Source organism: Urtica dioica, chromosome 3 (genome assembly GCF_054948205.1).
Source record: "Urtica dioica subsp. dioica isolate 48M chromosome 3, U.dioica_male_clone48M_v1_H2, whole genome shotgun sequence".
NCBI classification, from domain to species: Eukaryota; Viridiplantae; Streptophyta; class Magnoliopsida; order Rosales; family Urticaceae; genus Urtica; species Urtica dioica.
This window is the reverse complement of record NC_142758.1, coordinates 38,943,283-39,015,371: the sequence shown is the minus strand read 5'-3', so window position 1 is coordinate 39,015,371 and position 72,089 is coordinate 38,943,283. Positions and strand designations below refer to the sequence as shown.

Sequence of the window (72,089 nt, the reverse complement as noted above, 5' to 3'; positions counted from 1 at the left end):
ACTTTGACTTTGTCACGATCTTTGGTGGTCACTTTCTGAGCTCGTAAATGGACTTGGACTGGGGCCTATTGACCTCTTAGATTCGTATGACAATAATTTATAAAAGTCAATTAACAGATGCCGTTTCTTTATTATTTAAGTCGGTTTGTTGAAATGGGCCTTGGTGATCATTGGTTTTTGACAGCCTAATGTCAAATTATTTTATGGGACCGAACTCTACCCCCACATAAATTGTAACCTGAAAGCACATATTTTTCTTTTCCTTTATTTTCATATTGTGTTTGGTTACGTTGGAGAGCTTTTGGAGAAGAGAAATATTGTTCTTCGCCGAAATTGACGCGGGCCGACGAGATTTTGGAACTCTAATTCACTTCTTCTTCTTCTTCTTCTTCTTCTTCTTCTTCTTCTTCTTCTTCTAGTTTACCCAAAATAAAAATATGTACTATCCTGATTTCTTTTGATCTTAGTATAAATAATATGAGATAGTTATTCTCAAAATAGAACAAATCAAATATCTTTTAGATACATTAATAAATAAAATATTAAGATCATAAATGATATTTATTTACTTATCATATTATAATATATTAATTAGGTAATTGATTACTATAGAATATTTTCATAATATTTTAAATAAATAACATAATTAATTTATTATCTACTTCTCACAATAGCAGATAATATTTTATAAATAAAATAATAAAAAAATATCTTCACTAATAATAAAAAAAATATCTTCACTATGCTTTATATGTTACAGATAATATTTTATAAATAAAATAATAGGTAATATCTTCACGATGCTCTATATGTTATATGTTGTTATATTTAGAGATTTGTAATCAAGTATGCCACTTTAAACATGTGATTTTGGATCTAGCCTATGTTTGACAATTTTTAGTGATATAGCCAAATGGCTTATGTGGCAATAATTAAGGTATGATTTGCCCTTATTTATTTAACAAATTCGTCACATTCTCTCTCCTATTTTTTTTTCAAATAATTTTTTTGCATCAAAACTTCAAAAAATCGTATATTTCTCATACAAACTCGAAATTGAGTGATTTCAGATCCTACAAATTCGTGGCGTCGAGATCTTCAAAAATAGAGTCATTGTGTTTGATATAAAATTATGTTTAATGCATCATATTTACGTTTCCATTTATTTTTTTTTATAATTTAAAAAAATTTCAGTTATTTTCATATTTAAAGTAGTAACGTGATTTTTCTACATCTATGGTATTAAACATGATTTTTCATCAAACACAATGGATCTATTTTTGAAGATCTCGACGTCACGAATCCGTAGGATTTGGAATCACTCAATTTCGAGTTCATGTGAGATATATAGGATTTTTTGAAGTTTTTATGTAAAAAAAGTGTAGGAAAAAAATAGGAGAGATAAAATAACGAATTTGTTAATAAATAAGGACAAATCAGACCTTAATTATTGTCACATAAACTCGTTGGCTATTTCACTAAAAGTTGTGAAACGTAGACTAAAAATAAATTTAATAGTTTCCTTTTTACTATTTTGTTACCCTGCCTTAATATTTATAACATAATTATGCATCTTATCCCACTTGGTGCTCTAACATTACGTGTCACATCTTGCGTCAGCTAAACAAAATTTACGAATGTTTCCTTCGAGCTTAAGTGTTGTTTTATTTTATTTTTTTATTTTTGGCATACATATATATGATGACATTCAAATAGTCTCCATCATGCAGTTAGATAGCATAGTCCAAAAAATATGACAAAAAAAAATTAATACCCCATGGCGCATTCATTGTCTGAGATATATTGGGTGAAATTAAGTTTATAAAAATATAAATTAATTTACTCGGGTTAAGAAATATAGAAAGTTGGAGGAACTTGGCTAGAAATAAACATAACAAGAAATTGTCATTATGAGATGGAACAGTCTATTTTTTATCATCATGCTTTAGATGGTCCAATTCGTATACTCTTGCACTTTAAATGCATTCAAACTCAACTTTTGGAATGCGTAAAAACTGAAAGATGTAGAAATAAAGAGAAAAGAGTCGGAAAAGAGAAAGTGTTCCGAGACTTTGAATGTTATATTATTATTGATATGAAATTGTATCACCTATTTATACATATGGTGGATACATTAGGATAGACTACATACATGAGACTGTAATAAATAAGTGTAATAATTACATCTAGAAAATAGAGAATAATAAATATTACACAGAGAACAAGACATAGAAAATAGAATAAAAAATAAATGCAACACTTTTCCCAAATAAGATGAGTTCCAATAAGTGAGGGTTCCCGAGACACGTCTGTCAGGAGGAAAGGCGAAGTGACGAGGTAAAGCTTAGGCGAGGTGACAGGCTAGCGAGGTGACGAAGTGAAAAGGGAGAGCAAACTGCCGAGCTAGATTTCAACACTCCCCCTCAAGCTTGACTGTATATGTTGAGGATATCAAGCTTGCTACATAGCTCGGAGAATGTCGCTCGAGGAAGGGCTTTGGTCAGAATGTAGCGAGCTGATGACCTGTCGGAATGTATTCCATGTCGATAAATTTTGCTTCAATCTTTTCACTAATGAAGTATCGATCGATCTCGATATGTTTCATTCTGTCGTGGTGGACTAGATTTTTAGCTATGCTGAGAGCAGCTTAATTATCACAAAAAAGCTTGATTGGACTCGATGATGATCTTGAGGTCATCAAGCACTCTCTTCAGCCAAATGCCTTCACATACTCTGCTGGTTAAAGACCTGAGCTCGGCTTCTGCACTACTTCTTGAGACAACATATTGTTTCTTGCTTCGCCATGTGACAAGATTTCCCCAGACATATGTGCACATGTCTGATGTTGATCGTCTGTCTGGAATATATCCGGCCCAGTCCGCATTTGTGAACACTTCGACACCACGACTTCGTCTTTTCTTGAAGGAGAGACCAGTCCCTGGGGCAGCTTTGAGATATTGGAGAATCCTCATAACTGCGTCCATGTGAGTTTTCGAAGGATTACTCATGAATCGACTTACCATACTCACTGCGAATCCAATATCTGGTCTCGTGTGAGTGAGTTAGATGAGTTTTCCTACGAGTTGCTGAAATCTTTCTTTGTCGGTGGCGACCTCGGTGGTGCGAGCTAGAAGTTTTACATTGGCATCCATCAGAGTGTCAACTGGTTTACAGCCAAGCATGCCAGTTTCTTTGAGGAGGTCCAAAGTGTACTTACGCTGGGAAACATAGATGCCCTTTTCAGATCGAGCTACCTCCATGCCGAGGAAATATCGTAGGCTGCCGAGGTCCTTGACTTCGAACTCTGATGACAAAGTTTGCTTCAGTCTCTTGATCTCTTCTAGATCGTCTCTGGTGATGATTATGTCGTCTATATACACACTAAGGATGGTGTGCTTGCCTTGTGTGGAGATCTTTGAGAAGAGTGTCGAATCTTCTTGACTCTGCTCGTAGTCGCAACGCTTGAGCACATTGGTGAATTTTCCGAACCACGCTCGAGGGGACTGTTTTAGTCCATATAGAGATTTTTTGAGTTTGCAGACTTTGTTGGCACCTTGATCATTGTTGAATCCCGGTGGGAATTGCATGTAGACTTCATCTTCCAGTTCGTCATTCAGAAAAGCATTCTTCACATCGAGCTGAATAAGAGGCCAGTCTAAGTTGGCTGCTAGTGAAAGAATGATCCTGATGGTATTGAACTTCGTGACTGGAGCGAACGTCTCTTGATAGTCGATGCCATATGCCTGAGTGTACCCTTTTGCGACAAGACGAGATTTGAATCTCTCCACTGTGCCATCTGGGTTGTGTTTGATGGTGAAGAGCCATCTACATCCAACAGTTCGCTTGCCTAGTGGCAGCTCGATGATGTCCCACGTATCATTATGTTCGAGGGCTTGGATCTCGGCATGACTAGCATCTCGCCACTCTGGAATCTGAAGGGCTTCCTCGATGGATTGTGGCACTTTTACTTCGTCTATCTTTGCCACGTAGGCTTGGTAGCCCGTAGTTAGGTTCCCATAGTACACATAATCCTCCATCTTGTATTGACCACACGACCGAGCAGGTTTTCTCAATGCAATAGATAAGTCCGGAGATGAAGTGTTACCTTGTTCAGTAGTGTCGCGGTTCAGGTTCGGATAGACATACTTTTCGCTAGCTTGTACCGGACTCTGGGAGGTGTTCAGTTCGCATGGAGAAGATTCAGAGGTTTTCGAGTTGGGAATCATAGGCGAACTGGGCGAGGGAAGCAAGATCGGACTTGGGAGAACTGTGTTTGTGGGAAGTAGCGACCTGGGTGGACTATGAGGCGAGGTAAATTCTGGGTTTATGATGAGCTAATTTGGGAAGTCATTTTCATTATTATCCCCCTGACGAGCTGAATTGGCGAAGTAAGGACTTAACTTATGAAAAGATACATCCATGGATACTATGAATTTTTGTGACCGGGGTTCATAGCATTTGTAGTCTTTCTGAGTTGCTGAATAGCCAAGGAAGATGCACTTAAGTGATTTTGGTTCTAGTTTACCTTGGTTATAAGAATGGGTGAAGACTGTACAGCCGAATACTTTCGTAGATAGTGTGGAGATGAGACGAGAATGATTATATGTCTCGAGAAGGACTCGTGATGGGATTTTGTAGCCAATGATGCGAGATGGCATTCTGTTTATGAGGTAGGTGGCTATGAGGACAGTTTCTCCCCAAAAATGAGAAGAAACCATGTTTCGGATTTTTGTTTCATCATGTATATCCAACTGAGTCTCGTGTGGTCGTCAGCAAAGAGAAGAAACCATCGAACTCCAGTGATATTGGGAACTTTTGAGGGACCCCATATATCACTGTGAACTGTGGCAAATGGGCGGGATGGTTTGTACGAGGTGGGGTGATATGAATTTCGAGTATGTTTTGTGAACTTACACAAAGAAGGAAACAGTCTTTTGTGATACATGAAATTTGGATGTCCTAGTCTAAGGTGATTGAACATGATCTCTTTATACTGGGGTGAATATTGGACTAGTTGACACATGGCGGGCTGATCTGGTTTGATAACATAGAGTCCGTTACTCAGCTCGGCATTACCAATCTGTCTCCCCGTGACATGTTCTTGAAACACACATGAACTTTCATAAAAAAATAGTTCGGAACTTAGAGTCTTTGTTGATCTTATGCACAGATAGGAGATTGCACTGTAGTTAAGGAACAAAGAACACTGATTCTAGCCTCATGGACTTCGTCAAGACCACGGTGCCAATACCAGTAACTTGAGTTGTGGCTCCGTTGGCGATGGTGACTGATATGCTTCTATTACAAACAGAGTAAGTTGTGAATAGACTTCGATTACCAGTCATGTGATCAGAGGCACCGGAGTCGACAATCCATGCTGAGGGATTCTCTGAGCTTACATGGAGGGCTCTAGGGGAGTTACCTAGAGGACCAATGCCTGAACGTTCTCCATTGAGTTGAACTTGTTGGATAAGCCTCAGGAGAATAGCGAGATGGTCGTTGCTGAAGGGAGAAGAGTCCGAGGTCGAGGTCGAGGCAGCGGTCGAGGTGGATACTAAGTTTTCGGCAGAGTTCGGATCCTTAGTGTCTCGGGTTCACTTCGAGCTTGGTGGTTTCCCATGCAGCTTCCAGTAGGTTTCTCGAAGGTGTCCAGGTCATCTGCAATGATCGCAGTAGGGGCGAGGTTTGCGAGGTCTCTCTGTTGAGACGCGAGCTGCAAGCGCTTCGTCTCCATGCATGGTGAGGGCAGACCAGTCTGAGGATGAGCCCGAAATTGAGCTCGATTTGATAACTCCAAGCATGAGTTTCCCCCTACTTTCCTCGTGTCTGACCGCGGAGAAGGCTTCACGGAGAGATAGTAGTGGTTTTGTATTGAGTATCCGACCTCTGACCTCGTCGAGGTCTTGGTTGAGTCCAGATAATTGTTTAAACACACGTTTGGTCTCCACTATCCTGCAGTAGAGTTTCTAGTCTTCGGGGCAGGTCCACTCGTGATGTTCGTAGAGGTCGATCTTCTGCCATAGATGCGTGAGCGAGTTGAAGAACTGAGTAACATACATCTCTCCTTGACGTAGGTCGTGGAGAGTGTTCTCAGTCTCAAACCGCTCAGACACATCTTCGGAGTTGGAGAAGATTTCTCTAGCTGCTTGCCAGATTTTCTGCTGCCGTTGGGTAAATGAGGAAGGTTTCCCCGATTTCGGCATGCATAGAGTTTATGAGCCATGACATCACCATGTTGTTTTCTGCATTCCAACTCTTAAACGTCGGATCTTCGATCTACGGAGATGTAGCCACATGTGAGGTAGTCATCTTTACCTCATTCCGATATGAACATGAGCACGGATTGAGACCACTGTAGGAAGTTGTGGCCATTGAGTTTGTGGCTCATGATATGTTGGGAAAAGGATTCAGAGTGAGACTGAGTGGGCGAGGTCTGCGAGGTGGTCGAAGTGGTGTTGAGGGCGGATGAGTTTTCGAAGGAGTTCATGATGATTGAATTTCGAAGCTCTGATACCATGTAGAAATAAAGAGAAAAGAGTCGGAAATGAGATAGAGTGTTCCGAGACTTTGAATGTTATATTATTATTGATATGAAATTGTATCACATATTTATACATATGGTGGATACATTAGAATAGACTAGATACATGAGAGTGTAATAAATAAGTGTAATAATTATATTTAGGAAATAGAGAATAATAAATATTACACAGAGAATAAGATATAGAAAATAGAATGACAAATAAATGCAACACTTTTTCCAAGTGAGATGAGTTCCAAGAAGTGAGGGTTCCTGAGACACGCCTGTCGAGAGGAAAGACGAAGGTGACGAGGTGAAGCTTAGGCGAGATGGCTTAGGCGAGGTGATAGGCTAGCGAGGTGACGAAGTGAAAAGGTAGAGCGAATTGTCGAGCTATATTTCAACAAAAGAGATTACAATAAAATATGAAAGGTGAGATAAATAAATGTGAGTATAAAATGTTTTTGTCCAAAATCTATATAATGGTCTATTTTTACAATTGATGTCGGAGGGACAAACAATAATACGTACCATTTATATTACGTACTATTAGGGTAATGTTTTCTACCAACAAAAATTGGGTTTCTAAGTTCTAACTATGTTCATTCCATGATTATACTCATTTTTTTTTTCAGTATATATACATCATAGTATCTATATATATTTATTTTGTGAATCCAGATATATTGTATTTATAGAGGGCTAAAAGTAATTCAGTTTTGTAAAAGGTCACAGACTTAGACAAATCCAAATCCACCACACACCTATGTTACAGCCGTATTTTTTTTTTTTTTTTTTTTTGCATCAAAGAGATCCATTCAAAATAAAATGCTACTGATGAGCAGATTACAAGGAAACAGAACAACACAGATAATAAACCGACTAGTCATACCGAAGATGTCGCCTAAAAACCAACGAGACAACCATACCCGAGACAACCAAACAGGACACGGCCTGATTAGGATTTGCCGAAGCATTTCCCTGTCTCTTGAGATTTGCCGAAGCATTTCCCGGTCTCTCAGACGGAGATAAACTCCTATGTAACCAAAGTTAAGAATGCCGCTCACCCGAGCAACACCCAACCAAAGACCTTCCATCCTCAGACTGGAGGACCACCTCCTCAAACCCCACTCCCGCAAATTAAGCGAACCATCGCAGCGAGAGCTCGCAAGCTTGAGGTTGGCGACCAACCCGACATCCTCCCTTTCTCTACCGCGTCTGAAGTTGCAGCTGAACTTCGATGGAAAAACTCGCAATAAAAAAAGAGGGATTCGACTGACTAGAAAACAAGGTAAGACAATAAACTAGATCTGAAACTGAAAATCCTAGTTTAATCCACCCACCTAAAAACCATCCGCAAAATAGATTGAAAAAGACATAAACAACATAATCTATAGCTAAGAAATTAAACCTTGAATCTAAACTAAAAATATCTTCATCATGCCTAAAGAAAAAGCCCTCAAAGAAAACCCGCCCCTCAAGATTCGCAACGAAGGCAACCTCGCCGAGAAGGATCTGAAACACCGGGACGACGGGGCCGGCGCCGAACTGGACGGCAATTTCGGAAGGAAGGCCAAAAAAAGGAGCTGATTTCGGGGACCGAAAGCTCCAGATCTGGGAATCAAACCGAATGGACCTCCAAAGGACAGAGGCTACCATCTCCGGCGGAGGAAGATGAAGAGCACGGCTGTTACAGGACACTCCGACGAGGACAAGGGCGTCCGGCGAGGCTCGGGGACTGCGAAGGAGACCCATAGAGGCGGGATCGGTAAAAGCTTTTTTCGAGGTTAATGAGAAGACAGAACAGCCTCCCCCCCAAGTCGGAGCCGACCAAAGAGCGGGCGTCCTCCCAGGAGGGGAGCGGCGAAGAAAAAAGGAAAAAAAGGGTTTCTGCGTTTTTTTGGAGAAAAGAGGGTTTTTTGGCTAAAAGGTAGAGGTGCTATGTTACAGCCGTATGATTGCTCGATCATGTCATGTCAAATTCGAGCTTGGGCTTAGATTTGTTGATAATTAAACTAAAAATTGTTTTAACTGTGCAAATTAATGCTATAGATTACACTTGAATGCAAAAACTGAACGTTTGCATAGTTAATCAGAGCGTAGTAATGAGTTTTAATGTGTTTAAAGGCCATAATGACTAAACAGTTTTGTCGTTCAAATTGTCTCAGACCTCGTGAGATATAAATAGAGGCATTCAGCTCTCAATCTTAACATATATTTACAAACATATACTCTCTTTTTCTCTCCTATGAAATTGTCTAGTATTTTTCTTTTGTATCGGGCATTGGTTCGCCAGAGAAATTCTGTTGGTGCACAGCTCTTCTCATTTTGCAGTTGTATCCTGGGAGATAAATGTCGGTTTTATCTGAACGATCCTACGTTAAAATCAATTTTTTATTACTATCCATAATTTTTAATTTAATCTCGCTTCGAATCTGAGATCCCCCTTACGTCCATTCAAACATTCACTTACGTGTTTGTTACTTTTAATTACAAAAAATGTGATACAATATTTAATAAGTACAATTTATTGCTATCAACATGCAAAACGTACGCGCTAAAAAAAACCACCAAAAATTCCTAAAGAAAATGTCTCTTTTATAGTTATTGACGACCTAAATGATGTTTATTAATTTATCAAATCAAACGCATGTTGGAAATATTTAGTGCAGATCTTGCACGTAGATAATCTTAAAAAATATAATTTGAAATCTCCCAAAATATCATATAAGATTAATATACATAAAATTTGATCAACAATGTGCAAAATGTGCTAAGAGACATCTCACCTAAAATTGGCATATAAAATAATCCAATAACATGAAGCCAAAAAAATTATTGAAGGGAGCTAAACATAAATTTATAACATCGTAAATCGATTAAAAAATTATTATTAAAGTTATAAGTTGTAATTATTTTTAAAATTTATTTTTAAAATAAGTAATGTGAAGTAATTATTTTGTGAAATAAGTTATTTGAGGTAATTATTTTTTAAAATAAATTAAAGTTACAATATGTAATTATTTTTCACATTGAATTAGGTGAGGGAGTTACCCTAAATTCCCCCTGGCTTGTCAATGCATGCATGTATGTATATGTACATGTAAACAAGAAAATGATCCGCTAGTTAAAGATAACCTATCTACTAACGAATGAACCGCTTTCGGGAGATACTGAAGCTTATTACAAAAAACAGAGTTTTCATACATTTGAAAGATTACATTATAAACTTATAATTAATTATAATTTTCATTACAACATATTTTTCAAATAATAACGATGTCAATACTGAGTACAAGTAGTTTAATAAAAGCTTGAATGACCGGGTGATACAAATGATTAGCTTTGTTACATTCGAGATTTCTAATAATCAACATATAAAGTAATAAAACTACCATTACAAATATATCATTAATGTGTAATCTGCACATTGATGGATATATAGTTTATCACTTGGTATTTTTTTTCTAAAATTTTTATGTGTGATAGTTCTTTTTTTTTTTTTGACAGTCGCAAAAATAATGTGTCTAATATTTTTATAACGAAAATAGTGTTTTTAAATTTATGTGTATAATTTCTTTTTAAATTATTTATCGTTTTGAGCTCTATTTTTTTTATTCTTTACAGATTAACAATCAGTATTATTTTGTAAATATTACAATTTGTTGCAAATAGCCGATTTTTATATTTCTTTTAAAATTATAGTTAAAATTTTAATTTATTAAAAAAAGCTCATCATAAATTGAATTAACTGAAAAAAATAGTTAATTCAATTTACTTAGACTTGATGGATTATATTCTTAATAAAAGAAAACTTTAACTATTTTTTAAAGGATGGTGAATTATTTGAGTTAATGGCTTGTCCTGGTTGAAAATACTGTTTATTTAAAAAAGAAAAAAAAAACAAAAAACTCAAATACTTGTACCGAATAGGTAAGTATGGACATCTCCGTGGATGTTGATGTATGTTGATGTAATAGTGATTTTAACTATTCACCAAATATAATAAAGTCTACAATAAATACAAAATATGTGGCATCTAGTTTCAATACATCACAATCTTTATCCAGCAATTTTACATGCGTCGAAACGATTCTCTCCAAATTATTTTAAACGTGTATAGCATAATCACCACATAAATTAATTGATCTAGACCACTCAGCTTTATTCATGGCAAAATAACGTCTAAATTAATTGCTTGCGGGGGCCGGTATAGAATTGACCAGAGAGCGTCGGCACTTGTGATCGACAAAGCATTAAAATGTTGAGCCTGATATGTTTTTGTGTTGTTCATTTATTTATTTATTATTTTCTTTTATAAAAAAATATTATCATACGATAAAGATATTTTCTTTTATAAAATGTTGAGCCTGATATTCTGCAGCATTTCTTTACTTATATGGAAATGTTTGATTCATTTATTGTTTAAAGGTAGGAGCTGAGGAACTTTCAAAAAAAAAAAAAAAGGTAGGAGCTGAGGAGATAAAGAAGAAAGAAAGGCGATATTTTGTTCACCAAGATACATTTATGTTATTTTATTTTAATTATAACTGTTATCGTCAAAATTATAAAGTTGCAATACCCATTTCGTTTTCTGTTGCTCCGGACCATGAATAAGACTACGAATATTGATAGGAAAAACACAACTTTCGAGATAAGATCCTCGAGATATCGGACCGGACAAAAAATAGAATGTGAACACATTTCTATCATTATAACTGTGAAGTTTGAAAATGAAAGTACAATTGGACACCACAATACTTGTCAAATTAAAATTGGTAGTTCAAAATTCAAATACACGAGTCTTACCAACTGTCACAACTTCATTGATCATGTGTCGAAAGTGCGGCGACTTCACTTTGACGGCTGGTATGTTCTCGTGGATGACGTAGCTGCTAACGGCTTGTCCTAGACATTGCTTCAATTTAGGATTTGTGATTTCCGGGATCGTAGGTTGTCGTCCACTATCTGACCGAAAATGAGGTGGTGGTGGTGAAATCCCGGAACCCCCACCAGGGCCAGATCTCCAAGCATCCGGCTGTGTCTCTTGACGACTTCTTTTAAGAGCTTGCATCATATCATGTTCGTATTGTTGGACGGGGTCAAGCTCTACGTGAGTCAGACCAAAGCGTCCGGCCAAGTGCTCGTCTACGGTTTCATCAAGGACGGCCTTGCTTTTCTTCTTTTGGGCAGTCGCCGCTTGTAACGCTAACATCTCATTGCGTACTTCTGAAGTAACACTCGGACATTTCTTCACGCTTTTCTTTGGATCGTTTCCACTTAAGTGTAACTTCATCCGTGTGATTCCCCCCATGCTTGGATCGTTTCCACATTTCTAACGGCTTGTCCTAGACATTGCTTCAATTTAGGATTTGTGATTTCCGGGATCGTAGGTTGTCGTCCACTATCTGACCGAAAATGAGGTGGTGGTGGTGAAATCCCGGAACCCCCACCAGGGCCAGATCTCCAAGCATCCGGCTGTGTCTCTTGACGACTTCTTTTAAGAGCTTGCATCATATCATGTTCGTATTGTTGGACAGGGTCAAGCTCTACGTGAGTCAGACCAAAGCGTCCGGCCAAGTGCTCGTCTACGGTTTCATCAAGGACGGCCTTGCTTTTCTTCTTTTGGGCAGTCGCCGCTTGTAACGCTAACATCTCATTGCGTACTTCTGAAGTAACACTCGGACATTTCTTCATGTTTTTCTTTGGATCGTTTAGGGTTTAGGATTTAGGGTCCCCCCCTGTAACGTGCCCACAATAATTCAACAAATTTATTTCAAGATATCAATAAATTGAATTCGCACTACTTTCATTTCTATTCAAAATGTAACAATTTCATTTCATAATCTAATTTAAACATGTCACCACATTTATTTCAAGATATCAATAAATTCAATTCATACTACTTTCAAAAGAAAATGTAATTTAAAATTTAAACACATAACCTTACTTAAAAAACAGAAATAAAAACATGAAATTTTGTTTTTTAAGTCGCCGGAAAAATTCAAGGGTCGCCGGAAAAAATGGTGTTTCGCCGGCGAAATTCAATTTCGCCTGAATTCTCCAAAAAATCTGAAAAAAATATATATATATGATAGATCGTCACATTACAAACAACATTCATGAAGACAATTATATGAAAAAAAAATCAAATTACTAAGTAAATTCAAGATACAACTTTCATAATCTAGGTCTAAAAATGAAAACGAATTTCCTTCAAACCAAAGTAATTTCGCCGACCAAATGTTGATTTTTACCTTCCCTGTGACGAAATGAAACGAAATTCGCCGACACCCCTGGAAATTCCTCGGCGAATGAGTCGTCTTCTCCTCCTCTTCACTCAGCCGAAAGTCGTTTTTTTTTTCATTTCCTTCGAGTTTCGACGAATGTCGTGGAAATACAGGAGCTTATATATACAAGACTAAACAACAAAGGTCGGCTTTTGACGACCGAAACGAAATGTCGTTTCCTCGATTTTCGAACGACAAAAAACGAGGAAACGACATACATAGCTTCCGTTCGCCGTTGATTAACCGGCAAGGAATTTCCAGGCGAAATTCCACAATTTTTGGAGACAGTTTTTTCCTTGATTGAGACCAAATTACTAATTCTACTAATTAAATTTGTTGGTTTATTATATGTTGTTCAAGTTCTACGATATATTAACTTTAATACCACCACGGCGTACATAAATCACGCCACGGCTGAATGCATTTTCATGGCAGAAATAGTTGTCATACAGCCTTAAAAAATCATCTGAAATTACCACTACAAGAAATACGACATTTAGCGACGAAACTATTAGCGACGATTTAATCGTCGCTAATTAATCGTCGCTAATCACCCTTTTAGCGACGATAATATCGTCGCTGATTTTTTGGTGCAAAAAATATTAAAGTTTGGCGGCAAAGATAATTAGCGACGAATATAACGTCGCTAATTCTTTTTTGTCGTCGCTAAGTTCGCGGGAAAATATTTAGCGACGAATTTATCGTCGCTAATTATTTGTGAATTCAGTTAGCGACGATAATATCGTCGCTAATAATTTAGAATTAATTTCGAATTTTAAAGAGGGAAAAATCCCTCCAATTTAATTAAAACGAAAACATTTAGCGACGATTCTTTCGTCGCTAAATATTTTTTTGTCGTCGCTATACATTTAGCGACGGTAAAATCGTCGCTAAATGATTTCGAATTTTAACGAATTTTAAAGAGGGAAAAATCCCTCCCATTTAATTAAAACGAAATGATTTAGCGACGATTAAATCGTCGCTAAATATGTGAAATATACTATTAGCGACGATTAAGCCGTCGCTAAATGCCTGGTTATTTGAGTTTATTTAGCGACGATATGTAATCATTTAGCGACGAGGAAATCGTCGGTAAATGTCTTTAAATACCAGATCACGACCCAGTTCTCCCATTTTGTTTTCGTAACCTAAAATCGGCTCTCTAGTTTCTCCTCTCCGCCGGCCGTCCATACCAGATCGTGTGCCTGTGCCGCCGACGCCGTCGACGCCGTCCTCGTCCTCCCCGGTAAGTCTCTCTCTCCTCACTTCTCTCTCTCTCCTAACCTCTCTCTCAACCGTTGCAGCTCCTCCGCTGCTCCGCCGCCGACGCCGTAGCCGCTTCCCCGCCGACGCCGTCCTTGTCCGCTTCCCGCGCGCCGTCCTTGTCCTGATCTCTCACGGTAAGTTTTTTTTTATAACTTTATATATATATATTAGTTAGAAATATAAATGAATTAATTAGTTATAAATATAAATAAATTAATTAGTTATAACTATAAATGAATTAATTAGTTATATTTACATAATTTAGTTATAAATGAATTAATTAGTTATATATTTGTTATAAATATTATAAATATTTAAATTAGTTTTGTTTACACAAATATTTAAATTAGTTATAAATTTTAATGTTATGTATAAATATTTAAATTAGTTATAAATATTTATATTAGGTAAAATTATGTAAAAACAATTAGTTAGTTTATGTAAATTAAATGGAATTGTATTTAATTCTTGTTAAAAATGATTAAAAATGTGAAATTAATTAGTTGATATGGATTATGAATTTTAATAATCGAACCACTGAGGTTGGATTTATTGTTAGTTTTAGGATGTTTCTATGCAGGTTTTATAGTTAAAGACTTGATGCCGGGTTGTTAAGTTTATAGGGGAGGTTCTGCCGAAATTTCGGTAGGATCGTGAAATTAGAAAAGAAAATCCGAAAACTATTAAATTTTGAAATGTTTAATCTATAGGTAAAATGAGTTATCCAAATAGGAATTGGATAATCAAGGACCAACGTTTAAGCGTTGCGTTTGCGGCTGGCATGACAGAGTTCATGGCAATGGCCCGACAACACGTAAACATCGAAGGACGAGTTAAGTGTCCATGCAAGAGGTGTAACAACGTGTTGATGCAAAAAATTCCTGATATAGAGAATCATCTCTTTATCAGAGGATTTAAAAGGAATTACACGACGTGGAACTTGTTGGAATCGATCTAGGGTTTAAGAAAAAGTTTAACGCTTCGTTAAGCGGCGGAATTTTAAAAATTTTCTTTTTAAGTAAAACTAGTTTTTACTAACCTAGACAAGAGCATATGCATGTAAATAAAAACTAATATGAGCTATAAAAGTTACTAACCTTTTTGACGCTTGAACGTTGATGAGCCTTTGGAAGGTTGACAACGTTCGTCTCCCCTCGCAGCACGTCTCTCTTTTCTTTCCTCGGCACCTCGAGCAACCACGAAAGTTTCTATCACTAAATCACTCGAAAAGAAGGAATTAGTGAGTGGGCACTTTTAAACACTACGACTTGAGAACGAGTCTCGAAGTCGCAGAGCTAAAGACTAGGTCGAGTGAGGACCTAGGTGCCAAGACAAGAGAAAACCGAAAATAAACTAGAGAGAGAGAGAAGAGGACTTCGGCCAAGTTCTAGAGAGAGAGTCTCTCAAATCTCTTAAACTTGGATGAATCAATTGTGAGGAAATGAGGCTCCTATTTATAGGAGAGGTCTCACCTTCAATAAGGTAGTTTCCTCTTCTATAGAATATCACATATTCATGAGCAAAATAACCCTTATTTCCCATTCCTCTTAGGCGCCCAAGGCAGCCTTCTAGAAGGCTAGGATTTGTTTCCTTTTTTGTTCCTTGGCTTGCCTATTAGTCTCTTGGCCGAAATTCCCATTGCTTGTGTGGGAAATTTGTTTCCTCTTTTTCTTTTGGCAAGTATCTAAATACATTTATGCACAAAATAAACTCTCTTTCCTTAGGTATGTTGGGCGCCCAACATGTCTCTAGAAGGAGCTTCTAGAAGCTTCTTCATTTATTCATGAGAACATGAAAAAGGCCCATTAAGAATTTTCAATAAAATTCTTATGAAATGAAATTAATTCACAAGGCCCAATGATCAAGTCATGGCCGAGTGAAACATGTCACAAAATGACCTTGTCAAAAAATTTATTGACATTCATTTCATCCTTTGTCTCAAAAGACAAAAATACCCTTTTAACTATTTTCGTTCTTGTTTTGGCTTAGCTTCCAGTTTAACTATTCCTATCGATGTGATTCGTGACAGTGACCTCATGGACCCAAATGAACAAAGCTTTAGCTAAACACTTGGACTCAAAAGTTCACAAACCTTTTCCAAGTTTAGCTTAATGCCAACTGACTCCACTAAAGAGCTGACACTGAAAATCTCTCGGTTCAAATGAATTTATTTTCTACTCAAGAATTCGACCTAATTATGATGAGCGGATCCACTGAATATTATCTATGTTTACCCTTCATGAATGTCATCAGCTAGTCGGGATTTACTAAATTACCATTTTACCCTTCTAGCTGTTATTTCCTCAACTCCTTTGTCGCTTGTGAATAAGTTAGAAACAATGTATTGACGAGGAGCTAACAAGTCACATTGTTTCATCCAAAAGAGTCAGGACTCAATTTGGACACTGGCCAGTTCATTTATTCACACTCCAAGGAACAAAGCATGAGGTGACATACATTGCATTTCAGCAATCTTGTACATGAATTCCATATCTATGAGAACTTCACAAAGTTACTCATGACAGACTCACAACTTAGTACTTCACCAATAGGCCTTGTTCGGAATCACATAGTGAGTCCGAACTTTGACTTTCTCAAATGAGAATACTAAGGTGTGAAATGGCATGTCTCATTTCAGGATTAAGGTAAGCATGATGCAATTCATACATAGTGACTTCGAGACATAAGAGGTTAAATGGTTTGTTCTTATCTTGTCTCTAGAAGTGCACTGGTCAATTCAGTACCTTCGGAAGATACCTAGAAGAACTATAGAGTTCCTAACTCTCAATGCCTCATAACCAGACATCATAGATTCTTCTAACAATCATACTGAGGTCAATAGTCCTTTGACCCTAAGATTGCGAATATATCGTTTTAAGCAAACTACGAAGAGTTTGTTCATGCAAATCTACATTTGTCTCTTCGTAAGTTGTTAAGTTTGTTTATGGACTAAAAGACTATGGTTTTATCATAAAGCTTCAGACAAGGAAGATTGAATGAACGTTTCAACTTTATTAATGAATGAATAGGCAATTACAAGCAAGAGTCTTCATGAGACTTTATTACATCAAATGTTCAAAATAAAGACTACAACTCTTCTTGTGGGCACCATTGACAACAAACTCCCACTTGACTCAAAGAAGGTGTGTGTAGTCCTTCATGCCTAATCCCTCACGATGTTGGTCGAAGACCTTGTTCGCTAGGGCCTTGGTGAATGGATCTGCGAGGTTGTCCACCGTTGAGATCTTCTTCACTTCCACGTCTCCGCGCTGCACGATCTCTCGAATCAAATGGTATTTCCTCTCAATATGCTTAGAGCGCTTATGGCTTCTAGGTTCCTTTGAGTTAGCGACAGCCCCACTATTATCACAATAAAGGGTCATGGGCTCGTCGACGTTTGGAACAACTTCCAAATACTTAAGGAACTTTCTAAGCCATACAGCCTCTTTGGATGCTTCACAAGCAGCCACATATTCTGCTTCCATTGTGGAGTCAGCAATACAAGATTGCTTAATACTTCTCCACACAACAGCTCCACCATTAAGGATGAACACAGATCCCGAAGTGGATTTCCTGGAATCCTTATCCGCTTGAAAATCGGAGTCGGTATATCCCGTCATAGTCAGGTCAGTACCTGAGTATGTAAGCATCAAGTTCCTAGTTCTTCGAAGATACTTAAGAACATGCTTAACAGCAATCCAGTGCTCGGGTCCAGGGTTGGATTGGAAACGACTAACTACGCCAACGGCGAAACATATATCAGGTCGGGTGCAAAGCATAGCATACATGAGGCTTCCTACGGCAGAGGCGTAAGGAATTTTCCTCATGTCTTCAATCTCTTGTGCAGTCTTGGGAGACTGGTCCTTAGAGAGTGAAACTCCATGCCTAAAGGGTGTTTGACCCCTCTTGCAGTCTTGCATCAAGAAGCGATCCATCACCTTATCAATATAAGATGCTTGAGAGAGCGACAGGGTCCGGTTTTTCCTTTCTCGAAAGATTTGGATTCCCAGAATGTACGCGGCTTCTCCTAGATCCTTCATATCGAATTGCTTTGCTAGCCAGACCTTAACCTCAGATAATTTACCCACGTCATTACCAATGAGTAGTATATCATCGACATATAGTACCAGAAACACAACTCTGCCTTCGTGTATTAACTTGTAAACACAAGGCTCATCTATTGACTGTTCAAAGCCGAAGCTCTTTACAGTTTCATCGAATCTAATATTCCATGACCTAGATGCTTGCTTTAGTCCATAAATGGATTTAAGCAACTCACAAACCTTGGTCTCTTGACCTTTATCCACGAAACCGTCTGGTTGAGCCATGTAAATGCGCTCGTCAAGATTGCCATTCAGAAAAGCTGTCTTGACATCCATTTGCCAGATCTCATAGTCGAGAGCTGCAGCTATGGATAGGAGTATGCGGATGGATTTAAGCATCGCGACTGGCGAGAAGGTTTCTTCATAGTCAATCCCTTCTTGTTGGGTATAACCCTTCGCCACAAGTCGTGCTTTGAACGTCTCAACGTTCCCATCAGGACCCCTTTTCTTCTTGTATATCCACTTACACCCTACGGGTTTAATCCCTTCAGGAAGGTCTACAAGTTTCCAGACTTTGTTGACATACATCGAGTGCATCTCAACTTTCATGGCGTCAAGCCAAAGGTTTGATTCAGAACAAGCCATTGCTTGGCTATAGGAAACAGGATCATCCATGTCGGAGACGGCTACAAGAGAGTCTCCATAAGACATGTACCTGTCAGGCTTTTGAGTAGCCCTCCCACTACGTCTAAGTACTACTTGACGAGATTCTGACGAGTTAGGTTGTGTTTCAGTTGGGGTAAGAACAGTTCTTACAGATGAGGTAGAAGCTTCCTCACCCAACTTTTCTTCAAGCACAATTTTGCTTCTAGGTTTCGCATCCTTCATAAAGTCCTCCTCGAGCATTCGTGCTAACGAAAGTCTTATCGTCCTCGGGACTATAGAAAGTAAAACCTTTGGTTTCCTTCGGATATCCTACAAACAGGCACAATTCTGACCTACTAGCCAACTTGCTAGTCTTTTGCCTTAGCACGTGTGCAGGGCAACCCCAAATTCGGATGCGGCCAAGATTCACTTTACGGCCAGTCCATCGTTCATAAGGAGTACCAGGAACCGTTTTGGACGGAACTTGGTTCAGAATATAAGCGGCTGTTTCGAGGGCATATCCCCAAAAGGAAAGCGGGAGTGATGAGTAACTCATCATTGATCTAACCATCTCCATAAGAGTTCGGTTTCTTCTCTCTGACACTCCGTTTTGTTGAGGTGTGCCAGGCGCGGTAAGCTGAGAAGCGATACCTTCTTCTTTAAGAAAGTCATCGAACTCTCCAGACATATACTCACCACCTCGATCAGATCGAAGGGTTTTGATCACTTTGCCAGTTTGCTTTTCCACTAAAGCCCTAAAGACCTTAAATACGTTAAAGGTCTCGGATTTGTGTTTAAGCAAATAGACAAACCCATATCTTGAGTAATCATCAGTGAAGGTAACGAAGTATTCGTATCCTCCACGTGCCTGTTGGTTGAGCGGACCACATACATCAGAATGTATTAGTTCCAGCAACTCAGTGGCTCTTCGACCCTTATCGGAGAAAGGTCGCTTAGTCATTTTTCCTTCTATGCAGGATTCACAAGTAGGTAGTGAACCTATTGCAGAGGCTTGGAGTGGACCATCCCTCACAAGTCTCTTAATCCTATCTAGACTGATATGACCAAGTCTTAAGTGCCAGAGGTATGTTGATTTTGTTAGATCGGAGGATTCAGAAAGTTTGATCCTCTTTGGCTCCCTAATTAGATCGTTATCTATTTCGGTGTCTAAAAGAGAAGGTTGAGTGGGATAGATGTAAAAAAGACCATTCTTCATACATGCATCAGTGACGAAAGAATTAGAAAAAGAAATACGAATTCCATTCTTTATAAACTTTAAATAATAATCTTGCTCGAAAAGTTGAGCAACAGATACTAGGTTTTTCCCAAAGGAAGGAACATAATAAACATTATTCAAATTTAAAGTTCGATCTTCAAAAGATAGCGTCACGGATCCCACAGCCTTCGCAGACACCACGCTCTCATCACCCCACTTGAAGCAGAAGTCGCCATCCTCTAAGCTTTTGCTTTTCCTAAAACCAGTCAAGGAGCAGCAAATATGGTTAGTAGCAGCGGAGTCAATAATCCACGATGATACATTATCAGCTACTAAACAGGCTTCAGTAACAAGTACAATACCTTTAGCTTTGGTTTTGAGGTAGGCGAGACAGTTCCTACGCCAGTGACCAGGCTCGTTGCAGTGGTGGCACTTGTCTTTAGACTTGTCCACCTTCGGAGCCTTTGGCGCCTTCTTCTTCGCTTGAACCTTAGGTTGGTTCTTCTTTTCGGCGTTGCGAGGTCTCTTCTTAGATCCAGAGGTGGAGGCAGTAGCATGTACTTCTCCTTGAGCCCTCTTTTTCTTAGTGAGTGCCTCAGCGGTTTGAAGTTCCTTCATGAGCTCGGTAACAGTGTACTCCAGCTTGTTCATGGAATAGTTCAACTTGAAGGTATCAAAGGTTTCGGGGAGAGTTTCCAAGATCATATCTATTTTGGTCTCCCCATCAATCTCAGATCCAAGAATCTCCATCTCGTTGAGATAGCTAATGATCAGCATCATATGATCTCTAACGGGAGTTCCAGCCTTCATACGACAGTTCATGAATTGTCGGACCGCTTGTTGCCTAGCTTGACGTCCTTGCCCTCCAAACATCTCATGGAGATTGTAGAGCATATCGGTGGCAGTTTCATAATCACGATGTTGTTGTTGCAACACATTGTTCATCGATGCCAAAATATAGCATCTCGCAATCTCATCGGATCTAAGCCAGGCCGCCAGGACGTCTTTCTCCTCTTGCGTCGAATCATCATTCGTTTGAGGACAGGGGGTGGTGAGAACCCATTTGTGCTTGTCGACAGTAAGGACTATGTCGAGGTTACGTTTCCAGTCGACGTAATTGTCGCCTTCGAGTTTATTCGAGGAAAGAATTGTTGAGAGAGGGTTGAGAGACATATTGCCTATAACAGTTGAAACAAGTTTATGATTAGTCTTTGGTTTAGGATTTAAGTTTCATTAAGACTTTTGTAAAACCCAAAGGTGTTATAAACCAAACGATAATTTACTCCCTCAAGAGAAGGCCGCAAAAAATCTCCATTTATAAGTAAATGACACATCATTAATGCTAAGCCAAGATGTCAATACATCTATTTTGACTAGCCACCTTTTAAATTGGTTTGATCACTCACATCCTTTCGCAGAGCCTTAAGGAAGGATACTAGGGATTGAGCCTAAGTGTGCAACCAACCACTTAGTCCAAAAGATCAGCTTTGAAAAACAATCCCCCAAGGGGAGGCCTTGCCATCATTGCATCACTCTCGGACGTAGCTCATTGAGCAATGATCGAAGCAATAACGCCTTGGAGTACTCACATTTAAGTGAGGGTCGCAAGAGCGGCTCTTAGTCCCACGTTATTGCATCTTTCACTAGTGTTGGGGATCGCGGGTTACAAACAACGAATATAACCCTCCCACTTAGTTTTTTTGGAGTTGGTTCATCGACTCTTTTAAGTTCGGAAACAGATTTCCTAGTTAGAGAGCGACAGAGCGGACAACTAGAAGAGAATCCTAGATCGACATGTTCAGAGCAGTATTAGTGCATAAAGGCACAAGGGACATACTCGATCTTTTCCTATTTTCTATTTCGGGAAAGTGCGTGAGGGAAGTGTGAACTTCAACTCACTCGAACACTTGAAAGTTTGAGATTACACATCTTTTTATTTTTCGGCTTGTCTACAAGGAGACCTCCCACTCAAATTTTCAAGAGCATATAGATTTTGAACATATGTGATATAGATATAGTTTTGAAAACATTTTGAAAACTTATTTGATTTGGATGACAAAATATTTTCAAGTTTGAAAGTGAAAACGGTTTTTCAAAATTCAAACTAGTTTTGTAAAAATTCAATTTCAATTAATCTTTCAAAAAACAAAACTTTTAATCTTTACACATCATGTTTATAATCATATGAAAAACATTTTTGCTCAAGAAAGTTTTCTCATTAGAGTTCTATAACTCATGGTAGTGGGGTTTGAAAATCCGGATTTCTAAAAAACTGGAGTTTCAGACAGCCGCGCACCTCGGAGTAAAATCGCCATAACTGGCGGCTCCGATGTCCTTTTCAGCCGAAACCGGTGGCATTGGACAGAGGACAGACAGAGCTTTAATTTGATTCAAGAATCATTAAATTTCGATTTCTGAGCAGAGAGTTATGCCGCTTTTAATGCGGGTTTACATTCCAGCTCGAAGAAAAAGAAATAAATTAAAGCTTTGTCCTTTTAGATGCGAAAAAGAATCGAGTGTAACGGAACGTTTTATGAAGTTGTTTAAAGCTTTTATTTGTGTTTTATTAGCAGGGTAATAACATAGAATAAAAGAAATAACAACATGCATAAAACGATTCAAGTAAAAATAAGAAACTAGCAAGGTAACAAAACTAGTCACAAAATTTTACTCGAAAATTCTCAAACCTTTAAAACACGTTTTTCAATATAAAAAATTAAAAACTTTTAGAACTGATTCTAATGTGTTTTAACATCATCCCAAACTCATAGAAAATCAACATGGTTTTTAATTTAAAGGCATGAGCAATAAATTAAAAAAAATCTAAGATTACAATTCTAACTTGTCACAAAATTAGTAAACTTTCGAAAACGATTTTCAAGCTCATAATTTAGAAACATGCACATGCATTCCTTTGACCATAGCTCTGATACCATTTGTTGGAATCGATCTAGGGTTTAAGAAAAAGTTTAACGCTTCGTTAAGCGGCGGAATTTTAAAAATTTTCTTTTTAAGTAAAACTAGTTTTTACTAACCTAGACAAGAGCATATGCATGTAAATAAAAACTAATATGAGCTATAAAAGTTACTAACCTTTTTGACGCTTGAACGTTGATGAGCCTTTGGAAGGTTGACAACGTTCGTCTCCCCTCGCAGCACGTCTCTCTTTTCTTTCCTCGGCACCTCGAGCAACCACGAAAGTTTCTATCACTAAATCACTCGAAAAGAAGGAATTAGTGAGTGGGCACTTTTAAACACTACGACTTGAGAACGAGTCTCGAAGTCGCAGAGCTAAAGACTAGGTCGAGTGAGGACCTAGGTGCCAAGACAAGAGAAAACCGAAAATAAACTAGAGAGAGAGAGAAGAGGACTTCGGCCAAGTTCTAGAGAGAGAGTCTCTCAAATCTCTTAAACTTGGATGAATCAATTGTGAGGAAATGAGGCTCCTATTTATAGGAGAGGTCTCACCTTCAATAAGGTAGTTTCCTCTTCTATAGAATATCACATATTCATGAGCAAAATAACCCTTATTTCCCATTCCTCTTAGGCGCCCAAGGCAGCCTTCTAGAAGGCTAGGATTTGTTTCCTTTTTTGTTCCTTGGCTTGCCTATTAGTCTCTTGGCCGAAATTCCCATTGCTTGTGTGGGAAATTTGTTTCCTCTTTTTCTTTTGGCAAGTATCTAAATACATTTATGCACAAAATAAACTCTCTTTCCTTAGGTATGTTGGGCGCCCAACATGTCTCTAGAAGGAGCTTCTAGAAGCTTCTTCATTTATTCATGAGAACATGAAAAAGGCCCATTAAGAATTTTCAATAAAATTCTTATGAAATGAAATTAATTCACAAGGCCCAATGATCAAGTCATGGCCGAGTGAAACATGTCACAAAATGACCTTGTCAAAAAATTTATTGACATTCATTTCATCCTTTGTCTCAAAAGACAAAAATACCCTTTTAACTATTTTCGTTCTTGTTTTGGCTTAGCTTCCAGTTTAACTATTCCTATCGATGTGATTCGTGACAGTGACCTCATGGACCCAAATGAACAAAGCTTTAGCTAAACACTTGGACTCAAAAGTTCACAAACCTTTTCCAAGTTTAGCTTAATGCCAACTGACTCCACTAAAGAGCTGACACTGAAAATCTCTCGGTTCAAATGAATTTATTTTCTACTCAAGAATTCGACCTAATTATGATGAGCGGATCCACTGAATATTATCTATGTTTACCCTTCATGAATGTCATCAGCTAGTCGGGATTTACTAAATTACCATTTTACCCTTCTAGCTGTTATTTCCTCAACTCCTTTGTCGCTTGTGAATAAGTTAGAAACAATGTATTGACGAGGAGCTAACAAGTCACATTGTTTCATCCAAAAGAGTCAGGACTCAATTTGGACACTGGCCAGTTCATTTATTCACACTCCAAGGAACAAAGCATGAGGTGACATACATTGCATTTCAGCAATCTTGTACATGAATTCCATATCTATGAGAACTTCACAAAGTTACTCATGACAGACTCACAACTTAGTACTTCACCAATAGGCCTTGTTCGGAATCACATAGTGAGTCCGAACTTTGACTTTCTCAAATGAGAATACTAAGGTGTGAAATGGCATGTCTCATTTCAGGATTAAGGTAAGCATGATGCAATTCATACATAGTGACTTCGAGACATAAGAGGTTAAATGGTTTGTTCTTATCTTGTCTCTAGAAGTGCACTGGTCAATTCAGTACCTTCGGAAGATACCTAGAAGAACTATAGAGTTCCTAACTCTCAATGCCTCATAACCAGACATCATAGATTCTTCTAACAATCATACTGAGGTCAATAGTCCTTTGACCCTAAGATTGCGAATATATCGTTTTAAGCAAACTACGAAGAGTTTGTTCATGCAAATCTACATTTGTCTCTTCGTAAGTTGTTAAGTTTGTTTATGGACTAAAAGACTATGGTTTTATCATAAAGCTTCAGACAAGGAAGATTGAATGAACGTTTCAACTTTATTAATGAATGAATAGGCAATTACAAGCAAGAGTCTTCATGAGACTTTATTACATCAAATGTTCAAAATAAAGACTACAACTCTTCTTGTGGGCACCATTGACAACAGAACTTTCACGGGGAGGAAGAAGATGACGTAATGCAGTATCAGACGGATTACAGAGGAGGAGGTGGGATGTTTGATGCTGTACACGATATCTTAGATCACAACGACGTAGACGGTGACGATGACAGTATTGACCCGAATGCAGAATACCAGAGTGGACAGTTCGATGACCTTTTCAATGTCGACTCGTCATCAGTCTGCGATACCAGACCCCGTGAGCAACGAAGGAGTGAACTTGGAAAATATTGAAGAAGAAGAGTTTATCGATGACGAAGAAACCGAGGACGAAGATTTGATGGAAGAAGATGATTTGTCAGACAGCGATGATTGATAGTATATAACGTTTTTCATTTACTTACTAAAATAACTTATTTAAATTATTACGAATGCATAACTAAATATAGTTTGTTTTGAATTTCAGATGGCTGCGGCTACAGGAGCTGGAGGCAGCGGAGGTGGGGATGACTACTTATCCCGTCTCCCGAATTATTGCGAGTTGGCGCCCGTACGCGATGACGTCAAAGAAGAAGACGAGGATATCGAACCGGCCGTGCGTGGGCCGACGGTCGGGCTTCGATCTGAGCGTGCATGGCGCCCCGGGGTGAAAGAAGTCGTTATTTATAACGAGGAGTTTCAGTCATTCTTGCAGCCAGAGCGAGAGATGGATCCAGATCTCGCGACGTTCGCGAACACGCTCGGGTTGGTCGTCCGAGACAAGATCTCGCCTACGGTCCCAAGGTGGACGAATGCGAACGTGGGGTCGTCAAAGGAGGCCGAGATCCGAGCAGCGATTCGAGACAAGTACGACATTCGAGTCGATGGTGACGCAACTGGGAAGAAGAAGGCGATTGCCGATGCGGCAATCATTCGAGATACGAAGACTCGTCTTCGCGATTGGAGGCATACCTTGCGGTCATGGTTCGACATCGACTGCAAGAGCAGCGTACAGGTGGCGCGGTCGATGAAACGAGGACCGTTAAGCTCGACAACGAATGGGAGACGCTGATACAACGATATACGAGCGATAAGTTTAAGCTAATCAAATCATTTACGTTAAATATGTGTTTACCCTTTTATTAAACGATTTGTTATTTACGTGTACGTTTACTTATATTATAGGCCATACAAGCGATGAACAAGGCGAATCGCGCGAAGAAGAAGACGAAGACTCGACAGGGGACGATTGGGTTCTCGACCCACTGCATGAAAAACGTAAGTTTTATGTTTATATGATACATCAAATCGTTAAAATTATCTAACACTTGAAGTTTTGTTTACATGCAGAAGAGCGCCGAGACAGGCGCTTTCGAGAGCTTGCTTGCGAACTACAAGCGCCAACATCAGTCCGACAAGTCCGAATGGCTGACTCCTGAAGCCTCCGCACGTTATGTAAGTTTACATTTATTTTGTCTTATTTTTCGATTAATATATACTAACTAGTTAATTATATCAGGATCGACTGGTCGATAGGTTCAACACGTTGCGAGCAGAGGCGGAGCAACAAGGAGCGGACGTTGATATTTCCGTCCTAGAGCAACAGGCGATCCGCGATATTATGGGTTCGCGGACTGATCACTTGACCGGCGTCGGACGTTTGGTGCCACAGGGAGCATGGATGGCAGCTGAAGTCGCCGAAGTCTACGGTTCGGAGGCTGGGACGTCGCAACTAGGATATATCTTGCAGGAGGTGTTGACATCGACCCTCGCCGCGTTCGCCGAGGCAATACAGAGTCAGGTGCCCGGCCTCAACCTTAGCTCGTTCATGCCCCAATTTCCACAGAGTTCGCAGCAGGCTCCGTCATCCCACAGCCAGCAGACTCTGACGGCCGGCGTCCACACTCCGACGCCCGGCATCCACACTCCGACGCCCGGCTTCCACACTCCGACGCCCGACGTCCACACTCCGACGGGCGGCCAGCAGAGGACTCCCGACGCTAGCCAGCAGACAACGCCCGGCGGACCAAGTCAGTCTACTGATCAGCACATTGTTCCGCCGCAGCTTGCAGAGTCTCAACGCCAGCCGAAGAGCATTTCACGTCGAGGAGGAGGAAAACGAACGGCGGGACGACAAAGCAAACGTCGCGACTAGTGTTTTATTAGATATTTTGTATATAGTAGATTATTATTTACATATTTCTCGATAACCGAAAACGTACGTAACCGGATTTTATATATTTGTTGATTTGGATAATATAATTTGGTTTTTATTTGATTTTTCATTTTAGAATTTCATAAACAAAAAACCATAAAAAATTAATAATTAACGATGAAAAAAATTAAAAAAAAATAATAATTAGCGACGAAAAATTCGTCGCTAATTATTAAAACACTGGAGGTATTAGCGACGGAAAAGTCGTCGCTAATTATCTTTCACAAAATTAAAAAAACTTTTCGTTACACCATTTAGGGACGAAATTATCGTCGCTAATCTCGTCGGTAAATATTTAGCGACGAATAAATCATCGCTAAATATATTTAGGCACGAACATTATTATCGTCGCTAAAATCGTCGCTAAATATATTTAGTGATAACTAATAAAAATTACTTTTATGACCTTAACCTTTTAAATTCTTCACTTTCTCTCTTCTGATTTTGAATTCGATCACTTTCTCTCTCATACTTTCTTTCTTACATTTTTTTTTATAAAACTTAAAAAAATCCATATCTATCTCATATGAACTCCAAATTGAGTGATTCCAAATCCTACAAATTCGTAGCGCCGAGATCTTCAAAAATAGATCTATTATGTATGATGAAAAATAATGTTTAATGCGTCATGTTTACGTGTGTTTGTAATGAATTTTCCAGAAATATTCAATAAATTTTCATTTATTTCCCGATGATTTCCGAAAATTTTCGGTTATTTCTATATCTAAGGCAGCAACATGATTTTTCTACATCTATGACACTAAAAATTATTTTTCATCCAACACAATGGGTCTATTTTTGAAGATCTCGACGCCACGAATCCGTAGGATTTGGAATCACTCAATTTCGACTTCATATGAGATATATATGGATTTTCGAAGTTTTGATGAAAAAAATTGTTTGATAAAAAGTAGGAAAATGAAAGTGACGAATCCAAAACCAAAAGAGAGAGAAAGTGACGAATTTAAACAATTAAAGTCATAAAAGTAATTTTAATTAATTATCACTTATGTCACCTATGCTGTTTGACTAGTTTTTGAAAAATATGCAAACATTGTCTATATTTCAAACGTAGTGTTCGTAATGGTCTAATTAGTTACAAATTCTTTTTTTTTTTATGAATAATAATTGAATTCCCAGAGTTTTCCATTTATTTAATTTTTTTTCTTCTTAAATCCCATTTATTCAACCCATTTTAAAAAAATCGGTTTTAGTCAAGATCATTTTGTATTATTTTATTTATTACATTAAAAAAGTATAACTCATGTCAATCATAATATAATTTTACCCATTTTTTAGATAGGGAAAATATCAAGGGTATCCCTCGTGTTTAATCGAAATGCGAGATTTATCCCCTCTATTTCTAGAAATATCAAACATATCTTTTCAGTTTAATATAAATGACATATACATCCCCTAAAAAATGTTATATTACAAATATTACCCTTTTTCGTTTATTTTTTACAAAAAAATAATTTGCACTCCCCAAAATACCCTTAATGAAATAATTTTTTATTTTCTATTCTATATACAAAAAAATTAAATTAAAAAATTTCTTTATAAAAAGTTAAGGATTTTTTTTTATAAAGAGAGATTTTGATTTTTTAATAAAATAGTAAATAAATATTTATTCTATTAAGGGTATTTTGGGGAGTTCAAATTATTTTTTTTTGTAAAAAGTAAACGAAAATTGTGATATTTGTAATATAACATTTTTTTAGGGGAGTTATATGTCATTTATATTAAACTGAAGGGATATGTCTGATATTTTTAGAAATAGAAGAGATAAATCTCGCATTTCGATTAAACACGAGGGATAGTCTTGATATTTTCTTTTTTAGATATTAAATTTGTAGAAGAGGAGGCCTCACAAAAGTCACAACATTAGAGGTAGGAGGTATAGCCACACAATAAATCTTTGAAAAGTTTTATACAGGATAGTTTGTAGTGGTGATTGTTTAAACCGGTCAAATTTAGTATATCTTGAATGAGACGTTACAAAAAGGAAATTTTATACCTATTGATTCAAATAATAAACTGTTATTTTGTAAGTTAAAGGTTTAAAATATTCTGATAGTAGAGATAATTTTATTTTTTTTGTTGTGGCTTTTTTTCGTTCATTTTATAAAAAAAAAAAATTAAATAAATCAATGGTGTTCGTTGCTTGAGGAAAAAAAAGACTGAGATTTTTGTGGGGCCGATGGTTTGTAATGCATACTATTTTGATTATTTCTGATGGTTATGCCTTTTCAATTGTGAAATCCAATTTCAATTAATTTTGATAGTATTTCGAACCTTGCACATTTTATCATGCTTGGCTTTGTATGGTTTTCTATAGTATCTCGTAGTTTCTTTTGATGATATTGACTTAATTATTTGTCTTATTATATATTAGTAGTAAGCATTTTAGAGATGATCCAACTGATAATATAGTATTATAAAATAATTTGTAAAATATAATTTTACACTCATTAGAAATATTTTTGCTTTTTACTAAAATATTTCATTAAAAAATAAACATATTGCTAAGAAATACAGTAAGATTTTATATAATCGCATATGCTGATTTTCATTTAAAAGAATGTATTTTAATAAATACACGATGACAAAATATGTGTTTCAGATAAATAGATAAATGAATTAAGCTATAAAAATGTATGTAAGAAAAATATAAACTCAAATACAAGTTTGCAACGACTTCAGAGATGCTTTTTTTTTAAAAGAATATGCTACATGGGTGTAATTAAAAGACTTTTTCGACTGCAGTCAATTTATAGAAGTATTATGCTTTTTAAATTGTTATATATATGGACGTCACATACTCCTGTAAACATATCCATCATCAAAATGAGCTTAGAGACCAATCCAAGCCTGAGACTTCCAGTCATAGATTTCTCGGTTCAATCATTGAAGCCGAAAACACCTGAATGGGAATCGGTGAGGTCTCAGGTCCAACAAGCCCTCGAAGAGTTCGGGTGCTTCGAGGCATTGTTCGATAAAATTCTACCAGACAAAAGAAGAGAAGTTCTTGGCTCAGTGCAAGAGCTTTTCGACCTTCCATTTGAAACCAAAAAACAGAATGCTTCAAAAAAAACATTTTACACCTACGGCTACGGCCAAAGCATCAATGACGACACTCCGTACGAGGCCATGACTATCGAGGACGCGAAGATTCACAAAAACGTTGAACGCTTCACCAATATCATGTGGCCTCAAGGAAACCCTAGCTTTCGGTATATTCTTGTACTTCTTATTAGTTAGCCATATAAGGATCACTAATTATTTACTATGTTTTGCCATTTTTGTTTCCTCTTTTTATTTATATCCTTTTTTGTTGTTGTGGAATATGGTATGTACGTAGCAAAACTATACAATCATACACTGATCAACTATCAGAGCTCGATAGAATAATAAGGAGGATGATCTTTGAGAGTTTGGGGATCGAGAAACACTTGGAAGAACACTTGGATTCAACGACCTACTCGCTTCGAGTCATAAAATACAAGGAGCTTGAAATTGGTGAGACCAAGAAGCTATCACTGTCCGCTCACAGAGATCAGAGACCGTTGAGTATTCTGAGTCAGAACCAAGTTGATGGCTTGGAGGTTCAGACAAAGGATGGTCAATGGATTTCGGGGAAACTCTCCAAGGGTTCTTTCATGGTCCTTCTGGGAGAAACTTTTTCATGTGTAAGTTCTTCTTTTATTTAATTATGTATTTATTATTTTTCTGATAATATAAGTTTTTAGAAGTCACACGTGCTAATTTAAAATAGTGTGATGCTATTTTAATTGAGAGTATCAAAACATTTAGCTCAGATTTGTAATGGGCCAGATTTATATAAACGGCTGTATATATAGTCATGAAAAAAAAATACTATTCTAAATTGTCTAATTAAAACACACCATTAAAATTCTAGTTATTAACTATTCATGTGGAGAGAGAGTTAAATAGCTCAATTCAACTATCTCCTTTAAAATAATACTATCCCAGTTATCATATAATTAAAAAAAAAATAGCTGACTATAGTAAACAACAACACACTATTTCAAAAATACCCTTTCGTCGTAAATAATTTATTGTATTGCAAATCATTTTAATTTACTTAAAAGATCTGATAAATTCTTAGATGAATTACAAGAACCAAAAGGCAAAGCCATTATGTAGAGGAACGAGATTCTTAATTAATAAAACAAACATGCCCAATATTATTTATAAAAATGAAATAATCAACTATATCAAATAAGGAAACAACAAGAAAACTCTATCCGAATGGTAAATTAAATTTATTATTATGGTCATTTTAATTAAAAAAAGGAAATTGTTATGATGAACTATGAAAATCAGAAGAAAAATACGTGACATAATGTTTCGAATTCATATACTAGAATGAACCTGCACAATAATTTTTTCATTTAAACAACAAATCCAGAAAAAAAAAAACTTCTTATCCTAATAGTAAATTAAATTTACTCATAAGATCATTTAATTAACTTGAAAATCTTGAAAATATTGGTACGAAATTCGGAAAAGATAAGATGAAGCCACGATAGCGAGAAATGAAATCTTCCATAAAAGTAACCTGCAAAAAAAAAAAATCTAATCCTATCTCAGATAGAGAAAACAAAACAAGAAAAATCTCGAAATGGTATATTTATTTACTATTTAGGTAATTTTAATTTATTAGAAAAATATGGAAAATTTTCAAAGTAAACTACGAAAATCCGAAACTGAATCCATGAGAATTCATGATATAAAGATTTGAATCGATCATGGAATGGAATGAAGCTGCAAAAGAAATACTTTATTCAAACAGCGTCATAATAAAATAAGGGTTTTGATAATAAAATAAAAACAAGAAAAAAAAAAACAAAAACAAAAAAAGTAAGGAATTTGAAAACGACGTTGATGGTTACATAATTACAAAAGTACCGAAATTCACTAGAACAAGAGAGTTGATCGATATTAAGGAAATAAATGAATAAATCTTCGGCTAATATTTTTAAAGGAGCGTGTAAACTAGACTAGTTAACATAGATTCTTCCTTTTAATATTATAGATATTTAGCGTTTTATTATGTATATAAAATATTAATATTTTAGATAAAGTAGTTATTCATGTACATAATTATAGAGATATATTAAAAATATTTCCCTACGTATAATTTATATATAGTGGTAAATACATTATAGTGACATCGATTACTCTCTAAATTAATTAAGCTGACTATTTTACTAATTTTTTTAAAAAAATCGTAGTTATTTAGTAGGTGTATTATTTTCTCTACGCTACTTTTACCTCTTTATGATTTTAAGTTTTAACTTATATAAACTTTTTGTCGCATACGTGGTTCGCTGGAACCGACCTGCATTATCAAATTTTATTTGAACCTACACATATGACACATTTACGTCGAAATATTATATCAGATTTGTCGGTAAAATTTACTACCTAATTTTAGATCTTTAACGCGACCAACAATTTTCACTGCAGGTTTTGGCAAATGATCGACTACACTGTCCTATGCATCGTGTTACGATGAGTGGAACCAAGCCAAGGTACATGGTTGGGTTGATTTTGGATCCCAAAAAGGACTATTTGTTCAAAACCCCTGAAGAACTTGTGGACGAAGAACACCCTTTGAAATACAAGCCCTTTTATTTCTACGACTTCCAAAAGTTCATAATGGCAGCTGATCCAAAACACATTGATTCTGCTCTCAAGGACTTTTGTGGTGTTTGATAAAATCTGCGAATTATTGATAAAATAAATAAATAAATGAATTTCTTAAATATTATAAATAAATAAAATGTGGGTTGCATACGCCATGAACTAATATAATAATGTGTCTAGACGTGTTGTATACATGTCACCTGTAAGTCAAGTATCTGGTTGTGATAACATATGTGATGTACGAACTTTCTTGTCGTTATCACTTTAATTTCCTTTCGATTTAGTATTTTGCTATCTTATATTTATGGACTACAAATAGCAACATTTGCACTGCTTTGTACAATTTGATATTGAAATAAAAAGTCAACGGTTTCTCTCTAAGTTAGGGGGGATTTATTTTAGGAAGATCAGTATATATAATCCCGATCTAATCGACGGTCAGCATTAAGACGGAAATTGGTATCAGTTGTATCACACTGTATGTAGGTGAAATGGTGACATACTCCATTTCCCCCACATGGATATCAAGCTCTACCACCCTAAAGATTTATAGACTACATGCCTTCTACAATGTAAAAGAGATTCATGATTTTGACTTGAATTTAACTATCAAATGTGAACAAAAATGATATACAAGCTAGTGTTACCTTGATCCTTTACAACATGTTCGTGTCTCGCGAACTCTCAGGTACCATGCTTTGTAACCTTCTCAACCGCTCTCAAGAGAATTCCTAATGCCCAATTTCTATGAACTCCGGCTCAACACACACATATGCCACTCTTTGTGTTAACCTTCCCTAGTTAGTCCATAGGTCTTTGTGGCTTGTAATGTTCAGCCTAACGTGAATGTAGGATATGAAATCTTAGCGATCACTACTACAAATAAGACTTTTGGGTGCAGAGGGGTATTGGATGCGACTTCTCGCATCCAATAAAGCATTGGATTCGACTAGTCGCATCTAAAGGTGTCACCAGCAGTCACAAAAACTTCGGTCATTAAAGTTGGTTTTTTAGCATTGGATGCAACTAGTCGCATCTATTAAATAACCATGATTATTGGATGCGACCGAGTCGCATCCAATACTCAAAATTTAAAGCGAGATATAGTTCCCCTTTTATTTTCGTTCAATTATTGACGTGACATTGTTTACTCCAATTTTTTATTAATACTTTCGGATGCGACTAGTCGTATCTAAAAGACATTTGGATGCGATTAGTTGCATTCGAAAGACTTATTGGATGTCGCATCCAATTTCTAGGTCAAATCTATTTAAAATCGATTTCTTATTCTTCTTCCTCGCGTATTCTTCTTCTCCTCTGTGTCTCACCCGCCCTCTCCCACTGTCTCTCGGCCTCTCACTCTCACTCTCACCGGCCTCACCTCTCGTCCCACCCGTCGCCGCCTTCAGCCTCTCTGTAAAATCCCAATTTTTTTTAGCTTAATTAAAAGGCTAAAATTTTTGTGTTTGAGTGACGTTAGTATGTTTTTTTTAGTAAAATAGTAGTGAATGATTTGTTTATGTGGCATGTATGCTTTAGGGTATTTTTTTTTAAATTTAATATACTCTTTAGATTACAAAATATGGATATAATATATATAAGTTATATATTATAAATTAAAGTACACATACTACTTTATTTTATATAACATGATATATATAAATTATTTAACGTATATATATATATATATATATATATATATATATATAAAAGTTACTTATATATATGCTAAGTTACGTGATATATATATATATATATATATATATATATATATATATATATAATCAATTTACTATTTTATTATACGTTATATATATATATATATATATATATATTTATATATATAAAGTTATTTATAATGTCACTACGTGTGCATAATATGCATACATTATGTTTTTATAAAATTATAATAATAATAATTAATATATTAATATTAGAAGTAGGATTAGGTTTGGGGTTTTAGGGTTTGGGCTTTTAGGGTTTAATTAAACCATATTTAAACATCCCCTCCTCTTCTTTTAACGCTTCTTCTCTGCTCTCCCTCCCCCATTCTTCTCTTTATTTGGAAATTCGTAGCTCTAATTAGGTATGCTTTTTTTTCTATCTGGTTCGGATTCCTTGAAAACGGTTTCTTAAAACGCTTGCTCTGGTTTCAAAAAGTATGTTTTTGCCTTGATTCGTTTTGGAAACGTTAGGTTTATGTTTCTTCTATCTAAATCTTTAATCGAAAAATATTTGTATGAAGTACAAAATACATTCCGATTATTTTCAAATTAGTGCACAGACCTGAGACCTATTCCCGATTTTCAGACTTTAAACGCTTACTGTGGATTCAACAAAATTGGTTTTGCGTTTATTCTTTTTGAAAAAGTTTGGTTTGAATGTCTTCTATCTAAAATTTTAATCAAAAAATATTTTAATCAAATACATAATATTTTCTGATTATTTTAAAAACGGTGCGCAGACAGTTTTTGACAAAAAATTTAAAGTTAGATTTTAGCACTTCGTTTATTTTTAATAAATTGTTAAATCCTTATTTTCGCCGTGGTTCGTTTACAAAAAATGATCAAAATTATATTTTATCCCTACTGGAATTTTTACAGAAGTTTTCTCAGAGTTTTAGTTTTTCACCGAAACCCTAATAGCCAAGGGTATTTTGGTAATTTCACTTTGAAAGTCGTTTATGAAAATTTCCAGAACCTGAGTTATCTTTAGAAATTCTTTAACAGTAGCATAATAATTTTTTTCCCATCGATTAGGTTCCGAGCCGCATAGCTTTTCCGACTCGTCTAGTTTTCCCGAGCCGTCCTCGACCAACGGTCGTAATTTCCGAAACGAAGGTGAGAATAATCTCACTACAACACGGATTAGTTAAAAAATATACTAAGTATTATGTGATATGAAGTATTTATGTATTGTGTGAATTTTTGTGTGTGTGTTTGTTCGGAATGTGCTTGGTATGATATGGTATGACGATATGTGAGTTTATTTTATCTTATGCTGTGTATTAGAATATCTATAACACGTCTTATCTTTCTAGCTATGTTATCATGTATGTTTTTATCTTATGTCTCTCATGCTTTTAACGTAATAAACACGATTAATAAGTTAAGTAAGCAAGAGAGTCGTACCGCCTCGAACTACGGAGGTAACTAGAGGAATTTCTCGAGCCGAACTACGGGCTCACATAGAGAGTTCCTCATATGTTTATGTATGTGACGGGGCGTTCTATGGGAGGTCGCAGCCCCATGGTTCGTTACCAAGGTGTACACTTAAATCGGTACAGCTACTCTAGGGGACCCCCGAACTAAAATACGATTGACTTTTAATAGGCTATCTCATGTCACGGTTAAATTTAAAGTACTAATAACCGGTTCATGCTTTTTATTTTATTGCTTATGTTTTGTGAGTTATAGTTATTCTCGCTGAGCGTTAGCTCACTCTATGTATATACGTCCGTGTTGTAGGTAAACAACATATGAATAAGTGAGGAGGGTGGATCAGCGGCGGCGATAGCGAGAGGGTTGGGTTATGGTTGCCGTTTTCGAAAATAAAAGACTTCCGCTTTGCTTTCAGTTTTTCAATAATCTAAACCTAAGGTTTTATTTTTCATGGTTTAAGTTATGTTTTTCAATTCCGTTAAAGGTTACGACTTTATTTATGGTATTTATTTCACAATGGTATTTTTGGGTTTTAATTTTAGATTATGCAACTTCGACTTTTTGGTTGTTTTCGTTCATCAAGTTTAAATTTAAATTTATTTTTAGATTACGAGTTTTAAATGAAAATTTATTTTTAGGTCGTGAGTTTTCAAACTTTATATTTTAAGTTATGTTTAAAAAAAAATTTACCTCAAATTTTCTTTAGTTTTGAAAAGTAAGATAAGTAAGATGGTCCGAAAAGTCGGGTCCTCATAGTTGGTATCAAAGCAACGAACCTACGACCCCCTTCGCTATCGATCGCACGGCTGCCCCCTACTCAAGTAAGTTAGTTTTGTTTTATTTTTGTACCTTTAGTTTTTTTTTCTTACCCCTCTTATTAGATGGATGATGAAGTAACAAAGCACGTGATCGCGGAAACTCGATGCCGCAATGACGATAGCAACCTCCTGATCAAATTTCTAGAGACGAAACCTCCAGTTCTTAGTAGCGAGGTGACAGATATCATTGGCACGCGGGAATGGTGAAAAAACATGGACATTCGTTTTAAAGTGTTGCAAGTTCGGGAACCTCTACAGTTATCTTTTGCGCAACTACAAGTACAAGGGAGAGTATTGGAGTACTGGAAAAGGAAAGTTGAGGATCACCCCTAAATCGTTTGGGAATACATGAAGGACGGGGTCATACGAAACTTCACCACCCAAGGATGGAAGAAAAATTGGAGAGAAAACGTTACCGGCAAATCTTGAGTTCATGGAAGATGAAGGACGGGGAGACGGCAAGGGAGTACTACAACCGTTCCTCCGACATGTTCCATCGCTGTCCTTTTCATCTCGATGATGATGAGGCTATTAATGTTTACTGGAACGGGCTCTCCGAGTTTGAAAAGCAACGAGGGAAGTATCGCACCTACGAACCTGCGCCTGGATTAACCTACGAAGATTTCATGAGGCACATGAAGCACTACATGGAGCTGGTCGACGACGACGACTTGCCACTAGGGAACAATACTAGTATGGACCCTGTCGAGTCTGAATCAGAAGAAGATCCTAGTGAAGATGATCCAGAAGAAGACTAAGTCTTCGTATTGTTTTAGACCATCACTCTTTCTTTCCTCTTCCCTTCCCTAAAGTCTAAAGCACTCGTTATTTATTATTTTTTTTTTGTGAGGTTTTGGTTTTTTTTTTTTTTTTTGGTTTTGAGTATCACTTTCGGATTTGGATTATATGTTTGAATTATTTAATATGGAAAACACTTTTATCTTAATAGTTTTATAAAGTTCCTTGTATGAGGGTGTTTTGCATGTCAAGTCTTCTCTATAATCGATCCTAATAGTTTTAGTAGCAAAAAAAAAAAAAAACCCTAATCGCGAAAATGTCTTCGAAATCTTAGATGGAAAACGTTCAAGCTGCTCGTGGACAAGGCAGAGGTAGGCCACGAGGCCGAGGTAGGGGAAGAAGCAGAGTTGCCGCTGATGTCCCAATGCAAGATGCTCATCATGCCGCTCCGTTTCCCGCACAACAAGGAGCAGCAGTGAATCCCGACGGTCTAGCCCCCGCACCTCAGCCAGCGGCCCAGCCAGATCTTGCGGTACTCGTTACTACATTGCTTCAACGTATCGAAGCCCAAGAAGTGGAGATACAAGAGTTGAGGGACCATCTTCCCCAAGTCAATGGAAATGTGGAAGATGATCAACAAGCACCACCAGCACCTCCCCAGAATGTACCCCAGATGGGCCAAGTTGTTGTGGCTGAGGATTTGTTCGAAAGGTTCAGGAGGATGAGAGCTCCAGATTTTGAAGGATCGACTGATCCTTTAGTGGCTGATGAGTGGCTGTCAGAGATGAAGAAGATCTTCAACTTCATGAATATCTCGGAAATTGAGAAAGTTATATGCGCGTTTTTGTTCTGAAGAAGGATGCATGATACTGGTGGGAGACAGTGGCTGCTAGAAGAGACACACGCGCTATGTCATGGGAAGAATTCATTGAGGAGTTCAACAGTAAGTATTTCAACATGCGAGCGATGAACACTCAGCAGAAGGAGTTTGCGGAGCTGAAGCAAGGGACGATGACTGTGACTGAAGCTGTTAGTAAGTTAAATCAATTGGTCAGACTGTGTCCTCACTTGGTTCCAACAGAGACTGAAAGAGTTAAGAGGATGATGGGAATGTTCCGACCGGAATTGGCCTTAGCCGTTGATAATGGAAGTCAGCCACCTACCACAGTCGCCGACTGCCTCGAACGTGCCATGCGAGCTGAATACCACTTGATCCAAGTAAAGGAGGAACGAGCCCAGTTTTACAAGGCTCGAAAAGAGGAGAAAGGTCAAAGCAGAGGACCCGACAACAGGAAGCCAAACCAATAAGGAAATCCCCAGCCTAATCATAACTGTCAAGGCTTCAAGGCACAACCCCAATGTAATGGGAATGGAAAGAAGAGAAACCATCCTGGAAATAGTGGCAACGCCAACAACAAGGTCAAGGTAGAGGGAACGACCTTTCCAGTATGCAAGACTTGTGGGAAGATGCATCCTGGAGAGTGCCGGAAGGGAACCATGACTTGTTTCAAGTGTGGTCAGCCTGGTCACTTTCTCAACGATTGTCCGAAATCAATTTCCTCTAAGAATGGACAATATCAGCATCACAACCCGAATGGACGACTTAACTTCATGCAAGCTGCCATCGAAGGGCCACAGATTTCCCAAGGTCGTTTAGAAGCACCTCCAACCACGCAAATTCCACCACCACAACAAGCCCGCACCTACGCTTACACCAACGCCGATGCTCTAGCCAGCTCTTCGAATGTGGTAGAAGGTCAGCTTCCTATAGCTCATTTTGATGCTTTAGTATTGTTTGACTCTGGTGCTACGCATTGTTTTATTTCGTTAGAACTGGCTAGGAAATTAGGCGATACTGTAGTAAAAATTAATAAGGTTTTTAGAACGGTACTACCGTCTCGTGATGAGTTGTTATCGGAGTACTGTCTGGAAGAAGTATCGATAATTATAGGTGGACAATAGTTAAAGAGTGATTTCATTGTCTTAGAAATGAAAGACTTTGATGCTATCTTGGGTATGGACTTCTTAGGCGAGAATAATGCAATAATAGATTGTCGCCGTAAAAGAGTAATCTTCAAACCGGTAACGGGAAGAGGGTTTACCTTTGAAGGAAGGCCACTCAAGAAATCAAAGATGTTGGTGTCGGCATTACAAGCTAGAAGATTGATTAGTAAAGGGTGTTATGGATTCCTAGCGTCAGTAGTGGACAAGACGAAGGATGTAGACGCAATTCCTAATGACGTGCCGGTAATGAGGGATTATGTAGATGTTTTTCCCAAAGAATTACCAGGCTTAGCTCCAGAGCGTGAGATTTCTTTTGGGATTGAATTATTACCTAGTACGGGACCGATCTCTAAGGCTCCTTACCGAATGTCACCAGCCGAACTCAAGGAACTACAAACACAACTTCAAGAGTTGTTGGATAAAGGATTCATTCGCCCAAGTCATTCACCATGGGAGCACCGGTTTTATTCGTAAAGAAGAAGGATGGATCTTTCCGCATGTGCATCGACTACAGAGAGCTTAACAAGGTTACCGTCAAGAACAAGTATCCGCTTCCTAGAATTGATGACTTGTTTGACCAACTCAAGGGAGCAAAGGTATTCTCGAAGATTGACTTGCGATCCGACTATCATAATTTACGAGTCAAAGAGGACGACATTCCAAAGACTGCTCTCCGCACCCGCTACGGTCATTACGAGTTCACGGTTATGCCTTTTGGACTCGCTAATGCCCCAACAGCATTCATGGATATGATGAATAGGATCTTTAGCGACGTCTTGGATAAATTTGTAATAGTCTTCATTGATGACATTCTGATTTACTCTAAGAATGTTGAAGATCACGAAGAGCACCTGGGAGTTGCCCTACGGACATTGAGACGACATCGGCTATATGCCAAATTATCGAAGTGCGAATTATGGCTGGATAAGGTGCATTTCCTTGGTCATGTGGTTTCTAAGGATGGGATCTCTGTTGATCCTTCCAAGATAGGATCTGTGAATGATTGGAAACCGCCTCGAAGTGTGACAGAGATCAGGAGTTTTCTCGGTTTAGCAGGTTACTATAGGAGATTTGTTGAAGGGTTTTCTACATTAGCTGCTCCACTCACCGCCCTCACGAAGAAAGATAAGAAGTATGAGTGGACTGAGAAATGTGAAGAGAGTTTTCGCGAGTTAAAGAAAAGACTCACCACCGCGTCGATCCTTATAGTCCCTGAAAGTGGAGAACCTTTGTCTATTTACAGCGATGCATCAAAGACAGGTCTGTTGTCAATGGTGTCCACAACAAGAGTTGTAGTCTTTATTTTGTACATTTGATGTAATAAAGTCTCATGAAGACTCTTGCTTGTAATTGCTTATTCATTAATAAAAGTTGAAACGTTCATTCATTCTTCCTTGTCTGTTTGAAGCTTTATGATAAACATTAGTCTTTAGTCCATAAACAAACTAAACAACTTACTAAGAGACAAATGTAGATTTGCATGAACAACCTCTTCATAGTTTGCTTAAAACGATATATTCGCAATCTAAGGGTCAAATGACTATTGACCTCAGTATGATTGTTAGAAGAATCTATGATGTCTGGTTATGAGGCATTGTGAGTTGGAGACTCTATAGTTCTTCTAGGTATCTTCCGAAGGTACTGAATTGACCAGTGCACTTCTAGAGACAAGATAAGAATAAACCATTTAACCTCTTATGTCTCGAAGTCACTACGTATGAATTGCATCGTGCTTACCATAATCCTGAAATGAGACATGCCATTTCACACCTTACGTATTCTCATTTGAGAAAGTCAGAGTTCGGACTCACTATGTGATTCCGAACAAGGCCTATTGGTGAAGTACTAAGTTGTGAGAATGTCATGAGTAACTTTGTGAAGTTCTCATAGATATGGAATTCATGTACAAGATTGCTGAAATGCAATGTATATCACCTCATGCTTTGTTCCTTGGAGTGTGAATAAATGTGACTTGTTAGCTCTTTTGGATGAAACAATGTGACTTGTTAGCTCCTCGTCAATACATTGTTTCTAACTTATTCACAAGCGACAAATGAGTTGAGGAAATAAAAGCTAGAATGGTAAAATGGTAATTTTGTAAATCCCGACTAGCTGATGATATTCATGAAGGGTAAACACTGATAATATTCTGTGGATCCACTCATTACAATTAGGTTGAATTCTTGAGTAGAAAATAAATTCATTTGAACCGAGAGATTTTCAGTGTCAACTCTTTAGTGGAGTCAGTTGACATTAAGCTAAACTTGGAAAAGGTTTGTGAACATTTGAGTCCAAGTATTTAGCTCAAGCTTTGTTCATTTGGATCCATGAGGTCACTGTCACGAATCACATCGAGTAGGAATAGTTAAACTGGAAGCTAGGTCAAAACTAGAACGAAAATTGTCAAAAGGGTATTTTTGTCTTTTGAGACATAGGATGAAATGAATGTCAATAAATTTTTTGACATGGTCATTTGATGACAAGTAACACTCGGCCAAAATAAGATTTATTGGGCCTTGTGGATTAATTTCATTTCATAAGAATTTTATTGAAAATTCTTAATGGGCCTTTTTCATATTGTCATGAATAAATGAAAAAGCTTCTAGAAGCCTTTTCTAGACAATATGGGCGCCCAACATACCCAAAGAAAGAGAGAATATTTTGTGCATAAATGTATCAAGATACTTGCCAAAAGAAAAAGAGGAAACAAATTTGCATGAGGATGCTTAAGGGAATTCGGCCAAGACATGAAGGGAACAAAAGAGGAAACAAATCCAAGGGCTTCTAGAAGCCTATTTGGCCGTGTGACTCTAAGGGAAGGAGAGCAATATTTGCTCATGAATATGTGATATTCAATGAAAGAGGAAACTACCTTATTGAAGGTAAAACCTCCCCTATAAATAGAGGCCTCATTCCCTTCATTTCAGTCATCCCAAGTTCTAGAGATTTGAGAGCTTCTCTCTCTAAACTTGGCCGCCCCTCTCCTCTCTCTCTCTAGTCAATTTCGTTTTATTGTTTTGGCACCTAGGTCCTCATTTGACCTAGAGTTTAGCTCTGCGACTTCAAGACTCGTTCTTAAGTCGTAGTGTTTAAAAGTGCCCACTCACTAATTCCTTTTCTCTCGAGTGATTTAGTGATAGAAACTTTCGTGGTTGCTCGAGTTGCCGAGGAAGGAAGAGAGACGTGCTGCGAGGGGAGACGAACGTTGCAACCTTTTTCCAAAAGCTTCTCAACGTTCAAGCGTCTAAAAAGGTTAGTAAACTTCTATGCTCATATTATTTTTTATTTACATGTGCTTGCTCTTTGTCTAGGTTAGTAAAAACTGTTTTACTTGAAAAAGAAAATTTTTAAAATTCCGCCGCTTAACGAAGCGTTAAACTTTTTCTTAAACCCTAGATCGATTCCAACAAGGTCTTGGTGCTGTGTTAATGCAAAATGGAAAAGTAGTGGTCTATGCATCACGAGAACTCAAAAATCACGAGAGGAATTATCCTACTCATGATTTGGAGTTAGCCGCAGTGGTTTTTGCCCTCAAGATATGGAGACACTACTTGTATGGTGTTCGGTGTGAGATATTTACTGATCATTAGAGCTTAAAATATATTTTCACTCAAAAGGAGTTGAACATGAGGCAAATAAGGTGGCTAGAATTGGTTAAGGACTACAACTTTGGTATCCATTACCACCCCGGAAAGGTAAACGTGGTAGCAGATGCCTTAAGTAGGAAGGATGAGGCTAGGCTATCGATGATGCAAGCATTATCTCCTCAACTCACTGATGAAATCAACAAGTTGGGAGTTGAAATTGTCACACAAGGGTTAGCCAATATGACCTTACAACCAGATCTTTTTGAGAGGATCAAGGAAGCGCAAATGCGTGATCCGGAGATGTCAAAGTTGAAAGACGATGCGTTAGAAAGCCAAAAGTTAAAATTTTCTATTTCGGAGAATGATGTACTCTTTTTCGATTGAAGGATTTGTGTACCCAACGAAGATGAGTTACGAAGGCAAATTCTTACCGAAGCACATGAGACACCGTATTCAGTCCACCCAGGTTCCACGAAGATGTATCAAGACCTCCGAGAACACTTTTGGTGGAACGGAATGAAGGGTGACGTTGCAAAGTTTATCAGTAAATGTCTTACCTGCCAGAAAGTGAAAGCCGAACATCAACGACCAGCTGGAGAATTACTGCCAATCGAAGTTCCTGAATGGAAGTGGGAACAAATCACATTGGATTTTGTGGTTGGATTACCTAAGACGGTTGAGGGTTATGATGCTATCTGGGTAGTGGTGGACCGTTTGACCAAGTCTGCTAGGTTCATCCCGATGAAAGTCATGTACTCAGGGGAGAAGTTAGCTGAGCTATACGTTAATAACGTGGTGAGACTACATGGCGTTCCTCTGTCCATCATCTCAGATCGTGACGGTCGTTTCACTTCTAACTTCTGGAGGTGTGTGCAAAAGTCGCTGGGATCGCAACTAAAGTTTAGCACCGCTTTTCACCCCCAAACGGATGACCAATCCGAGAAGACGATTCAGACCCTAGAGGATATGCTAAGGGCATGTGTCATGGATTTTGGTGGGAGTAAGAGTAAGAGGCTGCCACTTATTGAATTCTCATACAACAACAGCTACCAAGCCTCAATCGGCGTTGCACCGTATGAAGCTCTCTATGGGAGAAAGTGCCGATCTCCAATTCACTGGTTTGAAGCGGGATAAAATAATCTCGAGAAAACAGATTTTATCCGAGACACAACAGAGGCTATCAAGAAAATTCGTGATCGAATGGGAACTGCCCAAAGTCGACAGAAAAGTTACGCCGATAAGAGAAGGCGCACTGGAATTTCAAGTAGGAGATTTGGTGTTCTTGAAGGTAGCACCTCTCAAGGGTGTGATGAGGTTCGGCAAGAAGGGAAAGTTGAGCCCGAGGTACATTGGTCCTTTCGAGATCATAGATAGAATCGGAAAGGTAGCCTACCGTCTAGCCCTGAATCCCAAGTTAGCATTGGTGCACAATGTGTTTCATGTCTCGATGCTCAAGAAGTACCTACCTGATCCAACGCACGACTTAATCCAAGAGCCCGTCGAAGTTCACGAAGACTTGACGTATGAAGAGAAACCTGTCCAGATTCTCGATCGCGAAGAGAAAGTTTTGAGGAACAAAGTGATCCCTTTGGTAAAAGTACTATGGCGGAATCACAAGATAGAATAAGCTACTTGGGAACGGGAAGAAGACGTGAAAATACGATATCCCGATCTTTTTAGAGATTTTTTTTAGTATGTCCAAGTAAGAATTCTTATGTTTTTCTCGACTTTTGTTAATTTTCAGGACGAAAATTCTAATAAGTAGGGGAGATTGTAAAATCCCAATTTTTTTTAGCTTAATTAAAAGGCTAAAATTTTTGTGTTCGAGTGACGTTAGTATGTTTTTTTTAGTAAAATAGTAGTGTATGATTTGTTTATGTGGTATGTATGCTTTTGGGTATTTTTTTTATATTTAATATACTCTTTAGATTACAAAATATGGATATAATATATATAAGTTATATATTATAAATAAGTTATGTGTACATACTTTATATATATATATATGTTATAACAAATTAAAGTATACATATTACTTTATTTTATATAACATGATATATATAAATTATTTAACGTTTTTAGACATATATATATAAAGTTACTTATATGTATGCTAAGGTACGTCAAACTTCAGAGAAGAAAAAATAATTATTTTTATATATATATATATATATATATATATATAAAGTTATTTATAATGTCACTACGTGCATGTGCATAATATGTATATATTATGTTTTTATAAAATTATAATAATAATAATTAATATATTAATATTAGAAGTAGGATTAGGTTTGGGCTTTTAGGGTTTAATTAAACCATATTTAAACATCCCCTCATCTTCTTTTAACGTTTCTTCTCTGCTCTCCCTCCCCCATCCTTCTCTTTGTTTGGAAATTCCACTACTAGAAAAATGCTCTCTAGTGGCACTTGAAAGATGGCGCTTTATTGAAAGACTACCATCCATTATAAATATTTAGTGGCAATTATATAAAAACTGCCACTAAAACACTAGCATACAAATAAATGACATTCATAAAGCAAGCTCTTTTAAATCTTCAATAAAGATGGCACTCATAAGTGCCACCAAAATTATTTTTGTTATTTATTTAATTTATTTGTGAAAATACATTATATGATATTATGCAAAATATAAAAAATAAAAAAAACTTATTGACGTGGTGCTCTCTCCCTCACTCTCCATGTAAATAGTCATGTGGTTACATATGAAATAAAATAAAGTCCTAAACGTACTCTTTTTTATTGGTTTTTAAAAAATGGTAATGTTAATAAATAAGTGTTTTTAAAGAAACTTATCCTAATTCTAGTCGAACTAGGATGGGTATTCAACTATATACAGAGTTTCTCAAAAAAAAAAATTATATATAGAGATGCTAATACCACGAAATTTTATTAAGAACCTATAATGAGATTCCCTAAATTCTTTGAACTCTTGCAATCTTATATTCTTGGAAACAATATAGTTAATGCAAGTATATTTCAATTAGTAGACCTGCGAGCAGCTTATAATCAAGTATATTTCAATAACTGTTAATGCAATTTTTTTTCCAAGTACTCAAAATAGCAAATCACTCTTCTCTTCTATCGTAATTTGTTTTCTTAGTCTTCATTTTTTTTACTCTTAGGATAAGTGAGCACATATCTTTTTTCTTTATTCTGGATCGTGGCTTTTTTTTAAAAAAAAATTAAACATCCCACGTGTAACTCCACTAAAATTTCCATTTCGTTTTCAAAATTCCCTCCTTATTTTCGTTTTCCCACCTTTTTATTTTCCAAGATAGTTAGACTTGGAGGAAATATAAAATAGAGGGATACAATATTCACCGCAGAATAAAATAGAGGGATACGAACACGAACGTCGGCGACTTCGTTCAGCTTTTTGCTTTCGTCTACAATCCCGAGCAGGTCTCTCACTCTATCCATTATTCTTTTTCCCTCTTTTTTATATTAAAGGCTATTCATTCCAGGATTTATGTTTGTAAATAATTCATGATTGATATCTGTAGTGTTTTAGAACTTAGAATAGTGATTCTAGTCATTATAATAAAGTGCGGGTAATAATGTTCTATTAACATGGATTTATGATTCAGTAACGCCTCAATTTTGATTGAAAATACTTGTTGTTTGATTACTGTGAGATACATATCCTTACTTTACTGTTACGCAGCCACAATTCATAGCTTTTTATTTTTATTTTTTATTAGGGGGACTGATCATTCTCTAAGATTAATGTTTGTAAATAATTCACGATTGATATCTGTAGAGTTTTAGAACTTAGAACACGGATTCCTTGAAAACGGTTTCTTAAAACGCTTGCCCTGATTTCAAAAAGTATGTTTTTGCGTTGATTGTTTTTGGAAAAGTTAGGTTTATGATTCTTCTATCTAAATCTTTAATCGAAAAATATTTTTATGAAGTGCACATACCTGAGACCTATTCTTGATTTTCAGACTTTAAACGCTTACTGTGGATTCAACAAATTTGGTTTTCCGTTCATTTCTTTAGGAAAAGCTAGGTTTAAATGTCTTCTATCTAAACCTTTAATTGAAAAATATTTTTATCAAATATAGAATATTTTCTAATTATTTTAAAAACGGTGCGCAGACTGTTTTTGACAAAAATTTTAAAGTTAGATTTTAGCACTTGTTTTATTTTTAGTAAATAGTTAAAAAATTATTTGGCCGTTGTACTTTTAGAAAAATTGATCAAAATTATGTTTTATCCGTACTGGAATTTTTACAGAAGTTTTCTCAGAGTTTTAGTTTTTCACCGAAACCCTAATAGCCAAGGGTATTTTGGTAATTTCACTTTGAAAGTTGTTTTTGAAAATTTCCAGAACCTGAGTTATCTTTAAAACTTCTTCAACAGTAGCTTAATAATTTTTTTTCCCATCGATTAGGTTCCGAGCCGCGTAGCTTTTCCGAACCGTTTAGTTTTCCCGATCCGTCCTCGACCAACGGTCGTAATTTCCGAAACGAAGGTGAGAATAATCTCACTGCAACACTGATTAGTTAAAAAATATACTAAGTATTATGTGATATGAAGTATTTATGTATTGTGTGAATTTTTGTGTGTGTGTTTGTTCGGAATGTGCTTGGTATGATATGGTATGACGATATGTGAGTTTATTTTATCTAATGCTGTGTATTAGAATATCTATAACACGTCTTATCTTTCTAGCTATGTTATCATGTATGTTTTTATCTTATGTCGCTCATGCTTTTAACGTAATAAACGCGATTTATAAGTTAAGTAAGCAAGAGAGTCGTACCGCCTCGAACTACGGAGGTAACTAGAGGAATTTCTCGAGCCGAACTATGGGCTCACATAGAGAGTTCCTCATATGTTTATGTATGTGACGGGGCATTCTATGGGAGGTCGCAGCCCCATGGTTCGTTACCAAAGTGTACACTTAAATCGGTACGGCTACTCTAGGGGACCCCCGAACTAAAATATGATAGACTTTTAATAGGGTATCTCATGTCAAGGTTAAATTTAAAGTACTAATAACCGGTTCATGCATTTTATTTTATTGCTTATGTTTTGTGAGTTATAGTTATTCTCGCTGAGCGTTAGCTCACTCTATGTATATACGTCCGTGTTGTAGGTAAACAACATATGAATAAGTGAGGAGGGTGGATCAGCGGCGGCGATAGCGACAGGGTTGGGTTATGGTTGCCGTTTTCGAAAATAAAAGACTTCCGCTTTGCTTTCAGTTTTTCAATAATCTAAACCCAAGGTTTTATTTTTCATGGTTTAAGTTATGTTTTTCAATTCCGTTAAAGGTTACGACTTTATTTATGGTATTTATTTCACAATGGTATTTCTGGGTTTTAATTTTCGATTATGCAACTTCGACTTTTTGGTTGTTTTCGTTCATCAAGTTTAAATGAAAATTTATTTTTAGATTACGATTTTTAATGAAAATTTATTTTTAGGTCATGAGTTTTCAAACTTTATATTTTAAGTTATGTTTAAAAAAAAATTACCTCAAATTTTCTTAAGTTTTGAAAAGTAAGATAAGTAAGATGGTCTGACAAGTCGGGTCGTCACACTCTCGTCGCGCCGCTGCCTTCAACCTCTCGTCGCGTTGCCGTATAGCTCGTCGGGTCGCCGCCATCTTCGTCGGCTCTGAGTTTTCGCCGCCATCGCCTGCAGGTACTATCTCTCTTCTGTCTCGCAATCTCTCTTTCTCTCTCTAAACTTTCACTCATACACACTCTCTCTAAATTCTGATATGTTGTTGTCCGTCCCGTCCCGGCCGTCCGTCGATCCATGCCCCGACGCTCTCGGCCACTGTCTCTCGGTCTCTGCCCGACGCTGCTCGACGCGCGTGCTGCCTCGAAGGAAGCCGTGCCTTCTTCTGCCATCCCGCTGAGATCGAATCTTCCCGGTACCGCCGTATCTCATCGCGCCCCCTTCACGGTTAAAGCATTACTATTTAATTTGCTGTTTATATATATATATATATATATATATATATATATATTAGTTTAGTTGTAAATGTTAGTGTTTAAAGGAACAAATCCAGAGTCAAATGGTGGATATTCAACGGCAAGCCGAGGCAGAAGGCGCAGAGGTGCACATCGATGATGTAGAGCAGGCAGTCATGCATTTAGTTCTCGGGCAGCGTCGAGACTAGGAAACATGGATAGGTCCCATGATCCCTAGGGGAGCTTTGCTCCTCGCTGCAGCTCAGGATGCGAGCTCGTCATCAGGTTCGTCCTTCCGCACTCGGCACGATCCAGTTATCAGCGAGTTGCAGTCCACAGTGCAAGCCAGTAGGCCATAATGGAGTAGATGCAGCAATAGATCTTCGAGCTCACATAGAACATGAGACCGAGCCAGCCGTCGTCCTCGACGCCGCAGCCTCAGACTACGTCACCACCAGCTACAAGGGCTGATGACCAAACGCCACCTTCGGTCAAACTTCAACGATAGTAGCGGCATCAGTGCAAGAGGAGGCAGCACCGCATCTCGAGGAAGAGGCGAAGAGGATCAGCCACGGTGGATGAGTGGTACCAAGCACGCAAGAAATAGTTTTATTTTTATCGAACGTGTATAATATTGAATATTTTATGTTACACTTTATTGTAATCGAACGTGTACAATATTTTCTATTACGTTATAAAAGAAATTTATTTTCTAATTCGAATTTTTATTTTGATTATTATGTATTTAGTAAATATTAATTTTATTTAAAAAAAATTAAAACTAGTATTGGATGCTACTAGTCGCATCCAATACTCTGCCCGCCACAACGCGGGAACGACTTTTGGATTCGACTAGTCGAATCCAATACGTTCCCGCGTTGTGGCGGGCAGACTTTTGGATGTGACTAGTCGAATCCAAATCTATAAAATCCCGCCAATTACGTTTGGATGCACAAATGGATTCGACAAGTCGCATCCAGAAGCTTGGACTTTTGGATGCGACAAGTCACATGCATGATCATTTGATGCGGACTATTGGATGCGGACTTTGTCGCATCCAATTTGACTTTTGGATGCGACATCTTGACTATTGGATGCGACAAACAATTAAAATTGTTTAATTAAAACACACCATTAAAATTCTTATAAACTATTCATGTGGACTAGGCCGGCGCAGAAACACCGTAAAAATCGTAAACTAGACCGGACCAATGATTTTTAGACCGTCAGTCCGGTTTAAAATAGTTTTTTTTTTCATCCGGTCCGGTCCAATTCGGTCTACTCGTTACACGGTCCGGTCCAATTTTTATTTTTTAAATACGATTAAACCGGACCGGTTTATTTTTTTAAAAAAAAAAGTTGATGTCCAGCTAGCTAAATTAGGCATTCGTGCATGTCTTTCCATGATTATATATTTTTTTTTGTAGAAAATTAATGGTTTTTTTTAATAATGTAAAACGGTTTAAAATGGTTCAAACCAGTCCAAATGGTAAAAAAAAAAAAATATGCGGTCTAAACGATTCTAAACGGTTTGAAGTGGACCGGACTGTTGAAAACGGTTCGGTCCAGTCCCGTTTTCACAGTTTTTAAGTTCGGACCAGTTTGAATTTTTTGGACCGTTTTGAGCGATCCTGTCTAGTTTTTTGGGTAATTTTGGACCGGACCGGATCGTGCACAACCCACCCTAATATAGAGAGAGAGAGTTAAATAGCGCAATTTAACAATCACCTATAAAATACTATCCCAGTTATCATATAATTAAAAAAAATAGCTCACTATAATAAACAACAACACACTAATTCACAAATAACCTTTTTTCGTATATAATTTATTATGCTAATAGTTTTAATTTACTTAAAAGATCTAATAGATTCTTAGATGAACTACGAGAACAAAAAGGCAAAACCATTTTTTATAGAGAAACGATATTTTTTTATTAATCAAACAAACATGCCCAATATTATATTTAATATGTAGTCATCAACTATAGAAAATAAGGAGTCAACAAGAAAACTCAATAAATCAACTATACCCTTATACATTATACCCTTATATCTGAAAACTCTATCCGATTTTCGATTTTGGTTATATTTTGCTATCTTTTATTTATTGACTACAAATAGCAACATTTGCACTGCTTTGTGTTTATACAATTTGATATTGAAATAAAAAGTCAACTGTTTCTCTCTAAGTTAGGGTAGATTTATTTTAGGAAGATCGGTATATATAATTCCGATCTAATCGACGGTCATTAAGCCGGAAATTGGTATCAGTTGTATCACGTAGATGAAATGGAGACATAGTCCATTTCTCCACATGTATATCAAGCTCTACTTTGGGCTTTTGAAAGGTATTATCATAAAAGTTGAAGCGACGCACACTACAACAAATAACACTGGATGCGACAAAGTCAAAATGTCAAAATGTCGCATCCAATAGTCAAAATGGATGCGACATTGGATGCGACAAAGTCGCATCCAATCGTCCGCATCTAATGATCCTGGATGCGACTAGTTGTTCCAAAAGTCCAAATTTTTGGATGCGACTAGTCGCACCTATTATCGCATAAAAAACTATTGCAGGATATTATATTTGGCGGAATTTTAGACTATTGGATGCGACAAGTCTCATCCAATTCCTATCCCGTCATAATGAGGGAAACGCTTTGAATGCGACTAGTCGCATCCAATAGTCCGTCCCGCATTGTCGCGGGCAAAGTATTGGAAGCGACTTGTCGCATTCAATTGTAATTTTTTTTAAATTTGATTAATATTTATTTAATTAAATAAATATTAATTAAAATAAAAATTTAAATTAGAAAATAATTTTCTTATAAAACGTAATAAAAAATATTATAAACATTCGATAACAATAAAACGTAATAGAAAATATCTTATAAAACGTAATATAAAATATCTTATAAAACGTAAAAGTAAATTCGATAATAATAAATTACAATTTCAATTAACAAAACCAATTTCAATTAACAATTATAATTTCAATTCATACTAATTAAATCATATCTAACATATTAACTAATATTACTAAGTATCATACTAATTAAACCTAACTAACTAACTAAATCATCATATCTAACATATTAACTAATTTTACTAGTTAAATCATACTAATTGAACTAAATATATATATATATATATATATATATATATATCAAATGAAATCATAATAATGAAACTAATAAATTTTACTAACTACTAATTTAAACAATTAAAAACTGGAAGAAAAAAATACTAACCTTAGAGTCGCGTGGTCGGGCAGAGGTCAGGCGGAGGTCGGCAGGGTCAGGCGGAGGTCGGCGGGGCCAGGCGGAGGTCGGTGGGGCCAGGCGGGGTCGGTGGAGGTCGCGTGGGGTTGGGCGGAGGTCGGCGGGGTCGGGCGAAGGTTGGCGAGGTTGCATGGGGTCGGCGAGGTCGGGCGGAGGCCGGGCGGAGCTCGCGCGGGGTTGGACGGAGGTCGGCGGGGTCGGGCGGAGGTCGGCGGGGTCGCACAGTGGTCAGCGGGGTCACGCGGGCTCAGTCGGAGGTCGGGCGGAGCTCGCGTGGGGTCGGGCGGAGGTCGGCGGGGTCGGACGGAGGTCGGCAAGGTCGCACAGGGTATGCGGGGTCGGGCGGAGGTCGGCGGGGTCGCATGGGGTCGGCGAGGTCGCACGGGATATGCGGGGTCGGGCGGAGGTCGGCGGGGTCGCATGGGGTCGGCGGAGGTTGTTGCAATTTTTACGCGTGCAAGTGCACGTGTCGCTCAAGTAATATAGTGAATTAAGTACGAGTGTTGATCACAGGAGGAAAAAGCAAAATTAACAGTCAAATCAACTAGCACAAATTGAACTAAAAGAGAAGATGGAAAGATGTCACAAATTTTTGACAAGTTTAAAAACAATAAATAAGAAAAGCAAAAAAATTATGGATGTAAGCAATAAGAGAGGCTAAGGACCACGGCTTCACGGGTTTATTCAACGGTTTGAATACACGAGTTTCACGCACAATGAACAATCAACTCACTAAAACTTTGCTAATGATACTCACAAGATAATATTGCTAATTCTCTCTTGAGGAACTAACACCCTATAACAATATTAGGAAAATCTTCTCTTGATCTCAATCCCTAACAATTGCATGCATTAATATTAAGAGCACTCACACGATTCTAAAGCAACCTAGCTATCTCTAGCCTAGGAATGCATCATAGTAATTCAAATCAAGCACACTAACAACCTAATCTTTTTAAAGTATAAAATATCATGAACAAGAAAGCTAATCTCGATCAAGCATTAAACGGATTTGAATTAAGCAAAGTAATAGAGAATGAAAATTGAACTTCAATGTATTAAATGGTATTCATAACTAAATCCTAAACCCGCTACGCCATAATCCTAAACTGTAATTGAAGCGAATCGATGAGAAACGGATCTCCTCTTTTTCTCTATCTCTCCCAAACACTAATTAAAAGCAATATAAATAAGACTAAGATCCTTAAACAAGAGGTTAAGAGGTGTATTTATAGGTCTACGTCAAAATCCTTGGGTTTCTCCTAATTTTCGGAATAGTTTGGGTAATTAAAAGTGATCTAACAGCTCAGATCGATTCAATATCCATGTTTCCTATTTTTGTCTCGGCGCACATCGCGGCACGTGGTGGTCGCGGTGCGAGGTAGACATCTTCGGGACTTCGCGTTCCGCACAACGTGCTTGGAGTTTTTCGGCATTCAAACCTCTTTACATCGTGGCGCGAGGTCTGAAGGTCGTGACGTGATGTAGACATTTCCACAACCTCGTGGAACGCGCAAGACGCTCTGGGAACAACTGGGCAAGGATTTGCAAACCTCGCTGCACGCGGTATCAAGGTCACGGCGCGAGGTTTTCCTGTTCCTTGACTCCTCCTTTGTTTTTTACTCGTTTTTGCTTTCGGATGCCTTGTTTTGTACAGATTTGCCCAGAGTATAATAAGAAACCCTTTTTGACCTGAAAACCCTTAAAACACACAAAAAAACCACAAAACTACTCAAGAACAAGCTCGTATTTAGTCGAGATGATAGGAATTTCCTACGTACAACAAGCATCTATCAGAGGTCCCGCGGGGTCAGGCGGAGGTCGACAGGGTCGGGCGGAGGTTGGGCGGAGCTCGCGCGGGGTCGGACAGAGGTCGGTGGGGTCGGGGGGATGTCGGCAAGGTCGCACGGGGTCGGCGGGGTTGGGCGGAGGTCGGCGAGGTCTAACGGGGTCGACAGAGGTCGTGTGGGGTCGGGCGGAGGTCTAGTATTTTGGAGAGAAAGGTTTGAGTGAAGCAGAGCGGCGGGAAAGAAGAAGTTTTAATAAGCGTAACTTAATTTTTGGATGCAACAAATTCAAAAAGTCGATTGGATGCGACAAATTCGCATCCAAAAGTCAATAAAATTAAAGTAAATCCACGTCATCAACTGAACGAAAATAAAAGGGGGAAACTTATCCCGGGTAAATTTTTCGACTTTCGGATGCGACCAAGTCGCATCCAAAAGTCACATATAGTTATCGCATCCAATACTCAATACAGCTACTTAAACAAGCGAGAATTTTTAAAGTCAGCCGCTGCAAACAACTCAAATTTTCCTAGTGGCAATCAAAGGCATGCGCTTAATTCAGTACGAACGTGAGTAATTAACTTGCTGCTTTGCTTGTCTGATCAGTCGATTCGAAAGAGCCTTAAAGTCATGTTTGCTAATAAGGAATTGAAGGACATGACTTTGATAGTTCTTGCATTTTATTTGGTGGGATGGGGGAAAAATGGGTGGATGTATTAAGTTCAATGAAAGAGAAATGAAAGGAAAGTTATGAATCGTATATTGTTATAAAATTGATTGGTATAATGTGAAACAAATTATAATATATCTCTTTGTTGTTTAGTATAAATAAAAATATATAGAATAATGATTGATGTTTATTCTACTAAAATTACTATATTACCATTATATCTACATAATAAGTTATATGAATAAAATTATATGTGTAAATTATTCTATTTTTTGTTTCCATCCTACCGAATCCACCCATATCGGGAGGGATGAATTTTGGTGGGGCCAACGGAAAATTAGTCCTTAATCTCTCCTTCTTTCTTTCCCTCCTCTCTACCAAACAACACAAAATATTTATTTTCATAGTTAAATCCCTCCAACTTAATCCATCCCTCCTCTTTCCCTCCACATTAAGAATCCAAATGGTGTAGTAAAAATAGGTACAAAACCGAATAAAAAATCGGATAAAACCTATAGCTGAATCTATTCAAAATCGAAAATCGGTGTCACGTCATATAACCAAAATTCGGATTCGGATAATAGATACAGTTTCATAAACAGGACCGGATATCGGTTTTAAATTTTGAAAAAATTGGATATCGGATATTTAACCGATTATTTTTTATTAAAAAAATAAAATTAGCAATTATATTCACGCTATGATTATATGATTAATTTATACTCGGATTTTGATCATTGGAATAATTTTATAACCGGGTATGGATTTAAAAACTAGTTTTATAGTGATTGCTAATTTTAAGAACTGGATAAGTGGTTTCTTTTAAACCGGTTTTAAAATTAGATCTGGATTTTAAAGAACTGGATAACCAAATTCTGAAAATCGAATAACTTGATTTAAGAAACTAGATAACCGAATATTAAGTTAACTGAACTTCAATTTTGGACTAATTTGGGCCGTATATTGGGCCAAATTTTTTAAAACCGAAAATTCATATTAAGATATGAAAAATTGCAAAAATCGAATCGAACCGATCTAGTTTAATACCTAAATAAAAGGCTAGACCATGTGACCACTTTTGGGTTAAAGTGAGATCAAATCCTTGGCTCGCCGCTCCATTCCATTAGAATCTTTCTCATTAGTCGTAAACTCGTGTGACTATAAAGAAACCAAGAACTATTAGTTTGATTGTCGACGCTCAACATTAGTTTGATTGACTCGTGAGAATAATCTTGTACGAAAATGTGATCTACAATTTTGGTAGAGTTTCATGAACTTTAGAATTGATTACCTCGCTCCCGTAGAGAATGGGTATTATTGGCGAAGTAGTGACCTTGATGTGCTTATTGGTCGAGCTCATTGGAGCTGGTGGTGATAGCATGCCCATTTGGGCTCAGGTGAATGAATGTTTGGGGCCTCCGAAGCCGGATCGTCATGTGGTTGCGATTTAAATGCTAGAGCCTTGCGTGCCTGAACGTTGTTGGCTAGAGCCTTACTCGTCGAGTCTTTTTTGGCGAACGCCCCGCACGCCATATCCTATTGGTCGGAACATCGCATAGAGGATTTCCGTGATGGGGTCTCGCTCGTTGAGGTGTCATGGCTGGCCGAGGCCATGCGTGCCAGGGTCTCAGGGTCATTTATGTTGAGGCATCGCACGCATACATATCAGGCCACTGTGGGCAACAACCTCTTATTCAATCTTGTGTTTTTCGGGACTCTAATTTGTAAATGTAAATTTCCAACGTGTTTTCAACCTCTTTGACTCGTAATTGATGATAGCCGGATCGCAAGTCAATTTTCGAGAATACCTTCACTCCCTTGAGTTGATCAAACAAGTCATCAATCCTAGGAAACAGATACTTGTTCTTGACAGTAACCTTGTTAAGCTCTCTGTAGTTGATGCACATACGGTAAGATCCATCCGTCTTCTTCACGAATAAAACCGGTGCTCCCCATGGTGAATGACTTGGGCGAATGAATCCTTTATCCAACAACTCTTGAAGTTGTGTTTGTAGTTCCTTGAGTTCGGCTAGTGCCATTCGGTAGGGGGCCTTAGAGATTGGTCCGTATTAGGTAGTAATTCAATCCCAAAAGAAATCTCACGCTCTGGAGCTAAGCCTGGTAATTCTTTGGGAAAAACATCTACATAATCCCTCACTACCGGCACGTCGTTAGGAATTGCGTCTATATCCTTCGTCTTATCCACTACTGACGCTAGGAATCCATAACATCCTTTACTAATCAATCTTCTAGCTTGTAATGCCGACACCAACATCTTTGATTTCTTGAGTGGCCTTCCTTCAAAGGTAAACCCTCTTCCCGTTACCGGCTTGAAGATTACTCGTTTACGGCGACAATCGATCATTGCATTATTCTCGCCTAAGAAGTCCATACCGAAGATAGCGTCAAAGTCTTTCATTTCTAAGACAATGAAATAACTCTTTAACTCTTGTCCACCTATAATTATCGATACTCCTTCCAGACAGTACTCCGATAACAACTCATCACCAGACGGTAGTGCCGTTATAAAAACCTTATTAATTTTTACTACAATATCGCCTAATTTCCTAGCCAGTTCTAACGAAATAAAACAATGCGTAACACTAGAGTCAAACAATACTAAAGCGTCAAAATGAGCTATAAGAAGCTGGCCTGCTACCACATTCGAAGATCTGGCTAGAGCATCGGCGTTGGTGTAAGCGTAGATGCGGGCTTGTTGTGGTGGTGGAATTTGGGTTGTTGGAGGTGCTTCTAAACGACCTTGGGAAATCTGTGGCCCTTCGATGGGAGCTTGCATGAAATTAAGTCGTCCATTCGGGTTGTGCTACTGATATTGTCCATTCTGAGAGGAAATTGATTTCGGACAATCCTTGAGAAAGTGACCAGGCTGACCACAGTTGAAACAAGTCATGGTTCCCTTCTGGCACTCTCCAGGATGCATCTTCCCATAAGTCTTGCATACTGGAAAGGTCGTTCCCTCTACCTTGACCTTGTTGTTGGCGTTGCCACTATTTCCAGGATGGTTTCTGTTCTTTCCATTCCCATTCCATTGGGGTTGTGCCTTGAAGCCTTGACGGTTATGGATAGGCTGGGGATTTCCTGATTGGTTTGGCTTCCTGTTGTCGGGTCCTCTGCTTTGACCTTTCTCATCTTTTCGAGCCTTATAAAACTGGGCTTGTTCCTCCTTTACTTAGATCAGGTGGTATTCAGCTCGCATGTCACGTTCGAGGCAGTCGGCGACTGTGGTAGGTGGCTGACTTCCACTATCAATGGCTAAGGCCAATTCCGGTCGGAACATTCCCATCATCCTCCTAACTCTTTCTGTCTCTGTTGGAACCAAGTGAGGACACAGTCTGGCCAATTGATTGAACTTACTAACAACTTCAGTCACAGTCATCGTCCCTTGCTTCAGCTCCGCAAACTCATTCTGCTGAGTGTTCATCGCTCGCATGTTTAAATACTTACTGTTGAACTCCTCAATGAAGTCTTCCCAAGACATAGCGCTTGTGTCTCCTCTAGCAGCAACGGTCTCCCACCAGTATTATGCATCCTTCTTCAGAACAAAAGACGCCCATATGACTTTCTCAATTTCCGAGATATTCATGAAGTTGAAGATCTTCTTCATCTCTGACATCCACTCATCAGCCACTAAAGGATCAGTCGATCCTTCAAAATCTGGAGCTCTCATCCTCCTGAACCTTTCGAACAAGTCATCAGCCACAACAACTTGGCCCATCTGAGGTACATTCTGGGGAGGTGCTGGTGGTGCTTGTTGATCCTCTTCTACATTTCCATTGACTTGGGGAAGATGGTTCCTCAACTCTTGTATCTCCACTTCTTGGGCTTCGATACGTTGCAGCAATGCAGTAACGAGTAACGCAAGATCTAGCTGGGCCGCTAGCTGAGGTGCGGGGGCTGGACCGTTGGGATACTTTGCTGCTCCGTGTTGTGCGGGAAACGGAGCGACATGATGAGCATCTTGCATTGGGACATCAGCGGCAACTCTGCCTCTTCCTCTACCTCGACCTCGTGGCCTTCATCTACCTCGTCCACGAGCAGCTTGAACGTTTTCCATCTAAGTAAACAAAATATACGACGAAGATATAAACAAAAAATAAAAGTACTAACTTACTTGATTAGGGGGAAGCCGTACGATCGATAGCAAAGGGGGTCGTAGGTTCGTGGCTCTGATACCAACTGTGACAACCCGACTTTTCGGACCATCTTAATTATCTTACTTTTTAAAACTTAAGGAAATTTGAGGTAATTTTTTTTTAAAAAACATGACTTAAAGTATAAAGTTTTGAAAACTCGTAACCTAAAAATAAATTTTCATTTAAAACATGATGAACGAAAACAACCAAAAAGTCGAAGTTGCATAATTGAATATTAAAACCCAAAGATACCATTGTAAAATAAATACAATAAATAAGGTCGTAACCTTTAACGGAATTGAAAAAAATAACTTAAACCATGAAAAATAAAACCTTGGGTTAGGAGTATTGAAAAACTAAAAGCAAAGCGGAAGTCTTTTATTTTCGAAAACGGCAACCGTAACCCAACCCTCTCGCTATCGCCGCCGCTGATCCACCCACCTCACTTGTTCATATGTTGTTTACCTACAACAGGGACGTATATACATAAAGTGAACTAACGCTCAGCAAGAATAACTAGAACTCAGAAAACATAAGCAATAAAATAAAATGCATGAACCGGTTATTAGTACTTTAAAATTTAACCGTGACATGAGATACCCTATTAAAAGTCTATTGTATTTTAGTTCGGGGGTCCCCTAGAGTAGCCGTACCGATTTCAGTGTACATTTTGGTAACGAACCATGGGGCTGCGACCTCCCATAGAACGCCCCGTCACATACATAAACATATGAGGAACTCTCTATGTGAGCCCATAGTTCGGCTCGAGAAATTCCTCTAGTTACCTCCGTAGTTCGAGGCGGTACGACTCTCTTGCTTACTTAACTTATTAATCGTGTTTATTACGTTAAAAGCATGAGCGACATAAGATAAAAACATACATGATAACGTAGCTAGAAAGATAAGACATGCTATAGATATTCTAATACACAACATAAGATAATAACATAAACTCACCTATCGTCATACACTAGGACAAAAAAGTCATCCGGTGCGACGATACTCGCACCAAATACCTCATATGTCGCACCTAAAAGTTTATTAGGTGCGACATTAGGTGCGACTTTGTCGCACCTAAAAGTCCGTCGCTAATACCTTTAGGTGCGACATGTCGCACCTAATAGTCATACCTTTAGGTGCGACACTTTCAGGTGCGGCATTGTCGCACCTAATCTTCAAACTATTTTCCTGCCAAATGGATAAAAATTGGCGGGTTATTCATATCGAGTGCGACATTGTCGCACCTAATAACATTCCCGCCAATATATTCGGTGCGACAATGTCGCACCGAATATGTTTTTTAAATTAAAAAAAAATTACAAAATTAGAAAATTAAATCAAAATTCATTTAGAATTAAATAAAAATTAATTAACAAAATTCTAAAGTAATTAGAAATAATATTATGAAAATAGAAATCTTAAATAAAAATACAAATTCATTTAAAAAAAGGCGAAAAAATTAGTTCCTAATTTTTTTTCCTATAAAACTTATCGATAGTAGAATTCCCTCTACGGAATAAGTTGCCAGAACTTCGAGAACCGCGTCCTCGTCCACTGCTGCCTGACGCGCTGCCGCTCATTCCGCCGCTTCCGTAAGGACGGTCTCGCAAGAAATCCATCGAACCAGGCGTAGAATCCGGCGTGGAACCTGGCGTCTACTGATCAGTCCCACCTGGTTGCGATGCAGGCGGAGGTTGGGGAGTCGTGGGAGGATGGTTGTGCATTTGGCTGAGGAAGGCGATCTGTTGCCGCATCTCTTGCAGCTCGGCTTGTTGGGCATCCATCTGAGCTCGCATCTCGGCAACCAATGGATCGGTCTGAGATGACGAACTTGAGGAGCCCGTATCTAGCGTTTGGGCAACACTCAGCGATGACCTTGGGATCGAAGGCCTTAAACCGACTTCCCAGTCTCTGCGTTCTCCCAAGACGTCGCGCATCGCGTACATCTCTGCATCTTCTTGGGAGATCACGGCGTTTCGCTCCTCCGCTTGCTGCAAAATATCTATCGTCTGGGCGGTGATTTGATCCTTCACAAAAAAAACGTATCAGATAAGAATAATTTATATAATTAAATATAGTAAATAAAACAAATAACTTACGAATTGTGACTTCGCGTAGTCCGTCGTCCACGATCCCTTAGCGTCATGGTGTTTTTCTGACCATATCGCTAAAGCCTATACTCCCATCTTCCATTCGCTGTAATTTTTGAACATGAAAATATGAATCACATATATATTGCATATTAATATTAAGCAACTTACGTTCCTCGAGCGATGACCATAAAAACTAAGCGACCCTTGTCTCGCTTTCGTCTTCTTCATCTTCGAATTTTCCCGATTGCAGACAGACTACGCATGCGAGACATAAATTAGTTAAGTTTAATATTAAGAAATTCAAATAACCATCAGAAGTTCAACTCATACCTTATGTTCCGGCGAGTCGAACGTCTCTATTGCTTTCAACCGGGCTTCCTGGTTATAGCCTTCGGGAGTTTTGTTTTTAGCGAGATCCATACTCCCGCAAAATGTGTTGAAGAAGAGCTGCGACAACCTCGACTTCTGGCCACGGCGCATCCTCTTCGCATCGCGAATGATAGCCATATCAATCTCGTTGCGAATAGGATCTGCATGCACAAGCTAGCCAGTGTCGGGATGAGCATAAACGAAGCGGTACTCGTCATGAATCGAGTTCATAAGAGCCGCCACACTCTGCGCAGGCACATGATTCCAGTCTGGGAGGTCGACTGGAATTGTACTCTTAATCAGGTTTCCTAATCGGTTTTGGAACGTCCCGATCAACGAATTTTGCTCCCTGACCTCTTGGTAGAATGCCTGCGCAGTCTGATCGTAGCGAACTATGTTCGCTCCTGGGGTCCCAACACTAGCTCTCGCAGAAACGAGGCCAGTCGTTGGTCCCCGCTTCTTCCTCGGCATGTGCGGGGGATCACCTGAAGTAGACATCCTGCAATTGAGACTGAATCGTTACAATTCGAAATTTAGAGTGAATTGTTATGAAATTTAGAGTGATGAATTTTTAGGAATTTGAGAGTGAATCGTTAACATTTGAAAGATTCGAGAGCGAATTTGTAAGAGTGAAAAAGAGATTGTGAAAAACATGTATTAATTTTGAAAAATGGTTAGAATTCGTTACATTATTGAAAGAATTAATTTTTTTGACAAATACGTATTATTCTACCGAGAATTCGACAGAGTTTCCCCTAAAATATTGACTAACCAAAATATGCAATAAAAAAAAACACATATATAACAAACCAAGGCTACCCTATTAATATACTAAATACTAAATCGAGCCTCCGTGGGTCGATCGCAATAAATTTTCAATATAATTACGTTAAATTTAACATGTTACTAACTCATGTTAAAATATATTCATATCTATTACTAATTAATCTAACTTAATATGTTACTAATTAACTAATTAACCAAATTTTCAACAAATTTCAATCAAATTTAACGAACAACTTAACTAAACATATATTCATAAAACTAATTAGCAATAGAAAAATAGTAAATTAACTTAACTAATTAAATCAAATAAACATTCAAATTTCAAATTCAATTTTAATTTCAATTTAAATAAACTACTAAATAACAATTATATAAAAATTGTCACTAACCTTCGAGATAACGATGTCGGGGTTAAGGCTGATTATGTCGGGGCTGGACCGAGGGCGGTTCAACGGCGGCGGGTCGGGGCTGGGCCGAGGGAGGGCAGAGGTCGGGCCGGGGCAGGTCGGGCGGTGGCGGGGGGCTGGGCTGAGGGAGGTTCAACGGCGATGAGTCGGGGCTGGGCCGAGGGAGGGCAGAGGTCGGGGCGGGGCGGGTTGGGCGGGTCGGAGCGGGTTGGACGTGTCGGGGAGGCTTATGCGGGCCGGAGCGGGTTGGCGTGCGCGAGGGGCGTGAATAGGAGGCGTATGGCAGTTGGGCGGGCCAGGGCGGGTTGGGAGGTCCGGAGAGGGTTGGCGTGCGGGGGGCGTGGACAGGAGGCGTATGGCGGTTGGGCGGGCCGGGGCGGGTTGGGCGGTGGCTGGTCCAGGCGGCGGCGGTAAGAGACAGCGGCGGGGCTGACTGGCAGAGAGAGAGAGAGTGAGACGGTGAGAGAGAGAAAGAAAGACGGCCGGTGAGACAGAGAGAGAGGAGGACGTACCAGGGAGGCAGCGGCGGCGCGGGGAGGGACGGCGGAGCGGGGAGCAGAGAGAGAGAGAGAGAGAGAGTGAGAAGGTGAGAGAGAGAAAAGAGTGAATGAGTGAAAGAGAAGAAGAGGCTTGATTTAAAACCCCTAAAACTATTGGGTGCGACTTTGTCGCACCTAATAATCATATTGGGTGCGACAGTGTCGCACCCAATATGAAATCCTAGATCCAAAAAATTTCGGAGGGATTCGGCTGACAAGTTTAAATTTGAAACCTATTGGCTGCGACATTTGGCGCACCTAAAGGTATTAGGTGCGACATTTGGCGCACCTAAAGGTATTAGGTGCGACATCTGTCTCACCTAATGGTAGAAGGTGCGACAATCCGAATAACACTAAACATTAGCGAAAATTTTAGTCATACGGGTGAGTACCCGGTGCGACATGTCGCACCTAATATGCGCTTAGGTGCGACTATTAGGTGCGATATGTCGCACCTAATACACTTCCGCACCCAATATGCTAATTTGTAGTAGTGATATCATATCATACCAAGCCCATTACGAACAAACACACACACAAAAATTCACACAATACATAAATACTTCATATCACATAATACTTAGTATATTTTTTTTAACTAATCTGTGTTGCAGTGAGATTACTCTCACCTTCGTTTCGGAAATTACGACCGTTGATCGAGGACGGCTCGGGAAAACTAGACGGGTCAGAAAATCTACGCGGCTCGGAACCTAATCGATGGGAAAAAAATATTAAGATACTGTTGAAGAAGTTCTAAAGACAACTCAGGTTCTGGAAATTTTCAAAAATGACTTGTAAAGTGAAATTACCAAAATACCCTTGGCTATTAGGGTTTCGGTGAAAAACTAAAATTCTGAGAAAACTTCTGTAAAAACTCCAGTATGTATAAAACATAATTTTGATCACTTTTTGTAAAGGTACCACGGCCAAAATAAGTTTTTAACTATTTATTAAAAATAAAAGAAGTGCTAAAATCTAACTTTAAAATTTTTGTCAAAAACTATCTGCGCACCGTTTTTAAAATAATCCGAAAATATTCTGTATTTGATAAAAATATTTTTTGATTAAAGGTTTAGATAGAAGACATTTAAACCTAACTTTTCCAAAAAGAATCAACGCAAAACCAAATTTGTTTAATCCACAGTAAACGTTTAAAGTCTGAAAATCGGGAATAGGTCTCAGATCTGTGCACTGATTTGAAAATAATCGGAAAATATTCTGTATTTCATAAAATTATTTTTCAATTAAATATTTAGATAGAAGAAACATAAACCTAACTTTTCCAAAAATAATCAACGCAAAAACATACTTTTTGAAAGCAGAGCAAGCGTTTTAAGAAACCGTTTTCAAGGAATCCGAACCAGATAGAAAAGAAAGCATACCTGTTGATCCGATATCTCGTCCCAACAATCTATACCAGATTTATTCTAATTGTCTCGTATATTTATTTATATGAATTAAGGGTCTCAGAATCCGATTATGAAGATTAAATCGAAATCTGAAAGAAATTAATGGATAATACGAATTTCAATATAGAAAGAACGAAAGGGAATTCCTTTTATTGATTATTGAATATAAAGCTTACAAGAATATGAAAATCGAATGAGAATAAGCAGGAAAACTTCCAATAAAATGATGAATTCAGAGAAATATATGATAATCTTTCGAGAAAAAATTCAGTCCCGTAAAATGAAGATGGAGTGAGCTTTTATAGCTAGCTCGCTGATTTTCCTGTTTCTTCAGATCGATAGGTGTACGAGCAGAACCGGTCTTCACTCCTCGAATCTCGCGTACATCCCCACCTCTACGCGATTTGACCGTTTCTTAGGTGATTAATCGTTCAAATTACTTGGCGGGATCGTCTGGGAACATTTATAGGCCTGGGTCGAGTTGGGGTTCGTCCTTTGATGAAGTACTCCTTGCTATTGTCTTGGGCCGATCTCGCCTGCGCCTAGGGTTTTTAGGCCGAACTGGGTTTTGGGCCGAACTGATGATTATCTTGAGTCCCTTTTGGGCCGAACTTGCCTTGGGCTTAGTTGGTCTAATTCGCCCGATGGAAGTGATAGATATCCACTCCCACAATCAGTCCCCCAGTATCTTCTATATTATAAGATAATATATAATATACTTTGTCGAACAGAGATTTTATATAAACTTGTTGAAATTTGACGAAATATTCGGGTATTTCTACCACTCGGTTACTTTTGAGCAGGCACCATAGACACGTGTCGCCACGCCCGCGCCTTGGTAACCCAAAGATTTTCTTAATCATAGCGATCTTCTCAGGATTCCCAATCGTCGATTTGACGCTTAAATAAAGCTGTGACCTTTTCGATTCTTTTCATTAATACCAACTCATTTTCATCCCAGAGGTAAAAATCGCGACTCTCCCTTTTCTTCTTCTTTTTCTCCGTGTTTTCTTGCGTTTCTTGGCTTTCTCCATTTTCGGTTGTGAAAACTTTCGAGATTCTTTTCCCTACTGTTGTATTAGCGGGTATCGGGTTTTCTAGGTTTGGTCGATTTTTAAGTTTAATCGATTTTTATCCCAGGTTTCTGTTCTTTCATCATTTTTTCATTTTTTCTTGAACCAATTTGCAAAGTGAAATGTTGACTCCCGACAAGAAGAGCGAGGATCCCAACAGTGAGTTGTCGTTGCCGTCGTCGTTGACGAAGCGCGACCTCGTCGATATAGGGGAGTGATACAACTTCCCTGATGGGCTCAGGGTGAAGGTAGGAGGCCAGTCCGCCGATCGAATCATCCCTGGGTATGTTTGTGCATACCAGGTATTTTTCGAAGAGTGCGGACTGCGTTTCCATATCTCCCGACTGCTCATTGAATTTTGCAATCGTCTGGGACTTCAGTTCGCTCAGATGTGTCCGAATTTTGTTCGCCAAGTGATGGCGTTATTGCTGTTGTCTAAAGAGGCTGGGATCTCTTTAGACGTTAATGACCTCGGCCGCCTGTTGGTCGCGAAGCGTAACTCGAAGCACCATCCCGTGTGCTTCTTCTTGGCGAACCGACCTCGTCAAGGTATAGTTACCGACCTCCCAGGCAAGGACAAGAACTGGGGTTCGAAATACTTCTATTTCGAGGTCAGTGAAAAGACGGTCGAGGTGGAGAAGAATTGCTTGTCCGTCCCGTGGAAGACAGACTGTGGTAATTAGGGGGGGGGGGGGGGTTTCTGGCGATCTGCGAACTGGCTAGTGCATGCCTGGAGCGAATTGATGCTTTGTAGTTTTGTTTTTGCAGAGAAGATCGTTGTTTTCCAGTTCGACACGTTCAATCTTAAAGTCCAGAAGCTGCGCCCCTGTGAGGTTTCCTGGAAATCCTTTTCCGAAGCTCGGTTCGTAGCAGCCGATCTTTGGCCCGCTGCTCCTTCAGGTCGGTCTTTATTTCCGAACTTTATCTTGTTTCGTAATTTTTATTATTATCTATCACTTATTTTTACATCTTTCCTTAGACGACCTCTCCTACTCGTCCGAGATGAATAAGGAGGATGTCGATTGGCGAGCTAAGAAGAAGGCCCTTAGAGCAGCCAGCGAGACCAGAACCTCTTTCGGATCGGCCGAGAAGGCCAACCCACCTGCTCCGGCGGCGTCGGTCTCCACTCCTGGCTTCCTGGAGCTTTCGGTCGTGGTACCCCCGGCCACGCTGCTCGTCGAGCTCGACAGCGAGCCTGAGACCTCCAAGACCACCAAGACAGCCAAGACCCATCCTGCCGGAGCCGTCAAAGCTTCGACCACCGAAGTCGCGAAGGCTTCGACCGCCGTGGCTAAATCCACGACGGCTCCGTCCTCCCAGACCAAGAGGAAGGAGGTGGAAGGCGTTCCCCAACAGCAGGGTGAACCGAAGAAGGGTCGAGCTGACGACCGTGGGAAGGCAGTGAAGGGATCCGGCCAACCGCAGGGGTCTCCCCCCGGCTCTTGCAAGTTGGCGTTCAACTGGAACCTCGACAAGCCGGTCTGCGATGACCCGGCGGCGGCGGCGTGTCTTATGCACCAGTTCAACTTCCCCGAGTATCGGCTTCCGATGGTCTCGAGGATGCACGGGGCGAGCTACTATCGCTCCCTCAGCGCGGCGGGTTCTCGGGTAGGTTTCGATTTCCTCGTTTTGGCTTCCATATTGTTTTTCAAGACTAACTCTTAATTTTCGCAGTTCATGGCCGAGCTGAACAAGGGCTTCCTCGGTTACGAGGTGATGTACGACCGTGTCTCCCTCGTAAACAAGGAGTTGCGAGCTAAGTTGAAGGCCTCCGAGGACGAGCTCACAAAATGCCAAGGTTGTCTCGGTCAAATGGACCATCTCATCACCGAGGCAGAGACATATGCTTGTCACGAGAAAGACCTTGAAGATCGCCTTCAAGACTCTGAGAGGACGCTGGTCGACCTGAAGAAGGAGCTTGACCTGGCCGAGGCCTCCCATCGCAACCTTGGATCCGAACTGGACCGGGTGAAGGCCGAGCTGGCAAAGGAGAAGGCGGGAAATTGCTCCTTGTATCGAGCTTACCGTTCGGCTAAGGACGACGGTATTCGTTCGGGCAGGAATGCCGCTGGGGCGAAGTACAAAGGGGCGCTGGTGGCCTACCGCCAGTTCGTCACGGCCGGGAGGAAGAGGATGACCATCCTGCGGAATCTTCCAGGAGGTCGTCAACAAGGAGATCGCTGACGCTCCTGCCGAGCTGCAAGAGGCCAAAGACGAGCTGGCGAAGCTTCAAGTTGAGCTCGACAGCGTGCCCCTGCATTCTCTTGCTGGGGCCGAAGATCTCGAGTTTCACTACCAGAAATTTGGCCTCCAACTACTGCCGAATGCCGTAGTCATTTTAAGTCGACTACAGTTTACCGACTGTCATCTATTGCACTGGAGTCTTATCTCTTTGATTATGACTCCAGTTTTTTACCGTAGTGTTTCTCTTTTATAAGACTGTAGTTAAAATATATAACTACATTTTATAGATGTAGTCTTACTAGTCTCATCTATAAATACTACATCGTTATGCTGTAGTTATATATAACTCAATTACATAAGAAAAAAACACTACAGTTTTAACAAGTAGTCTTAATTGATTCAATTAAACAGACTACGGCGTTTTTGTGTCATCTATTGCACTGGAGTCTTATCTCTTTGCCTATAACTTCAGTCTTTTCTGTTGAAGACTACATTGTTTAGCTGTAGTTTATATTTATGAAATTATATTTTTACAATATAGACTACATCTTATTTCTGTAGAGCATTTTTTTAATAAAAATATATATTTAAATACATTTATAATATATAAATATCCAATAAAACACATTATAATAATATCCAAAAATCTCATATTTCATTCAATCAATAATAAATATCATTTACATAAATATGGCATTACAAGTTTTTGGAATATAAGTTAGTACTGGAAAGTGAACATCAAGTCTTAAGAGAAATAAGTAATAATTAAAACTATTGAGAACCAAACTAAGAGAGGTGGGTATTGCTTACTACACCATTAGGATAACTATTAGAAACCTTACTGCTAAAACACCAAAGAGAAAAAAAAAACCATAATAAAATCATCAAACCTTCTCTTCAATCGTTCCAGTACTCAAAAGTCTGTAAATATATACTCTTTTCTTTTGTCCATCCCTCCAGACTCTTGCAGCAGCTTATAACAAAGTGAAAATAAAATATCAAGAAAGTAAGAGCATGTAATGGCCGAAATCAGTAATCAATGACTAGTATGCATATTTCAGTTTTTCGATTAAACTTTTATTTTAATAAATTAAATAAATTACTTGTTTGTCATTAGCAGGATTCCAATCCGGGTCAAACAAAACAAGTCGATTTCCACCAATCAAATTCAGACCGCAACCACCAGCCTTACTGATCAAAAGTTGATTTACACACACACACATACCTATCTCAGAATTTATTCGTTTTGAATCTGACCACAACCATCTGAATGGTTACTAGCGTTGTCAATATTAATATCTTGAAATCAATATTAATATCTTGTCATAATAACATCAAGGCTTATATACAAATCTTTAATCCATATTAAGTACTTACAATTTTTCATAGACCCACTGTGGATAGACTCACTCTTGAAATCAATTAGCTTCATTGCTGAACTAAGACAGCCTCACTGTTGCCCCGATATGCTTCAAAGTCACATCTTGCTAATGTAGACTACATCATCCAATGCGCATCATAATTATTAAAGAAAACTATGATAGACATTGATAAGCTTCATTCATAAATCAAGCGACAAACATTAATCCGAATCATCAGGCCCATCACAAAATTCCAATTCAATTCTCATAAACTTTGACATAGAAATAGCCTCAAATAAAAAAATATGTACCAATTTTTCAAGTTTTTGAATTGGAAGGATCCAACTCAATCGCTTTTGTTTGCATCTGAAATAGCCTCTGATTACTTACAAATAAAAAAATATGTACCAATTGAATCAAGCTCAAGTAGCAATGTTCAAGTCAGAATCCATTAGCACATTATCTGAATCCATTGCTGATTCATTATAATCTGATAAAAAATAAAACTAAGAATTTAAATGAATAACCATTATTAGACTTAACACAACAAACTCGTTCACACTTGTATTCTGACTACTATCAAATATTCTAACTTTTTTATTACAAGATAACTTGCTTCTATAGTCTAACAAGTAATGAGTGTTGATGAATGCATAGAAACAGATCTGATAATCACATGGATGAATATTAGCAAGAAATTATTTGCTTTACTTCAACAATATCACTAAGCTCAAATAATCAGATCAACACCTATATTTTCCCTAAAACGTATGCAAGCCTAACTTCTACAACTTACCCGTTATCCTATGCTTTGGCCTACCGTTTCCATCTCTTTCCTGACCTGTTCAAAGAAAGAAAGAAAAGAATCAAGAGCAGAAAAATAGTTCAAAACACTACCAAGCTTGACTAAGCTCATTTGGACTTGTGATTTAAAGGAATGGGTTAAATATTTATTTTTTGTAATGAAACTGAAACAATCAAGCCTAATATGAAATAATATTGGCAGTGTATCATACAAAGATTCTGAAACAATGGAAACTAACAGTAGAAAATGGCGGTGACGAGGAGGAGCAGAGGGCGGCGATGAGGCAGATGAGCTTTTACTTCTCTGTTTATACAAGACAATGACAAAAACAACATCCACAAAAATAAATAATGGAAAGAAACAGCAAAAGAAATCAGACCTTGAGGAAAATATTTTTACCAGTGCAAGATGAGGCTTTCTATGAGTACAACCAAGCCTAGTTTTGTTTGAAGAGAGACTGGACTCTCTCGCTTCGAGAGGCCGCATAGCGCCACTGCCGCCTCCTGCGTAAAAGCTCGTCCACATCGAGACGCTGAACCTCATTGTCCAGCCCCGCCTCACTATCGCTCGAGCGGCAGCTCCGCCATTTTTGGACAGCGCCTTTGCCAAACCGAACCGTCGTCTTAGGCTTTACGCAGCCCGCCTATGCCGAGTAGCAACCTTGCTGCCGACCCTAGACCCTCAGCCAAACCTGTTAAAAATGCTAAAAATTTAGTATTTAAACGATACTCACCAACCATTCTCGATGAAGCCATTGTGCCAAATCTTCCTTCTCCGATCATGTTGCTGGAAGAGAAGCTCTGAGTGATGAGCTTGAGCTAGTTCAGTTTTGTAAAACACAATTTGTTAGACACATACATATACTCAAAACACACACACATACACACACACACACACACACACACACACACACACACACACACACACACACACACATACACACACACACACACACACAAACATATCCAACTAACCCTGTTTTCTTGTTGTTTCTCGTTATCTGTGACTAAACCAAGAGCATTATCGGACCCAAACACACATCATCAAGTCAAAACCAAGTAAACAACAAAATCGAGCAATAATCATCACAAATCCTAAATTCAATAAAGCCCCAATCTGATATTTCACCCATAAGAAAGACGAGAATTGAGAGAGTGGGAGATGGAGGGACTAACGTAACGGCGACAGAGTTAAAGAGAGAAGGATAACCCTTGAGGCATATAAAAATTCCAACCAAGATCTCTTCTTCGCCCTCATTGATTATCGAAGAACACGAACCCATATTTTAAAAACCCTAGAAATTTTCCACAAGAAATTCGAAGAAGACGATAGTTAGACCAGAGATCTAAGGTTAGAAGCGCGGGGGCGATCAAGCGCGGGACGGCGGAGGCAAGGCGGAGAGGAGGGCGATGGTGGTCAGATCGTCGGAGGCCCTGACAGAGAGATACGAGATGAGAGAGGGTAGGATCTGAGTACTTACAAAATTATGCCAAATCAAAATAGATAAAAGAATGGTGCAATGAAATTTATTTTGAGTGAATATAAGTGTATTTCTATACTTAGTCGATTTTTGAGTTTTCATCTGCCTCCAAAATCAATTATTTAGTGGGAAATTTTCCCCCCATTTTAAATTGGTAAAATTTTACTAATTTTTTTTTTATTGTTTTGAGTAATATCACTACTTCTTTATATTTGACTGTAGTCAAATTATACCATATTTTAGTGGGAAATTTCCCTCCATTTTAAAATAGTGAAATTTTGATCATTTTTAATTTTTTGAGTATTACAACTACTTTTTTATATTAGATGTAGAGAAAAAAAGATAATTAGCTACAGCTTTATATTCGACTAGAGTCTAATATAGGTCTAAAAAAAGGTGACCGTAGTCTGTATTCAAAGACTCCATTAAAAGGCTAAACTAGAGTTAAAAAAAATACTGTAGTTGTATCCCATATTTCTGGTAGTGTTTACTCCTTACGAGGATCGCT

The 72,089-nt window shown here is 38.3% G+C and overlaps 1 protein-coding gene across 1 annotated transcript; it reads left to right on the top strand.

Moving 5' to 3' along the window:
• The first annotated feature begins 30,058 nt into the window (after positions 1-30,058).
• On the top strand, positions 30,059-33,310 carry LOC149402748 (putative 2-oxoglutarate-dependent dioxygenase AOP1). Its single transcript, XM_089609416.1, has 3 exons — positions 30,059-30,476; positions 30,605-30,932; positions 32,737-33,310. Exons 1-3 carry the CDS (start codon positions 30,091-30,093, stop codon positions 32,983-32,985), a joined length of 963 nt encoding a protein of 320 aa, XP_089465542.1. The 5' UTR covers positions 30,059-30,090; the 3' UTR covers positions 32,986-33,310.
• The last annotated feature ends 38,779 nt before the right edge of the window (positions 33,311-72,089 follow it).

Excerpts from the sequence above, each read along its gene's own strand:
- LOC149402748 (XM_089609416.1), top strand. The coding sequence starts at position 30,091 with ATGAGCTTAGAGACCAATCCAAGCCTGAGACTTCCAGTCATAGATTTC. Across the intron at positions 30,477-30,604 it reads CAAGGAAACCCTAGCTTTCG|CAAAACTATACAATCATACA; the intron begins GTATATTCTTGT and ends GTATGTACGTAG. Across the intron at positions 30,933-32,736 it reads TGGGAGAAACTTTTTCATGT|GTTTTGGCAAATGATCGACT; the intron begins GTAAGTTCTTCT and ends TTTTCACTGCAG.